Source organism: Notolepis coatsorum (assembly GCF_963971535.1).
Source record: "Notolepis coatsorum genome assembly, chromosome: 12".
Lineage (NCBI taxonomy): Eukaryota > Metazoa > Chordata > Actinopteri > Aulopiformes > Paralepididae > Notolepis > Notolepis coatsorum.
In genome coordinates this window covers 25,846,050-25,918,138 of record NC_140176.1, presented here as the reverse complement: position 1 = coordinate 25,918,138, position 72,089 = coordinate 25,846,050, and the positions used below count along the sequence as shown (strand labels likewise).

General features: G+C 45.8%; 1 protein-coding gene across 1 annotated transcript; it reads right to left on the bottom strand.

The window, feature by feature from the left end:
- Positions 1-31,372: 31,372 nt before the first annotated feature.
- vim (vimentin) lies at positions 31,373-70,597 on the bottom strand. The gene is made up of 9 exons (XM_084326263.1): positions 69,933-70,597; positions 68,763-68,823; positions 53,461-53,556; positions 47,896-48,057; positions 45,826-45,951; positions 35,648-35,868; positions 35,006-35,049; positions 31,751-31,833; positions 31,373-31,459 (listed from the first exon to the last, which is right to left on the bottom strand). The coding sequence occupies exons 1-9, from the start codon at positions 70,478-70,480 to the stop codon at positions 31,412-31,414; spliced, it is 1,389 nt and encodes a 462-aa protein (XP_084182389.1). The 5' UTR covers positions 70,481-70,597; the 3' UTR covers positions 31,373-31,411.
- Between the last annotated feature and the right edge of the window lie 1,492 nt (positions 70,598-72,089).

Sequence of the window (72,089 nt, the reverse complement as noted above, 5' to 3'; positions counted from 1 at the left end):
AAGCAGCTGAGGAACGGAAAGGCTGCAGGACCAGACAACATCCCTGCGGAGGCACTGAAGTCGGATATAGAAACCACAGTGAAAATGCTCCACCCACTCTTCATGAAGATATGGGAGGAAGAAGGTGTGCCAGGAGATTGGAAAGAGGGCTACCTCATCAAGATCCCAAAGAAAGGCGACCTTAGCAATTGCGCAAATTACAGAGGGATCACACTGCTATCAGTGCCAGGGAAAGTTTTTAACAGAGTCATCTTGAACAGGATGAAGGACCTCATCGATGCACAACTCCACGATGAGCAAGCTGGTTTCCGCAAGGACCGATCCTGCACAGACCAGATTGCAGTGCTGCGCATCATCGTGGAGCAGTCGATAGAGTGGAACTCACCCCTGTACATAAACTTTGTGGACTATGAGAAAGCATTTGACAGCCTAGACAGAGAGACCCTCTGGAAGCTTCTCCGACATTACGGGGTGCCAACCAAGATTGTTTCCATCATCAGGAACTCCTATGAGGGACTGACATGCAAGGTGGTCCACGGAGGGCAGCTCACAGAGGCATTCCAAATGAGGACCGGGGTCAGACAAGGTTGTCTGCTCTTGCCCTTCCTCTTCCTGCTGGCCATTGAATGGATAATGAAGACCTCCACAGCACAGAGAAGGTACAGGATTCAGTGGACACCTTGGATGCAACTGGACGACTTGGACTATGCTGACGATTTGGCACTACTGTCGCACACCCAACAACAGATGCAGGAGAAGACCAACAACGTGGCATCCACTTCCGCGCAAGTGGGACTCAACATCCACAAAGGCAAGACTAAGATCCTCAAGACCAATACAGCAAACAACACCAACGCAATCATGCTGGATGGCGAGGCTTTGGAAGAAGTTGAAGCCTTTACCTACATTGGCAGTGTTATTGACAAGCAGGGCGGCACAGATGCTGATGTCAGAGCATGAATAAGGAAAGCACATACAGCATTTGTGCAATTACGGAACATCTGGAGCTCAAAAGAACTGACTTCCAACACCAAAGTCCGATTCTTTAACACCAACGTCAAGGCAGTCCTACTATACGGAGCCTATGCTACATTGCTGTACTGATAATGTTGATAGAGTCTCCTCTTAGCACAATCCATGATGTTCCTCAATACTAGCTCCAGCCTATTAGCCACAAACCAATGCTAGGTCAATGGGGTCAAGCTCCTGACAATGAAAATCTACTTTCTCACGCACTGCACCTCGACTCTGGAACTCCCTCCCTCAGACCATCAGAGACTCCCCCACACTCTCCACCTTCAAATCCCGCCTCAAAACCCACCTGTTCGCCCTAGCCTTCAACCTTCCCCAACCTTAACCCCCCCCCCCCCCTCCAACCTGTTTTGATCTTTGTTACTGTGGCCTTATGTTCTCTGTGTTTCATGCTGTTTCTGTTAGGGTTTGTAACCGACCTCAAGCGCAACGGCACAGAGAGAGTTGTTTCAGAGTTAGCCAAAGCAAGGGCGTATTTATTCTCAGAGTCACAAGGTTGAATTAAGTTGAGCAACAGAACAAACGGGGAATCTGGCATGTGAAGATTGTTGCGGCTCTGCAGATTCTCCCAGTAGGTGGTGGTGAGGAATTAGCTTGTGACGTCTGAAGCCGCTCTGCAGATCCTCCCAGCTTTCACTCCAGGTGGAACCGGAGAGAGAGAGAAATCTGAGTTAGCCCGGCTCACAACAGAAACAGAGAGGTGACTGATCCAAATAAATATCCAAGTGACTTGATCTTCGGTGTAACACACACAGTTAGCAGAGTCCAGAGAAAAAACAATACGGTAATCCAAAGTGTAAATCCAACACAAAAAATAGGTGAGAACAGTATAACAAAAACGGGATCTCTTCGGTGTTTCACAAACACACAAAAAACTGGTGATCCAAAAAGAACTGTTTCCAAAAACTCACCAGAGCGCAACGCGTAAAGCGGGCAGATAAACGAGGCACAGCTTCGTACGGGGAATCAGGTTCTCCACAGGGATTACTTCACGAAAGTCCTGGGGAGCAACAGACAGGGAACAGCGACGGGAAAGACAGGCAAATGCAGGAGTATATTCAAAACGATCCAACATCGATATTAGGGGGATCAGGGTATATAAAGCCACAGGGCGCTGATGACAAGCTGTGACAGCTGCGGGATGAAATTGATCATTGCTCCAGAAGCGTGTGGTGGGGAGCGGACCAAACCTCACAGTTTCCCCTGTTTTCCCCATGGTCTTCCTTTTGTTTCTTTGTTTTCTCTGTTTTCCCCTCCTAATGTCAGCGACTTCAGGTTCCTGAGAAGCGCTTTATAAATACAATGAATTATTATTTATTATTATTATTATTATTATTATTATTATTATTATTATTATTATTATTATTATTATTATTATTATTATTATTATTATTATTATTATTATTATTATTATTATTATTACTTTGTGTGCTCTGTGGAGATTTCAGGTGTCCTGATTTGATTTATTTTGCACATAATCTCTCACATTCTCCTTTCTAGTGTGAGAGGCCGAACTCTCTGTGAAGCTGCTATCACTGTGCAACATAAGTCATTTACTATTATACACCAGGATAACGGACATCACCACCTAGTGCAGCCACAGTTATGAAATGGGAACTTCACCAAAAAGCAATGCTGATTTGTTTTGCACATAATCTCACACACATCCAAAAACACATAAATGTAGATGAACAGTTGAGTTTGAATATCAACATCACTGTCAAACTAAATGAATGTGTGCAAAACTGTTTAAGGTTTTTGGATGTGTGTGAGATTATGTGCAGATGTGCAGAGATATGTTTTTTGGTGAAGTGTCCCTTTAACTCGGTGCTCGGGCGCAATGGGAAATGAGGTATTGCACCTGTGAAATGAGGAAGTATGAGGATGTATTTGAACTCTTAACAAAAGACCAACAAGGCTTGGTCTAAATTGGCCTGGCAATCAAACAGGAGGAACATGGATATGTGAAAAGAGGGAGAGGGAGTGGTAGAGACTAGAGAGAGAGAGAGAGAGAGAGAGAGAGAGAGAGAGAGAGAGGAGGAGAGAGAGAGAGAGAGAGAGAGAGAGAGAGAGAGAGGAGAGAGAGAGAGAGAGAGAGAGAGAGAGAGAGAGAGAGAGAGAGAGAGAGAGAGAGAGAGAGAGAGAGAGAGAGAGAGAGAGAGGAGAGAGAGAGAGAGAGAGGGGGGGGGGGGAGACAGGAGAATAAAGAGAAAGGGGGGAGAGAGAGAGCGGGGGGGAGGGGGGAGAGAGAGAGAGACAGGGTAACAGAGAAAGATAGAGAGGGGGAGAGAGATAAAGAGAGAAAAAGAGAGAGGGGAAGAGAGATAGAGAGAAAAGTGAGAGAGGGGGATAGAGATACAGATATATTAACCCAGGCTATATTTAAACAATATCTTTAAACATGATGCTGACTAGTACAGGCCAATAGATCAGTGACATGTTGGCCTGTACTAGTAAACATCATGCCAGACAATGTTTAAATAGGGCCTGGGCTCAAAAGAAAAGTGAAGCTGTCCTTTAAGTGCTTGGAATCAAATTACTGCATTCATATATAATATATATTACAATTTGTTCCTGACATTCTACCCATTCACTCACACACCGACGGCGGAGGCAACCATGGAAGGTGCCAACCTGCTCATCGGGAGCAATTAGGGGTTAAGTTTCTTGCTCAAGGACACATCGACACGCTGCCTGGGAACCTCTGGATTACCAGACGACCGCTCAACCTCCCAAGCCACTGTTGAATCAGTACCAATATTGAGTTTATTCCATTTATTTGTATAGATGGCAGATAATAGTTGCCACTGCTGTATGTGACATAGCCACTAGAGAGCAGCAAAGACACACCTATTGCTTTGCTAACAACCACTATCACTAGCCAGAAAAGAGTCACACAACACACATACAACCAACACTGCCATCCCCTGCGACACCACCAACACTCAGACCTTCTCTGGCATCTTATCTCTGCCAAATCCATGGTTTTATTTGATGGCATTTGTTCATTCTTAATGTCGACTAGTAAGGTCAGAAAGCCATCGGCCCAGGAGCTGGTTGGGCTCCTTCAGCCCCTGCCCCCTGGTATTGACCTGCCATCTCCCCCGAGCTCAGCTCCTCACCCATGACCTTCACATGATGGACTGAACTACCACCAACGCTCTCCCGCTGGTCTGATTTCCCACCGTTAAGTGGCTGTGGGTTATACTGACCGCGCGCTCAGCCTATCAGCTGACCTTCTCGCTCACAGCCTCTGGTGTGTGTCAGCAGGGGCTGTGTAAGAACTTCTGGGGCCTGTGCACATACTGTGTCTCTGGGCCCCCAGCGTTGACTCATACACACCTTCTAGTAAAAAAAACAGGGCTCAGGGCCCTGGGTAGTCAGTTCCACCGCCCTCCCACTTCTTCAGCTCTGTCTGTAAGCAGCATGTGCTCTTCAGGTCTCTCTGTGTAGGAGGAGTACAGCTCCAGGATGCCTATTGCTTAATGACAAGCATACAGTGCTGCTTTTGCTTCCGCGTTTTCCCTGATTGGCTGCTTTGACCATGTGACCGCGGCAACGCGAGAGAGCGGCAGTGCGGAAATAGGCTGTCTCTAAGACAAACTCTAACCTTAACCAGCTCCTTAACAGCGCCTAAACTTAACCGTTCTAACCTTAACCAACTCCGAAACAATGCCTAACCTTAACCTTAACCTTAACCATGCCTAACCTTAACCATAGAAAGAATATTGCCATTCTCTTTGACAAACTCTAACCTTAACCAGCTCCTTAACAGCGCCTAAACTTAACCGTTCTAACCTTAACCAACTCCGAAACAATGCCTAACCTTAACCTTAACCTTAACCATGCCTAACCTTAACCGGCGAAAGAATACACGTTATAAAAAAAATCACGTTAAAAAAAAAAGATTCATGGGATTCGAACTCGTCAACAACGAACCGCAGGACCGCAGGACCGCTGCTCTGCCAGGTGAGCTGAAGCGCCGAATGAAAATCATGGCCGATTACTTGGGCGGTTACCTAATTTTGCTCGCGCTCTGCCGCTCCGCTCGCTCTGCCGCTCCGCTCGCTCTGCCGCTCCGCTCGCTCTGCCGCTCCGCTCGCTCTGCCGCTCTGCTCTTCGGCTGCCGCGCCTGCCGCGGGGCATGGCGCAGCCAATCAGGGAAAACGCGGAAGCAAAAGCAGCACTCTATGCTTGTCATTAAGCAATAGGCCTCCAGCCTCAGTTCTATGCATGCATGATGCCTCTCAGGGTTTTATGAATGAGGATCTGGACCAGTATGCAAGAATATTATAATACAATAATTAAATGTAATTATTTATGGAAAAAAAAGTTTAAGTTTAAGTTTTCACTGCCGGTTTCTATCCCACATTTTGTTCAACAGAAGGCTAAAGAAGGGACATAAACAACCATTACAAAGTCGCTACAGAGGGGCATTGTGACATCATTGTGACATCATGTGAAAACAAAGGATAGGAAATGTATCTATGTATGCATGTATATATGGATGTATGGATGTATAGATTCATTGATTATTTTGCAGAGCCATTGCAGTTGAGCAGAAGATGAAGTTAACAATACTTTAAAAAGTGTACATTTCAATACAGACATTTGTTCAGTTTAACTAAGTAATTCAAGTATTGTTAATTCTTTTAAATAGATTTTTTAGATCATCTTCTGCACAGTTTGCACAGTATGGCTCTGCAAAATAATCAATATACTGTATACATACGTACATACTGTATACAGAAGATGATCTTAACACTTTAATCGCCGGGGTTAAATTCATAATTTACCATCCCTCGCCAGCCCTATTTAACATGGAGAAGTTCCCCTTCTTTGCAGGGCTATAACTTTTTAAATTCTATTGCTAAATTGCCATTATTATGGCCCATTCAATGTCCTATATGTATTGTTCAGGGTGTAGCAACGTTAAACTTTTTCATTCACATATTCATACTAAAATATGGTCTAAAGTATAAGTATGTTTTTATCGTTTTCTGCAGCTTTCTTCAGAACGTGATTTATAGCCCTAAATGCATTATATTGATGATCAAATACAGTTTGGTAGGAATCTGTGCGAGATACAAAAAATTCAACTGGATGTGCTTCTAGAAGTTTCTACGTATCATCTGATGATGACCGGATGGGCGGGGGATCGTTTATAATTCCGTGGGCAGCGTTAGATGATTCATCCAGAGTGGGTCATATGTTCATCAGATCAGTTAGTATAGAAGACGTTAGAAAATAACGTTGAAACTCACCGTGGCTTCCTCGCGCCGCTGGCAGATGAGCGTGGAACAGAATTTTTTCTATTATGGGATGTAGAAATGCCCGATCCATTTCCAGGTTGTATAATAGTATATACGTCCAAATCATGTTGTTTTTTCGAGTTATTTGCACCGATCGATGTTCACTGTATCAAGACGGAGTCTCTCTAACGATAGCGAGTGGCCGGACCACATATGGATGAGCACTACCGGTTCAAAGGTTAATTTCCGGTTGGCGATCTGCCGATCGGCCACCAGATGGCGCTCTTGATCCGCTAGAGAGTTCAGTGGAGCTTTGCAGTGTGTCTCAGGGCTCCGGAAAGGAAATATGATTTCGATGACAGATTTTTGAAATATTGACATCAAAGACGAGTTACGGCGTCTTCGGCAGAATGAGCATGGCTAGGAAAGACGAGTTCCGGCGTTTTCGGCGATTAAAGTGTTAAAAAGAAAAACAATAACAATAACATTATTGTTGTTAACAATAAACTTGAACAACTTAGCTTTTCCCGATGTTCACTGACTCATGCCCTGTTTTCCTGTGTGTGTGCCCTCCCGTAAAACGGAGATGTGATTGTTGTCTATATGTTGTCTAAAAGTATCTATGTGTATCTACCCTCTGTACAGCACTTTGGTTGACATGTGTCATGTTAAATGTGCTATATAAATAAATCTGATTGATTGATTGATTGGTTAGTTAAAGGACCATGACAACATTATGGGAAATGCGCTAACCATCTTCTCCAGAGTCAGAAAAGAAGATAGATACAAATGTCCTCTCCCCCTGGCTGCAACCAGCCTAGCTTAGCACAAATTAATTGAAGCGGATACAGATCAGCCAGCCTAGCTCTGAGTTTTAAACTAGGCTAGCTGATCTGTATCCGCCTCCATTAATTTGTGCTAAACTAGGCTGGCTTGCAGCCAGATAGCTTTCAACTGAACTCACAGAGAGGGAATTGGGATCCATCTTCTTGTCTGACTCTCGAGAAGATGGTAAGTGCATTTCCCATAATGTTAGCGTGTTCCTTTTAACTCAACTAATATTTGGATTGAAATGTACACTTGACTTAATTGTATTTATTTTAACATTTGGAAAATAAGGCAATGCGTTTCTTAGTATCTAGTAAATTGCACTCTTTTGGTTTACAGTGGCTGTTGAAAACGGTTGACTTTAATTCATTAGTACATTTTTGATGATGTGATATAATGTCTTTCCCTGCATCATCAGTGTGATCACTGTAGCCCTCAGCCTTCACCTCTTTACACAGCACAGCCCTCGCTCCCTGATTAGCGTGCTGACGAGATGCTCGACGACAGTCTAATTAGCGCTCATCAGGATGTGATGAAGAGTAATTGTACGGAATCAGACACGAACACGTCCTTCCTGTTTCCTCTGTGGAGAGTGTATAGCTAATACCAATACGTGGTATCTGCAGCTGCAGAGACATACTGTACAAAAGGCTTCGTTCCAAAACACATCACATCCATTCTGGGGGGATTTCTTAAAATAATTTCAGTTAAGAATATCAAAAATACAGATGATTGCACGCACGATTAGTCAACACACTGACTATTGGTCAACTAAGGACATCTTTAGTAGAAGACAGCCCTGTTTCAAATGTTAGTATTTTGTCTAACAATGTTCTGTATGAATATATCTATCGATCGATCGATCGATCTATCTATCTATCTATCTATCTATCTATCTATCTATCTATCTATCTATCTATCTATCTATCTATCTATCTATCTATCTATCTATCTATCTATCTATCTATCTATCTATCTATCTATCTATCTATCTATCTATCTATCTATCTATCTATCTATCTATCTATCTATCTATCTATCTATCTATCTATCTATCTATCTATCTATCTATCTATCTATCGATCTATCGATCTATCTATATCTATCTATCTATCTATCACCAGGGTTGTTGGCCTTACATTTACCCAAACACCACAGTTAAGGACATCTGTGAGGCTTTTATAGGCTACTTAATATTTTTTTTAAATAGCTAGACTTCATACTTTGACATAAACAAATACTTTTACTCAACTACACTTACCTTTCAAACCTACAGTAACTAATTGAGTACCTCAGATGAAGAACCAACCAAGTTTTACGTTTTCAGAAGAATGTTTTCAAACTTTATTATCTAAAGATGGTAAGTTAGAGTGTTGAGTTCACTCATAGTTAGAGACAGTCGAGGTTGGGTAGTTTCTGGTGATATATCACATACACACACACCAAGTGATTAGATCAACTTCACAACAGCAAATACATGGGCTGTACAAAACAACTTCAAAACGGTCTTACGTGGCGATTTATTTGTTATTTATTGTTTATTGTTATTATTTTGTTTGTTTATATCTGTATTTAATTTGTATTTATTTTGTCTTGTTTTGTTTTTCGTGTGTCAGCGTGATGATGGCGTGTCTAATTTTTTTTATAATTTTTGTTTTGTTTTAGAAAATGTGTCTGAATAATCCAGTAAGGGATGGGTCATGTTGGAACGCCAGACACGAAAATAAATCCATCCATTCATCCATCCATCCATCCATTCATTCATTCGTTCATTCTAACTTCTTACCAGGGCATAATTCAGAAATGGTTTCCAGCGGCTGCCTGCTTCCACCATCCTGCGCGTTCAGGACCTCGGACAGAGAGCGCTGCGTCCTGGAGCTGTTTCTGGGGCAGGAGAGCGCGGTTAACCGCAGATGTCTCCACCTGCTCCGGGCGGCGGGCTTGATTCCTTCAGGGTCTGTTGCCATGTCCCCTTACAAGCTTGATAATCTTTTATTTTATTTTTATTAGCAAGGCAAAAGCAGCTGAATCAATGTCCAAACTTTAGAGAGAAACTAAGTTGTTCACGACTATGCCGTTGCAACTTTGATGAGGTCCTCTTCTCAAAACAGTTTCCGCCATCCAAGTCGCCCGATTTCCAAATACTACACTTTATAGCCCAGAGTCTGCGGTTTTAATATGAAAGTCAAGCTATGCAGTGTTCAAGTTCATCATCTGTGCTGCTCCTCGATCATCTGTTTTCCACATGGTTTGATGCACCCGTCCCGCGGGCTAAACAGGATGACGCAAGCAGAGGGAATCGAAGTGATCATTCAGTTTGTTAGCCTATAGCCCTAGATCTTGTCAACAACCCCTGTTTTTTTTATGTACCATCATTTTAACAATTTTATTTTGAATCTGATAAATAAATAAATGATACTTATGTTATGGGCATTTGGCCTATAGGGAAATATTGTGCAGGCATGGAGCAGGGGGTTCCCAAATCTTGCACGAGGTAGCCTTACTTCATTGGTTGGAAATATCATGTGGCCCCCAACCCTGAGAACTGTGCTTGAACCAAAACAATTATTTATTGAGAGAAATCTAGTCAAACTGCTTTTGTGCAGGAGGTGAAGTCGCATAATTTTCACAGGGTGCCCTCTGTGTCTTTATGATCATCGTTTTTAGTTGTGGTAATTTTATATATTATATTGATCAGTTTTTTTTTTTTTATATATATATTTTCATACTGTATTTTCATATCAGACCCCAAGGTTGTGGCAGGCTGGTATGCGAAAGGATGCTCATTTCATAAACTAATGAGAAGCCGACTGGAGTCAAAACTGGATTATCCAGCTACTTGTCAATGTGACTAATAGAAAATGATAGGTTTCTGGTTTTACACTTGACAGGTATTTTTGCGTGCATTTCACATATGCCAACAGACCTTACATTTTACTAACACTATTTGAGTTTCACAGCCTATATGATTAATGTTGGATGGGCCTGGCGATGGTTTTCTCTGTGCCCACCTACACTCTACATTCCTGCCTATACACCACCCTGAAAGCCTCAATGGCATCATAGAGGGGGCTCTCTGGAAGACGTTTTTCTTAATAATGTGTTGCTTAAGTTTTTGTTTTATTCAGTTATTCAGTCATTATTCAGTTTGGTAAACAACATCAATACAGGAATGACAGGGATGGGTGTCACACACTATGGGGTTGGTTGTCACCATGTGTTTTAAAACTTTTCATGGGAAAATCTTAAAAAGAAGACAAGATTTAGATTTCAGATAATGATTGAAGAAGTGCGTCTTTAGTCGACGGCGAAAGATTGGACGGGTTTCGGCTGTCCTAACTTGGGTAGTTAATTCCACCATTGTGGGGCAAGGACTGAGAATAGACAAGAAGGCAGAACTAAATTTGAAAGTTTAATTGCATTGACAAGTTGACAAATACATAACTTAATGCATCGTAATGAACATAAACAGGAAACACATCTTTAGGCCATCCTATACAAAATAAGAACACAATAAATCGGCCTAACAATAATAGCCTACACAACATGTGACAACCAACCCCAAAGAAAATGTGACGAGTACGACCAACCCCAACTGGAATGTCTTGATAGCATCAAGGCTAACAGCCATCTAACACCTAGTTAGCTAGCTAACAACAATCTAAACTATAGATCCCTTCACACTTTTTAAGGGTAATAATTGTTTCATTATAAACCAATTGGGTAAAAGCCTAGAAGAAAAATACTGAGGAGCGGAATATTTACAAATGGACATGAAAAACACAAAAAGTCCTCTCACCTCAAATTCAGCTGTTTCACTCCAAATATGACAATGTAGGTGAACTCTGACCCCAATTCTGGACATTTAAATACCAAAGTATGGGAGACAGGATCCCCTGGTGGTGAAATATAATGAATGTGACAACCTACCCGTGTGACAACGTCCCCCGTTCTCCCCTACTATGCTACTATGCCTATACTACTACCTACTATGCTACTATCACTATACTACTACCTACTATGCTACTATGTCTATACTACTATGCAGTCAGAGTGTAACGCTCAAGCTTGGCACTGATTGATGAACAATATCACTTACCCCTCCTGCTGACCTGTTGTACACAATTCATGGCTTTGGATAAAAGCATCAGCCAAATGACTAAATGACAATGACATTAGCCTTGGGGATCTGTGTATACTATAGGCTAGTTCATTACCTTGGATTTATTAAATATTGTATTCCATATTGAATCTATGGGACCATCATCACTACCATTACCAATCCCCCACCCCACGCCACCCCACCCCTATTGCCACCAGCTGTTTTTTTCCGCACATGCCATTACGCTCTATCTGCAGTCTATAGACCAAGGTCACAGTAGTCTACAGGGTATGTGGTCCAGTGTCCCCATGGTAAGTACAAGCCCGTGCAGTAGCCTTGTTGTGTTTCTGTTCGAATCGGCCGTCGATGGACGAATGAAAGAATACAGACCTCCAGGCTGAATTATAGATCCTTACTGGGAAATCAAAACTGTAACGATGTGTGTGTGTGTGTGTGTGTGTGTGTGTGTGTGTGTGTGTGTGTGTGTGTGTGTGTGTGTGTGTGTGTGTGTGTGTGTGTGTGTGTGTGTGTGTGTGTGTGTGTGTGTGTGTGTGTGTGTGTGTGTGTGTGTGTGTGTGTGTGTGTGTGTGTGTGTGTGTGTGTGTGTGTGTGTGTGTGCGTGTGTGTGTGTCTGTGTGTGTGTGTGTGTGTGTGTGTACGTGTGAGTGAGTGAGTGAGTGAGTGAGTGAGTGAGTGAGTGAGTGAGTGAGTGAGTGAGTGAGTGAGTGAGTGAGTGAGTGAGTGAGTGAGTGAGTGAGTGAGTGAGTGAGTGAGTGAGTGAGTGAGTGAGTGAGTGAGTGTGTGTGTGTGTGTAACAGTTCTCATTTAGTCAGAGACAGAAGAGTGACTCTGAACTGCTTTTCACCATTTATTGCTGCAGAAGACACATACTGTACAACAACACAGTTGTAGTCTTCTGGTCACTGCATATCTTGTACAGTATACCCTCAGCAGAGAGATACAGAACTGCTGGGTGGGTACAGTAACACAACAGGGACATACAGAGCGATATGCAATGACCCCAAAACTTCACTTCATAATGTATGTGTCGGTGTGTGATGTCGTGGTTCTATGGGCAGGTCCGCCACCGCACTTCTGACTGTAGACATGTATGTTCCTACAACATATTGACATTGATAAGTGAGGGGGGGGCATCACCATTAGCACAATGGTGTACACCTGTGTGAAGTCTTTGGACTGTAAGCTATATGTGAGATGTCAAGCACCATTTCCGTAAATGACCTGAAGAAGGTCTGTTGACCGAAACGTTGGTTTGAATTATTTCCACACAAAGTGAAGAAGCAAGAATACCAGTGCTTGAGTATTTCTTTCAATGCAAGAGTAATTCCCTGCTCTTGAGAACCTGGACAAAATGAAGGCGTGCACACTTTGCAAATGAGTCGAGGCTGTCCATGCCTGCAATAGAAACAGAAAAAAGTCAAAGCTAGATTCATATAGAGTCCTTATAGTAGCATTTTTTCAAAACTCCAATCTTCATATGCTAAGCGTGACAAAACTGCAATTTGTGATAAAAGTGCAACATGGGAAAAGCAAGGTCTGGCCACCGTGCTGCAGTGACCTGCGGGCATGAAGCCTAGGAGTGGAAATGGAGACACATCACTTCGCCGCTCGGTCTGGGCTCCGTGCTGGAGTGACCTGCGGTTGAGGGTGCTTGTGGGGAGACGCACATACGCTCAATTAGGGTAGAGTCCAGTAATGTGCTGGACAAGAGAAGACCCTTACTTTCCAAAGGGAAGTGAAAAAAACAAGTATTCCTGAGCCAAATTGGTATAGATTGGAGGGGGGGGGATTCTGCCCTGGCCTCCTGGGGGACGAGCGAGCAGCTCCAGGAAGGGATGGGTGTGAGTTTCGCTAGTGAGAGAAGCAGGCAGATCTATCTGATGATGGAGGTTGTGTATCAATGGTCAACTTGAGATTTGAATCATTGCTGATTCTATCACCAGGTTTGTTAAAGTCCCATGTGGCATTACTTTGAGTGTTTCCGGTTCTAAAGTTGTAGATGTCTTTTACAGCATCTGATACAGTAGCTAGCTCCATCAAATAATTTTTATTATAATTATAATTCATCATGATAATTACATTCTTCTGTAGGTACTCTTCCAAAGTGTTATCCTTCCACTCTTGATTCTGTACCCGCTGCCTCGCTGAGTTCCATATCACCTGTCTCTCCCTGCAATCCTGTTCCTCCTCAGACTAATGTCTTCCTCACTCTACTCCAATCGGTCTGAAATAACCCAATTACATTCAGAGCTAGAAAAGGCTTAGGGCTGATTCATTTAAATATTAGAAGTCTTCTCCAAAATCTGAAACTTTGACCACCTGAATATTTTAGTTTCTCAAGCAGACCCTGACATTATGGTTCTCAGCAGTGTTTGCGTTTCGGAGGTTGCTATAATAACCTCTTCAGAATGGACATAATTGGTAGAGGTGGTGGGGTGGCCATTTATGTGAGGTCTTGTTTTTCTGTTATATTCTGTTACCTTACCCAAGTGTTTTGAATGTACGGTATTGCTATTAGTGTTGATTGTGGGTCTAATCATTCCTTTGTAGTTAATGGGATTTATAGACCTCTATCAGCTGGTGTCTATTGATCTTCTAGCTGAATTACTGTACTCTCTCGCTATAGTAAATCTGAATTAATAGTTATGGGGGATTCTAACATTGATTGGTTGACAAATGCCTCAGATTATTTAAACCCCTTCAACCTTAATTGATTTAATATGTTCTAATACGAGTGATAAAATCACTGCATGTGGTGTTTTTGACTTGGGTATTAGATCATTGTCCTATTGTGTGTATTCGTGACACACATTTGAAGAGAACCTCATCTAAATGTAAAATGTTGACCTTTATAATAGTGATTTACATTCTACATCTGCTATTCCAGATGTTGAATAATTTTCTTTTTCTTTACAAATACTTTCCTGTCAGTTTTAAATAAACATGCACCTCTTAAATAGTTTTGAGTTAAAAAAAAAAAAATAGATCTAGCCCTTGGTTCACTTTTGAACTGTCATCTCTGTTCTTGTCTAGAAACAGAGCTTGGTCTCTTGCTAGACGTAGTAATGAGGCTGCACACTGGACTGCTTTCATATACGTCCCTTGTGAAATAGAATACAGTACATCCGTGTATTTGATTACTAACACCTACTCTAATCCATCTAAAAGCTGGTAAAAGCTAATAATAGCAATTTGCCTGCCTCTTTACCTTCTCAGGTCAAATATGATGATCTAGTGCATAGGTGTCAAACTCATGGCCCGCGGGCCAAATGTGGCCAGCCACGTCATTTGATGTGGCCCCCCAAGAGCTATGGTAAAAAAAATAAAAATAAATTAAAGATTAATCTTGGGTTAAAAAATAGCGGCGTTAAAAGAATTGTGGGTTAATGCGTTAATAAAGCTTTAACTTTGACAGCCTTAGTTATTACACATTCTTACACATACATGTATGTTGAACATCTGAGGTATTGATGAAGTAACAAAGGAAAAAAGCCAAAAGCACTTACTCCTCAGACATTCTTTGACAATTTTACAGCCCAAAATACAAAAAAGATCCAGGCGGAATAGGTAACAAAGGGTTGAAGAAATATTGTCTGAACTGTCGGATGCAAACTGGCTGTGTGACATAACCAAGCATCTTGCTCAATTGAATAAGAAGCTGCAGGACGCAAACAAGTCCCACCCAAAACTTGACCAATATAGTTGTGAACTGAGACAACCCTTATTTTGTTATTTTTGAGTACGGTTACAGTTGTGTGTTCATGCAGACACATAATAGCAATTTCATTACGAATTGAAAACAGGGGACCCTGATGTAAACAAGTCGAAAGTCTTTCTCTGGTCTGCATCTCCTTAACAATTGTGTGTATTGAGCTGTACTGTACTGTACCCATTCTGCAATCTGTTAATTAAAGTTAATTAAACTATCTTCCATTAGTTGGATGTATGGCCTCTGCAAGGTTGTGTGCAGCCATTTGTTTTTGTAACATCTGCTACATCTGTCCCACGTGTTCTTTGCAGCTCACAGTTGTTAGTTCTGCCCCTCTTGACTGTGACAAAAAGGTTTTGAACAAACTTAATGTCATAGCTTGTATTTGATGATATTCTTCTTTGTTATTTAGTTGAATGGTTTGATCATTGATTGATGGAGTAATATGGGGTTCTGATAAACTAAAATTATTTGTTAAAATAACATAAGCTAACATATATTTTTACATCTATGCAAAATGTATAACTTGAATAAGTAATAAATACAGAAACAACATGTTTAACAATATGTAAATGAGTAGCTACATTTATTTTACATTACATTAACATTTATATGGTCTTTGGCCCTTTGAGGGCAACCATAATGCTGATGTGGCCCTCTGTGAAAATGAGTTTGACACCCCTGATCTAGTGTATGATCAATCTAAAATGTGCTCTGCCTTTAATTGCCATTTTGCTGCAGCTGGCCAGATTTGTGAAGATGAGGATCTTGGATTCCCTCCTACAAATATTGCTAATCTGTTTACTGAGCAGGTTCATGTACCTACTCCTACTCCTAATCTTGCATGCCAGTTTTCTCTTTCTTCTGTGTCGCTTTGTGCTAAACTAGCTAGTGGTCTGTATCTGGTTCCATTCATTGTGCTAAGATAGGCTATCTTGCAGCCGGATAGCTTTCTACTGAACACTGACTTACTTGACTTAATCCTCTTTACCCCGTTGGGGGGCATAGGGCGTCCACCAGAGCTCTCCATCTCACTCTCTTCTGGGCCAGGGCCTTTGCTTCTTTCCAGCTCACTCCGATGTTCTTTAGGTCTTGGAGTGTGGAACGTCTCCAGGTGTTTCTCGGCCTACCGGCTTTCCTCTTCCCCTGCGGGTTGTAGTCCAAGGCCTGTCTAGTGATGTTGTTGGAGTCCTTCCTAAGGGTATGCCCTATCCAGTTCCACTTTCTCCTTTTGATGGTGGTAGCTATGCTGTCCTGGTTGGTTATCCTCCACAGCTCTTCATTTGTGGTTTTGATGGGCCACCACAGCTTGAGGATGTAGCGCAGGCATTTGTTGACAAACACCTGGATCTTGCTTGTGAGGCCCTCAGTAGTCTTCCACATCTCAGAGCCGTAGAGCAGGACAGTCTTCACATTGGTATTGAAGATCCGTAGCTTGGTGTTGTTGGAGAGTTGCTTGGACAACCATATTGGCCTGAGTATCCTGAATGCTACCTGTGCTTTGCTGATGCGTGCCTCTATGTCCCTGTCTGCTCCTCCATCCCTGCTGATGTTACTCCCTAGGTAGGTGAAGTGCTCCACGTCCTCTATGGCCTCTCCCCTCACTGAACACACAGAGAGGAAATTGATATCTATCTTCTTGTCTGACTCTGGAGAAGACGGTAAGCACATTTCCCATAATGTTGACGTGTTCCTTTAAGAGTGTACCGCGGCACACCTATACTGCTCTATCACATCCATCGATCCCCTAACCACACAACATTTACATTTTACATTTAGTCATTTAACTGATGCTTTTATCCAAAGCGACTTACAAGTTCTGTACGACAAGTCATCAGGAAGGGTACAACTCTATCAGCTGAGTAACAATGTTCATCAAAGTGTTGCGTGTTACAGTGTAGGTTCGTTTATTAGGACAAGTGCATGACAGTGGAGTGGCCAGTCCGGAAGCCAGACTGATTAGGGTCTAGGAGGTCATTCTGTAAGAGATAAGCAGTAAGTTGGTTGGATACAGCACGTTCAAGTGTTTTAGAAAGGAAGGAGAGAAGAAAGACAGGACGATAGTTGCCTATGACGGTGGGGTTCAGGATTGGTTTTTTTATGAGGGGTGTGACTCTGGCTTGTTTTAGGGAGGTGGGGACCACCCCCGAGTTGAGTGAGGAGTTGATGGTTGCAGTTAGGAATGGGAGGATGTCTGGTGCTATGATCTGGAGGAGTGGGGAGGGTAGCTGGTCCAGCTGGCATGTAGTCGGACGGTTCGATGTTACCAGTGTCAGGGTCTCGGCTTCTGTAATGGGAGAGAAAGATGACAGAGTGAAGGATGAGGTTCTCGATTCAGTATTTGGAATGGGTGGGGGTTGGGAGAAGGCGCACACAAGTTAACCATGAATGTATGTGTCTACCCCCATTTTGAATGATTAGGGGATCCATTGATGACCAAGGAAAACATCTCCAAACCAAAGCAAATCACACCAAAACTATCAGGATGGATAGATAGCACTCTAGGTAAGAAATAACACGTGTCTTGGAATTCCATGACTTTCTTGACAGCTCTGCACCTAGTTTGATGAGTTTACATTTGATATGTGAATATGGTTTGAATCAAACTGGGTTCTTCTCTCTTTCCTTTGCTGTTAGGAGTAAGAGAACCCATTCCAATTCTAAGAAGATCACACTCAAAGGTTTGTAGTACTTGTCTAGTAAAAAACAACTTAATTTGACTCTGAAGTCATCACTTGCCCTCTGGGTATGATTAAGATTAAGATTAGATTTTTATAGCATCATCAGGGGCGACGATAGCAAAGGAAAAACTCCCTCTTGGAGGAAGAAGCCTTGAGAGGAAGCAGACTTTTTGGAGGATCCTATCCTCCTGTAGACGACCCTTGACCCTTTATTAATACCCATGGGGAAATGCAGGTGTCATAGCAGCATAGGGGAGGGGAGATACAGGCTGGGAAAAAATATATAATAATAATAATAATAATAATAATAATAATAATAATAATAATAATAATAATAATAATAATAATAATAATAATAATAATAATAATAATAATAATAATAATAATAATAATAATAATAATAATAATAATAATAATAATAATAATAATAATAATAATAATAATAATAATAATAATAATAATAATAATAATAATAATAATAATAATAATAATAATAATAATAATAATAATAATAATAATAATAATAATAATAATAATAATAATTATTATTTAATAATAATAATAATAATATAATTGTATTTAGTTGTAATTTAAGCCCCAATCCATGATTTATTTGACCATATCGCCTATACTCAGATTATTGTAGGGTTTGATCTGTAGATGGAGAAAACCCTTTTTGGAGCCTTCATATCTGTTGAGATCAGAGGCTCTGTATAGGATTGTTAGTAACTGCTAACTGTGCAATATGACTGTTTACACTGGTAACTGTTTACCTGCATATGTGATTGTCTCCACCAGTGATGGTCTAGTTGTATATATATCTGCTCCCACCGGAGGGCGCTCTAGGCGGAGCCACCCAGGTACCCTACCTTATGGCAACTATAAAAGGAAAGGTATCCACCCCTTTTGTTCTCTCCCCCAATGTCTCTCAGAGAGAGAAGAGTTGTAATACTGCTGCTTACATGTGAATAAAAGAAGCCATGCCAGTTGAGGCACAAGATGGAAACCATGCCTCTTGACCACATTATTGTCACCCTAAGTTGAGTTCTGTTAACAATATCCCAAGCCAGAATATAGCTATGTCTGTTTTACTACAGTGTTTAAAAACATTAACAATGTAAACTAACTTTTTACAATCATAAATTACAGTAAATACAGTTCAAAACAAATGTAGCTGTTCTCTTGTGTTAGTCCTTGTAAGAGATGAGTCACTCAACAACATAATGTCTGAAATTCAAACATATTAACTCTCAATATCTTGAAAATGTATTTGTGAAATACTTTTGTTTTTTGCCTCTTTAAAAATGAACTAGACGAAGAAAATACTTGCAAGTGTGTGTGTGTGTGTGTGTGTGTGTGTGTGTGTGTGTGTGTGTGTGTGTGTGTGTGTGTGTGTGTGTGTGTGTGTGTGTGTGTGTGTGTGTGTGTGAATGAATGAATGAATGAATGAATGAATGAATGAATGAATGAAAACTTTATTTAACAGATTGCAGAATGGGTACAATACAGTACGGCTCAATACACACAATTGTTAAGGGGATGCAGACCTGAGAAAGACGTTTATCTTGTTTCCATCAGGGTCCCCCATTTTCAATTCATATAGACATTTATGACATACACAACATACATGACATTTATGGCATAGGGACATATAGGTATTTAGTACTGATACATTTGTGACATAAACGGTATTCAAATATACAGTACTGTTACCCCTAGATCCTGACAGAGTATATACATATGATGGGGAGGGGACTGTACTTTAGGAGGGGGTGGGTGGGTGGGAGAGAAATATCCATACGGCGGGGAGGGAATATATACATGCGGTGGGGAGGAGACTGTCTATTAGGTCGGAGGTGGTGGGGGTGTGTGTGTGTGTGTGTGTGTGTGTGTGTGTGTGTGTGTGTGTGTGTGTGTGTGTGTGTGTGTGTGTGTGTGTGTTTGTGCACAGATAACACTACACTGTGCAACCTAAGTAAAGGAATGGAACTATCTATCCACTTTTCATGATCGGGGCTTGAGATATTGTGCGTATTGTGCGCGCAATTGTGTACTTTCCCACCACTACTTCCCATGTGTGTGAAAGCGACCTAGTAGGTTTGCTGGGTGCTGTCATTTCTGTCCACTAGAGGGCAGTCTATTATAAAGAATACATTGAATTACTTTCTAGTACACCTTCCCGCCTCACACTATAAACTATAGACCATCTTTTCTGTAAACAATGAGGATGTTTTGGGACGATGTGCCTTTTGGTTTCAGGGAATTCTCCAGGGACAGTCTGCATGAAACCCATGTGACATACGAAGACCTGTAGGTTTTCATGGAGACTGTCCCTGGCCTGGAGTCTCTCCCCCGAAGATGCACATGTGGTTTGGAAGCAGAAGCAGAGGTTTACTTTCAAGACAGCGTTGACAAAAACAAGACCATGCAAGCTTAATTAAGCCAGACCTGGCTGTTTCAACAATGGGGAATCAGTCAGTTATGGACATTTGCTACTGTAGGCCGACCCTCTGGGTCTATTCTTCTTGCCCATATACTGTAGTTCAATGACCCTCTCTCCGACTGAGGATGACAAAATCAGGAGGTTGAAATAAAGCTTTTATTTTCACACACAGCACAACAAATATCCCAGAAGAAGTTCCCAGACTGAAACATTGCGATTAATAATATTGAGCAAGTTAAGACGGTGAGTGCAGGTGTCTCCTCATGGTCTGGTCTACTCAGGGGCGCAGCTTCCTACAGGCGGTATAGGCGGTTGCCTAGGGCGCCACCCAGAGGGGGGCGCCAAAATATATATATATATATATTTTTTAATTCTTTATTTATTTTTTTGCTCAGTGCAGTTTTGGCGCCCCCCTCTATATCTGCAACCATTATTTTTACATAAAAAAAAATCTAACATAAGGGGAAATGAGCCAAAAATCTAAAACGGTCGGTCGGTTTGAGCCTCAGCTTTAGGTGTTCACAGTCAGAACATGCTAGAGCGCTGTGCATTGATGGGTATCGGTCAAGTGTTTATAGAATTGAGCGTTGAGGAAAGAAAGACTAACGTTAGAGAACTATGAAGACGCAAAAGCCATCCGGCCATCCAGTATAAAAAGAGAAGAAAAGAAGAAGACGAGAAACGTGCCAAGGTGAAAGGTATGCAATTTTGTACAACTTCCAAGACCTGACACACCAAGAGCTGATGAAGCAAGCAGAGGCACTTGTACACACCTTAAACCACGGAGGGCAATCTGATTTGGATGGGAAGGAGCTGGCTCAGGAGTTGGAACATTTGATGTGATTGATGACTTTGCAGCGAGGAAGGCCAGAAGGATTGCACTGTAAATGTAAACCAGTAGGAGCTACAGGCTAACCTTGAAGTGTGATGATAGGGAGTGGAATGTAAATAGTTCTTTAGACAAAGTAAATTTGTAATTTTTATTTATTTGTTTGTTTATTTAGCATATTATATTTTGATTATATATGTTTAACATATTTTACAATACATAATTTTCTTTTAAAGCAAATTTGCACGTTATTTTATTGTTTGTTATTGTTATTATTATCATTGATTGTTAGCTAAGTTGTTTGTTTTAATTCTTTAGTGCACTTTACATTTCTTCTTAATTTTCTTTGAAAGCAAATTTGCACATTCTTTTATTGGTTGTTATTGTTATTATTATTATTGTGTGTTAGCTAAGTTGGTGCAGTACTTTACTGTATAACTGTTAACCCTTTCACTGCCACACAACGGAGGGTTAACCCTTTACTATCACACAACCGACGGTCGTGAAAGGGTTAACCTTCTGTGTATTGTCGCAGTGAAAAGGGTTAACCGGTTGGTAGCGCGGCGATGTTTTGATTTTGGGGGGGGGGGTGAACCTCGCCTAGGGCGTCAAATGTGCTAGGTCTGCCCCTGGGTCTACTCCACCAACACCTGTTCCAAAGACTAATAATGACCTACAACACAATAAATCGACTTCGGTGGCGACTATCCCAATTGGGATAGATATATTAGAAGGCTTTGGATAATGCTCATCTATAAGGTATGGCAAAGAGCCCATTTCAACGCCACGGTTATGCCTCATGTCGCGTTCAATTCAAAGTCGGAGGTCAGTTGGGAGGCTGGAATCACGACCTCAGTGTGTTCCAATGTCCAGCTCAGAAATACAGAGGGAGAGACTGTAGATGTGTGAGATATGTAATGTATGTAACTATGGCACATCCGTGGACGCCCGCGCGAGGCTGGTGTTTTGTGTCGCAGGTTTGTGAGCACTAACAATTATAGAGAGTGTTGAATTAGGGTGAGAACCATAGAAGAACATGTTATTTTAAGCATCAGTATGTACAGACTACTTTAAATCAGATGTGTATTTTCGTATATGGCGCAAAACTGTGGAATTCTCTACAGAATGATTTAAAGAGTTGTATACATTTCTTTCTGTATTGTATAAAGAAAGAACAACTTCTTTAAGAACTTTATGAAGTTGAAGGGTAACAGGTTTCTATATGCCTCTATTTTCTTTCTCATTTTATTGTAAGTATTGATTGCAACAGAGTTCAGAGTCGTGAGCCTTCTTGACCAGTGCTGAGGTGTTGAGGTTCCAAGAGAGGTCCTCGGAGATGTGGACTCCCAGGAATTTGAAGCTGGAGACACGCTCAACCTCCGTCCCGTTGTTGTGGACGGGGCATGCGCGCTGGCTCTGGTCTTCCTGAAGTCCACAATGAGCTCCTTGGTTTTCTTGCTGTTGAGGACCAGGTTGTTGTCGTTGTTGTGGGTGAGGGTGGAGGAGGTGGAGGAGGTGAGATCGTCTATCCCAGTGTTTCTCAAAGTGGGGGGCGCGCCCCCCAGGGGGGGCGCAGAGGCATGACAGGGGGGGCCTTGAGATTTATAAAAAAATATATATATATTTGGATTACAGAAAATTATCACTAAAGTGCTATCTGTTGCAGCTGCACTGTTCTCCATGAAAATACCATTTCTCAAAATCTGAAAATCATTATTTAATAAAACACAGAAAAGGATCACCAAGTTACTCTGGATAAAAAAAACCTTTACAGACAACATTGAGACAAAGCTTCCTGACACATCTCCATCCAAACTCTTGGAAGAACTCTTTGAAATCTCATCTGATACCACCTAGAGAGCTAGTTTCAGAGTGTGGTGCTGAGTACCAAGTATCTCATCTCATGGCCCACCAAGTATCTCATGATGCAGCAGTTAAGGTGTTGATACCATTCAGCACCACATACAGTGTCTGTGTGAAGCTGGCTTTTCATCCATGACAGCTCTGAAAACTAAATATAGGGCCAATTTGAAAGGTCACGATATTGGTGTTATTTCAATAAATTTAAACATGGCCCATTTCATGACTATTTTGTTGGGGCGAGGGGGGGGGGGGGGGGGGGGGGGCAAAATATTTTGGTCCGCCAAAGGGGGGCCTGACAGAAAAAGTTTGAGAAGCACTACTCTATCCTAACGAACTGGGGTCTGTTTGTTAGGAAGTCTAGTATCCAGTTGCAGACAGAGGGGTTGATGTCGTGGTCCTTGGTTTCCACAAGGTCACCAAGTGTGGAGATGAGTTTGGTGTTGGATGCTGAGCTGAAGTCAATGAACAGCATTCTCACATGGGTGTTGCTCAATTGACTAAATATGTATTTTGTGACTCAAAATATGACTCAAAATACAATCTTATTGTTAACCCCTCATTCTGTAAAGACTGCAACACACAGGAAAAAAAGTTTTTCACAATAGGTCCCCTTAAATTAATTTGTATACAACACACAAACAACTGTAAATGTTTAAAGATGTTCAATGGTAGTCCATATATTGTATAAGATAATAGTTGTTTAGCTGTAAGGCCTACTGTACTGTAGCTTCACTACAGTACTGAGAACAGAGGTTGGGAGTCTGCCATGAGTCTTATGAGTCAGCAGTGTTGGGAAATTCTCACTCGCTTTCTCCTCTCACTCCGAAAATACTAGTAAACTATACAACTACTCTATGGTTTGCAGATTAAGAGATGCTGCTTGAAGGAAAGTCGGAAGCTTCTGCCTTACTTCTAAAACTTGTTTTGGTGAAGTTCATCAAATCATTATTAGTATTTGAAATCCTACTTACTAAACACGTTTTGCAATTATGCCACAATAATGTGGAACGCCCTACCCACAGCCGTAAAATAATGTGAATCCCTACCCTCCTTCAAAACCGCTCTCAAAGAGCACCTACGTACGGGTGGCTGAAACTGGCGCCGGTAAATGTCCAAATCCTCCCCACCCACCCAACCCCCTCCAATGTACAGTTTCTTCCCCTTCGGATGTATACATTTTTCTTATGACCTTTTGTTTTTTCTCACACAGTACTGTATATTTGTATGTCCCGTATGTTATAAATGTCCGGATGAATTGAAAATGAAGGACCCTGATGTAAACAAGACGAAAGTGTTTTTCTGATCTGCATCCTTGTAGCAGTTGTTTGTATTGAGCCGTACTGTATTGTACCCATTCTGCAATCTGTTAATAAAGTTTTCAATCAATCAACTTATACTGAGCCTCATAGTGTAGTGATCACATCTCCGTTGAGACCGATGAATAGTTTAATAGTAGCTTCTGAAAGTTTTTACTGTACCCTGTGTAATATTCATGCTTTGAATATATCATTTACGACAGGCGCGCCAGGCGCACCTTCATATTATGTATACCTGACAAGGGGTCCTGACAGCCGTGGATGGAGTTACACTCATGCTTAACGAGTACTTACCTTTGAATAAATATCTAAATGCAATCTCCTCGTCCTGAAGATTATTCTATATAAATCGAATACGACATGGTGTCAGAAGCGGGATGAACATGGATATCAACGGAGTCCCGTCGCCACGGATGAATTGGGATTCTCTGGACTTACCGGGAGAATGGAAGAAGTTCAGGCAGCATGCAGAGCTAATGTTTTCGGGCCCACTCAAGAAGAAAGGAGAGGACGAGAAATGTAGCTACCTGCTACTGTGGAGCGGAGAAAGAGGGAGAGACATTCACAACACATGGACTCTCAGTGCAGATGAAGCAAAGGTATTGAAGAGCTACTATGACAATTTCGAAGCATATGTACTTCCAAGGAGGAACACGATTTTCGCTAGGTACAAATTCCATGAGAAAACCCAGCAACCTAGCGAGTCATTTGAACAATTTGTCACTGCATTGAAACTACTCGTGAAGGACTGTGCATATGTGAACAATGATGAGATGGTTAGAGACCGCATTGTGTTTGGCATACACTCAGCAAAAGTAAGAGAGAAACTATTAAACGTTGGATCAGACTTGTCGTTAGACAAAGCGGTAGATATAGCTAGAGCCCACGAGCTAGCACAATCACAGATAAAGAGCTTTACTGGCGCCACGAGCAGCACGCAGGAGCAGCTCGTGCACGAGGTACACAGACATGAACAGAAGTATAGCGCACAGAGATATCGCCCCAGAGCAGAGTGGACAGAGAGAGCGAACAGAGCGAGCGACACAGACACACGTAAGAACTGTGGATACTGTGGGGGTAGAGCTCACAAGGAAGGGGATAACTGTGTAGCTACTGTAGGGGGAAACAGTGCACAAAGTGTGGAAAATGGAACCACTTTGCCAAAGTCTGCAGGGCCGGTAGTTTCCAGAAAAAGTCAGTACACGAGATTAGCATGCGCTCTGAGTCAGGAGAAGAGTCAGACGAACTGTATGTAGACACCGTGACAGACAGACGATTTGATGCAACAGAACAAGCGTTCGCAGACATACAAGTAGGAAAACAGGGCACAGAGCTTAAATTTAAGCTAGACACAGGTGCACAAGTAAATGTAATTCCTTTGAGAGAGTATCACAGTTTACAAGATAAACGCAAAATACAGCCTACTTCACGCAGACTGACAGGATATGGTGGAGAGAAGCTAGTGGTAAAGGGCACATGCACATTAAAGTGTAAATACAAAGAGCGTGGCATGTTGTTAGACTTTTACATAGTAGACACTCAGGCACCCCCAGTTCTAGGTTTACAGGCATGCCTGAATATGGACCTCATTAAACTAGTGTTGTCAGTAAATGCACACACAGATAAACAGACCATCATGGAAGAATACCACAACGTGTTTAAAGGGATAGGACTATTCCCAGGAGAGTGTCACATCCATATAGACCCAGACGCCACGCCAGTAGTCTGCCCACTGAGAAGGACACCGATCGCCCTGCGTGGCCGACTAAAGAAGGAGCTACAGAGTATGGAAGACACACAGATCATCGCTAGAGTCATCGAACCAACGGAGTGGGTCAGTGCACTGGTCATTGTTGAGAAACCATGCACAGGCAAGCTCAGACTATGTTTGGATCCTAAGGAGCTAAACAAGGCTATCAAGCGCCCGCACTACCCTCTGCCGACACTAGAGGACATCACACCCAGACTAACAGGCGCACGCTATTTCAGCGTACTGGATGCAAGGTCGGGATACTGGTCCATCAAGCTCTCCACAGAATCATCGAAGCTGACGACGTTCAACACACCGTTTGGACGATACAGATTCCTACGATTACCATTTGGGCTCGCTTCTGCCCAGGACGAGTTCCAACGAAAAATCGACGAGACATACAAGGGACTGAACGGAGTAGCAGCTATAGTAGACGACATCCTTGTATATGGCGCGACCAGAGAAGAACACGATAAGAACCTACATGCAATGTTGGTGAGATCACAGGAGAGAGGCGTTCGGCTCAACGCAGACAAGTGCACCATCGGAGCCACCGAAGTGAGCTACTTCGGGCACATCCTTTCAGCTGACGGCATGAAGCCTGACCCAGGCAAGATAGCTGCCATCAAGGAGATGGAGGCGCCAAAGAGCCGTGCAGAACTGGAGACCGTGCTAGGTATGGTCAACTATCTGGCGAAGTTCGCCCCGAGCCTCTCCGAGATCAACGCACCCATGAGACAGCTGCTTAAACAATCGAATGAGTTCCTGTGGGACGCGCAGCACGACGCTGCATTCCAAAAGATGAAAGACATACTTACCAGCGAACCTGGGCCAGTCCTCATCTACTTTGACCCAGATAAGGAGCTCAGCTTACAAGTGGACGCATCAAAGTATGGTCTGGGTGCTGTGCTGATGCAGGAAGGAAGGCCCATTAGCTACGCATCCAGATCACTCACGGACAGCGAGGTCAACTACGCACAAATCGAAAAAGAGATGTACGCAGTCCTTTATGGATTCAAACGCTTCCACCAATATGCCTACGGTCGCCATGTTATGGTGCAATCTGACCACAAGCCCCTGGAGTCGATCATGAAGAAGCCGATCGCCGCAGCCCCACCGCGGTTACAGAGGATGATACTGCAACTACACAAGTACAACTTTACGATCGTGCACCGCCCTGGGAAAGACATCCCAGTAGCCGACACGCTGTCCAGGAAATCACTCACCTCTCACGACGACGGTCTCAGTGAAGGGATGGACCTTCAGATACACATGGTATACAACAGCTTACCTGTACACGACGACAAGCTACAGGAGATCAGAGAAACAACAGACAGTGACACACAGCTAAAGCTGCTCAGCCAGGCTATCCTGGAGGGATGGCCTGAGGAAAGAAAACAATGCCCCCAGAACATCACCGAATACTGGAATCACCGAGATGAACTATCCAAAACGAATGGAATAATTTTCAAAGGGGAGAAAATAGTCATCCCTACCAGCCTCAGAGGAGAGATGCTGATCAAGATCCATGCAGGCCACATGGGAATGGAAAAATGCAAACTGAGAGCACGAGACATCATGTTCTGGCCTGGAATGGGTAGACATATAGAGCAAGTCGTGGAGAAGTGCTCAATATGCCAAGAGCGCCGCCCATCAAACACCAAGGAGCCCATGATGCCTCATCGTATCCCAGACCGCCCCTGGCAGGTTGTAGGGACAGATCTCTTTAACTGGAACAACCAGGACTATGTTGTGACCGTCGACTACTACAGCAGATTCTTCGAACTAGACAGACTTCACAGCACCACATCGGCAGCTGTTGTCCACAAGCTAAAGGCAGCATGTGCCAGGCATGGCGTCCCAGAGACCATAGTCTCAGACAACGGACCACAATACAAGTCTAAAGAGTTCGAGGCATTCGCCAAGTCGTGGGAGTTTACACACGTCACGTCAAGCCCACACTATCCGTAAAGCAACGGACTAGCGGAGAGAACTGTGAAGACGGCAAAATCACTCATGGACAAGGCTAAGGCAGACGGAAGAGACCCGTACCTAAGCCTCCTGGAATATCGTAACACCCCAGTCGACAACTTCAAATCGCCGGCACAGCTGTTGATGAGCCGCAGGCTACGCTCAACCCTCCCGAGCACCAACCAACAGCTGCGGCCAGGGGTAGTAAGCCCCAAAGATGGACATGACAAGCGAGTGCAGAGACAACAGCACCAGAAGAAATACTATGACAGGTCAGCTAGACCGCTGCCCCCACTACATTGTGGTGAATCTGTCAGGCTACAAGAACATGGACGCTGGAGGCCAGCAGTAGTCATACAACCAGCCGACACTGCGCGGTCATACCACGTTCGCACCCAAGATGGACGCGAATACCGCCGCAACCGCAGGCACCTGAGGGACACAAAAGAGGAACACTTCCAGGACAGCGACGGTATGCCAAGTCCAGAGAGCGTCGATCAACCGCCGGAGACCAACGACCCTGAACTGTCAGAGGACTCAGAAGAGAACTCAGCTTCATACTACACCAGATCCGGCCGAGCAGTGAAGCCTCGGGACATTTTAGACCTATAAATGTACAGGGTGCAGGCGGATCGCTGCCCTATTATAACACCATTTACCCCAATGAAAAAAAAAAAAAAAAAAAGGGGGTGGTGAAATGTAACAAAATATTAATGTATGCTGAAATGATGACTTACTATATGTGTTGAATCTATGACCTACTTACCTTGCTTAATTGTCGATATTTTCCCATTTTGAGTGTTGAGACACACGACCAAATAAGCCATGAATACATACCTTTTCACAGCTGAAGTATTCAAATATTAAAGCAGACTTTCCAGAATAAGAGGGCACACAATACGAACTGTAATACCTTGATACATGAATCTTTTATGTTTAACATATTAATCCTACCTGTTTACATTGCCTGGTCCTGACACAGGTAACGCACTTGTTATTGTTTACAAAGAAACTCTTACAGAGTATTGCACAACCTTTCTTTATTTCAATTTTGTTCATAGCTTATAAAGCTTTCTTTAAAAGAAGGAGGATGTAATATTCATGCTTTGAATATATCATTTACGACAGGCGTGCCAGGCGCACCTTCATATTATGTATACCTGACAAGGGGTCCTGACAGTCAGTTGGCTGCCAGCCGTGGATGGAGTTACACTCATGCTTAACGAGTACTTACCTTTGAATAAATATCTAAATGCAATCTCCTCGTCCTGAAGATTATTCTATATAAATCGAATACGACACCCTGGGGGGTTAGAGCTGCATCTAGAGCCAGAGAGTTGTCGTAGCCTGGAAATGCTGGCTTGGATGCAGGTCAAGAAGGAGACATAATAATTTCCACATTTCACTCCATTTGCCAGATGGGGTCAGAGGTCAGAGGAAAACACTACCTCACTGCTCCCTCAGCTGACTCGTCTGAACATCAAGGCTTTCATTCCAAAACAATAGGCGGTTTCTCCAGAATTATGTTGTTAGGGAACAGTTTGGACACATTTTCCATCAGTTATTAGCCAACATTGCAACAGGAAGTAAACTTGAGTCTATGTACAGTAGAATGTTGATATTATGACCAAACTTGACAACATGAATATTCAAAATGGGCCCGAGTTTGTTTCCTCTTGCAGTGTTCGCCGATATCAATAGCTGACAGGAAATAGCTGTTCCCCTAGCAACACAATTCTACTGAAAAGGTCTATGTCCCTTTTGGATAATGTACTCTTATCTCCTGTTCATTGTTCTATATTTACAACATACAGATGATTCCATCCTCTGCAACATGAACATGTTATAAGCAAAGATACTAAGATGGCCAACTTCAATAACATTCAGTAGTGTGCTTTTGGTAAGAATACTGTTAAAGGTGCTCAGTCATGTAATTGCGTGGGAATAGTCTATACGGTCCTCCTGTCAGACTACGGTCTTTGTAGACTCATCCATTCAATTATGTTCTCATTTCCACGCCATTGGTTGAGTCATGGATTGACATGTCTTGGATGGGTCAAATGTCATTATGACATGGCTCTACAGTTGATACAAATCCAGTAACACCGGATTCCTTTACATGTTACACAAGTAACGGTGCGACGATATGAATTCAATCTTAAGATAAGATAAGATGTTCCTTTATTAATCCCCTTTGGGAAACGCAGGGGTCATGCCTGTAGCAGCACAGAGTAGGGTGAGGGGAGGTACAGGCAGGGTAATAGAAATTACAATAAAAATAGGGCGGCTACGTGGCGTAGTGGGCAAGGCGCTCGCCACGAATGCTGGAGACGCTGGGCTCGCCTGTTCGAGCCCAGCGCTCCACATTGCTTTCAGTTTAGCTGGTCGTTCATACTAATACACATTGGCCGTATTAGGGGGTGGGAAACTGATGGGTGGGGATCGGGCGTTGTGGACAGCGACTCCTACAGGTCGGTTGGTGCGCCTGCGCAGTAGAATCAGGAAGTGTCGGGGGCAGCGTGAGCCTCCCACGCGTTACTCCTCGCCACTGAGAGATCGAGCTGCGCAGGTGAAAAGATGCGACTGCTGTTACCTCAAGTACCGGAGGGGACTTGTGCTATGTATGACTTAGTCCACATTGCAGCCGGCTTGTGGGAGGCAAGAAACAGCGTTCGTGACAGGGGGGGTTGAATTGGATGATACGAAATTGGGATGGGAGAAAAATATAGAAAATGGGAGAAAAAGTGGATAAAAAAAAAGAAATTACAATAAAAATATATGACAATAAACAATATAAGATTAAAAGGTAAAGAAAAAGATAAAATATGAATAAAAAAAACACAACTATTTTTTTTTACTTTTTCTGAATGGTTTATTGACATACAGAAGCAGTGACAGACAGTGTGGTCGAGTTGAGCGTGTGACAACAGCGTTTCGGTCTTGGGATCAAAATGGGACCTTCAGTAAAATAACCATACAAGTCCCTTTTGAAACATCAGCCAACAAGAGCCTACATACCTGCAGTTCTCTAGTCAATCCACATCGTTCGGAGAGCGTGTGTGCATGTTAAACGTGAATGTATACAACCTCCCTACTGACCATTAACCAGTTATCGTAGAGAAACACTTGGAACATGCAGCCTTTAAGATAATGAGATGTGAACACCTCTTAAAAAGGACTTCTATGGTGTCTGAAGAAACAGAAAAATGGCGAGACAGCGGCGCCGGTCGTGTACGAGTGCAAAGAAAACTGCTGTGGTGAAACAACAACAAAAACATTCGATGAAGCTGCATCCCCCCTCCTCTAAGTGTCTATTCTGCTCTAGCTACAGTATCGCCTACTCAAGAACAACCTTATCAGCAAGCAAGCCCCCACTAAAACGTGTCCAAAAGGCACTTTTAAAGCTGTTCTTTTTGCGTGTGTGTGTGTATTTTTGTTGGTTTCGTCATACTTTCACAGAAACAGAAATACACCCCACCCCCCTCCCCCCGTTATTGGCATTCTCTTACCCTTTCCTTTTCATCATGGATCCATTTTTACTTTCTTTCATGCTACTTCCCCCCCCCCAGCCCCCCCCCCCATCTCTCTCTTTTTCGTGGATTAGTCCATCCGGTTCACTCATCATCGCGGTCATCGTGGTGCTGGGTCGACTCATTGATTACCTGGGGATGGGGGTGTAAGGGCATTTTATTTAGACAACGGGGGTCTTCGTTCGCTGTGGATCAAAGACAACGTCTAAAGGTCAAATTCCACAATGATAACAATTGGACAAGATGAGAGGATGATGAATATACTAGGTTGAAACTTCACATCAAATGTACCCTTTTACACGTTGATAGTGACAGTAAATCACTATTCACCTTCGATTTCATAGGAAAGGTGACATTTGAAAAGCATTGTAAGCAGTGGGTAAGTCTCACGGATTGCTCGAAGGCGAACAGTAAAATACTCACGTGCCCATCTCTAGTCTCGATGGTCTTAATCAGGACCTTCTTTGACAGGCTGTCGATCATTGGCCTAGTCTCCAACATGGATTCTGTATATGAAGAAGGCATAAACCACAACAATGTTCAGTTGCAGGGGGTCATCCATTTTGCAACGATGCAGTGAGAACCACTGTGACTCTGTTACAATGTCTGTTCCCTCGGAGAGCAGCTCTTCCACTCAGCGATCTATAATGCATGAGGAGCCCAGGTCTCTGACTCAGCAGCACGGATTGAAACGAGGTCACATCAGGTTTCCCCGTGGGGGCACTGGGGTCGTTTCAGCCGGCTCGCAAGGCTGTAGTGGCAATCCATCGTAAAACAGAACTCATATTGACTGCGACAGCATTGGGGAGTAGTTACCGGTAATCATATGTAGTTCAATTACTAGCTTGACTACTTTTTTTTGCAATAGCCGGGTTGTGGCTTAATGAAATTCAAAGTATTTTCAGCTGACCCCCGAGACTGAATTCCCATATCAACGAATTAGCCTTCAGTTGTAGCCTACTTTGTGTTTTTATTTACCTTGGCTTTTAAAAGCTCAGTCAATCATCATCCATCATCCGTTTTCACTCAGGCTGTGATATGATTTGGTTGTATCCAATTTCATTTATCAAGGGAATTATTGCTAATTCAGCCCTACTCTGAAATCTGTGTGTTGCGTGTGTGCATACCAGTGCATTTGTGTTCCACTTGTGTTCTCCAAGTCCAGGACCAGTTTAACCTAGAATTGCTAATCTTGCAAACTCTTGTGAGTGAATAATTAATTGAAACCCATGATTAGCTTGTTAATTCATCATTATTTTACTGAATTGACCTACTCTGAAATCAAAGCCATGGATATAATTGGATCTGCGCGAGACCAGTTAAAGCTGCGGTGAGAGATGTTTTGTGTGCGTGTGTATTCTACTTCGTTCTCCAATATGTCATTTAGATCTGTAAAGAATACATCTATAATAAGCCAATATCCATAAATGATGCCTCCTTACCCGCCTTTTAAACAGACACTGCCTTCCTTTTATTCATTGAGGCACCAGAGAATGAACAGAAGTAAATGTACAACAACATATGGACAAGACACTTAACCCCTAATTGCTCCTGATGAGCAGGTTGGCACCTTGCATGGTTGCCTCTGCCGTCAGTGTGTGAATGGGTGAATGTGAGGAACAAATTGTAAAGCGCTTTGGATAAAAGCACTATATAAATGCACCATTAATATTGAGCTGGTATGCACAAATTGAATAGATAAAAAAAATTACGAAATAAGATAGTGACCTCAGGAAAATGCACAATTTTCTAGGTATTATTATGTGTCCACTGTCCAGCCCATGACATCATCTTTATTTTTTATTTCGGCCCCCTTGGTAATTGAGTTTGACACCCCTGCATTTACCAAGGTGCTGCCAGTTTTTGTATAGGAAGGTCTTAAGAAATTATTGTCAAAACAAGATAATAAACCGGCGAGCACATTTCCTTGACAATGACACAAAAGTTTAGTAACCATGGAAGTGGCACTGTAAACAGAATTATATTTGGACCAATCAGGCATGCTGTGGCTGTAAAATGCTGGTTCCAGGTCAGCCCTGGGCCCCGTTCCCCGTACCTGGATAACTGAGTTAGCCGGATAACTTTCGGTCAAGTCTGACTTAAGCCGGACTTTCCCGTTCCCCGAAGCTGGATTGTCTAAATCACCATGACAACAGATCAAAAAGTTTGAGCCTGGTCGAGAGCAGGGTTTAAGTTCAAGTTAGCCGGATGAACCATCGCCACGCCCCCGCAAAGAAGTGACAGCGCGTTTCCTGAAATTATTCCCACAGTCTAGGATCTGCATTATACCATTCTGAATTACGTTTTTGTGCTCCATTCTTCCAGAGGGGGCTTTTGAAATGTAAAATAGACCCAAAATGCTGATACTAAATTCACTTTGTCCTAAATAATGCACGTTATATACCGTGGCGCTCGCTCGGTGCGATGTACACATTATGTGGTTATTTTAACAACGCGCAGCATTGCAAATGTGAATCCCGCGGGGATATCCTTAATGATTGAAACCTATCGCTCGTTTGGCTCTGATTCCTTTCATATTCTCCGCTGTGGATGAGGAGCGAGGAAGGAGAGGAGCGCCTGGATTTTGTTTCATTCAAGCATAAAATTGAAGTGTCTATGCGTGGATTGTGGATCTTGTGTGATATTGTAACTGGGATTAAAATGTCTGATGAGATGCGCTGTTTGACGGATTTGAGAAATTGAATGAGCCGTTGACGTCACATTAATGAATGAGAATAAAGAGATAAAACTTCATTCAAAATAAAGAATATTCTAAACACGGATCTCTCGTTCATTAATGTATAAACAATGAATTTATCCCATCTGGCACAGTGGCGCAGCGGTAGTGCTCAATCCTGGCAACCCGGCGACCGGTGTTGCCCTGTGTTTCCAATATAATTTTTTGGAATATAATATTAATGATTATACGCAAAGGTAGCCTAGTTTTAAGTTAAAATATTATAAATCTACATGCATTGAGGATGTCATTCTTTATATAGCTCTCAACGTGCACCAAATTGAATTATTCCTACATTGCAAAAAGAAGGAAAAGACTAGGTTTCGAACCCCGGTCGTCTGCGTGAAAGTCAAAAGAAGAACCCGTTACACCACAGTGGAGATAAGTAAAAGATCGACCATACATCAATCAATGGGTAAGAGAGCCGTATCGTTATTCTGTATAACAGTTTAACTAATTATTTTCGCTAGCAAGATCTCATTTGATTATTCAATCCAGCAGGCAAGTTTAAAGAAATATAATCTGATTGATTGAGGTAATGAGGGACTTAAAATTAGCCTATAGATAACGCATTTAACTTGTCGGCGAGGCGATTGAGCCGTACTGCAATATGTTAATAAAGTTTTAAATCAATTAATCAATCAATGCCGCTAGAGAATCAGGATCTCTGCTATCGATACGTGCTGGCTTTTCAACTGAAGCGGCCGCGCGCACTTATCCTGGGTCTCAAGTCTGGTTTGAGTTAACGAGACTGAATCCACCTTCGAGGAACAGGAAAATCCCGGCTTCAAACATCGGGTTAACTGAATCTGGATAATGTGACTCTTGATCGACTTAGTTGAACCAGGTACGGGGAATAGGGCCCTGGACTCTTTTACTTCAGAAGATTGTGATGAACCTTGTGATGAATCAGGAAGGAGAGGTCTTGTGTCTTTACTCACCTCTCAGATTAAATGAGGAGAAGTTTGGCATTGGGGTGGTAATCCTGTCAGAGAGAGAGAGAGAGAGAGAGAGAGAGAGAGAGAGAGAGAGAGAGAGAGAGAGAGAGAGAGAGAGAGAGAGAGAGAGAGAGAGAGATATTAACCAGTTCTGGTCCCATTTAACATACACACACAAGGTGAACACTCCTCCCCATTGTCATTGTGCATTGTGTTTGTCGTACTGTGGACCTGGGAAAGTTGTTCTTTGCACAAATTGTCACCAAAACCCAATATTCTACATGCAATGCATTTGATGAATAAAGTGTTTTTGATTCTAAGTGGGTCTGTGACCGGAGGGTTGCCGGTGCGATCCCCACAAGGACCGGCAGGGAAAATCTGGGCGGATGAAGTGAATGAATAACGCTCGCCCATTGCTCAATAATTCCACCTCTTGAGCAAGGCACTTAACCTCCAACGGCCAATAGTATCAGACTGTGGTTGTACTACTGGGTAGCTCCCAAGGTGTGGATGTGTGCAGCAATATGAGCAGGATCCACCGCTAAAAAAGAACATATGTGCTCAGTACGCCTACCCAGGGTAAATAAAGGTAAAACAAATATATAATAAATAAACACCTAACCCCCCCTCCCCCATCCCACCTACCTGCTCTCTTCACCCTCCAGCAGCTTCCTGTAGGTGGCGATCTCGATGTCCAGGGCCATCTTGACGTTGAGCAGGTCCTGGTACTCCCGGAGGTGGCGGGCCATCTCGTCCTTCATGTTGTGGATGTCATCCTCCAGGTGACTGATGGTGTCTTGGTAGCCGTTGGCCTCCATGCCGAAACTGTCCTCCAGCTCATGCAACTGCCGGTCCATGGACTCGTTCTGAGGTGGAAATGTAAATTCCGTCCATGTTAAGGACCTTTCGTGTTAATAGGGCTAATACATTCACCTCCAAGATTCACTTTAGAGTTGCATTCAATGGTTGGGTCTACACGAGATCTCAAAACAACAGTTTATAGAACTGTAAACTCCTGTCAGGCCTGTATCTGTGTTTAGAATGTAATATCAATGGCTGTCTCACTTCACTTCTCACTGGCTGGCAAGCTCGCTATAATTCACAAAGAAAGACGGGCATTCAATGTTAGTGTCGGTGGAGGAGATCTGGAGGAGATCTGGAGGAGATCTGGCAAATCTAATTTAAAGCATCATCATACGGTTTGAGTAGCCTTTCAATCACGAGTTCATGTTGTTCCCCATCTTCACTGTCATTGCCATACAGACATAATGGTTCTGCCGTTTCAGTTATTTCGAATTTAGGAGAGGGTCTAACTTAGCCATCCTAACTTAGCAAATTCTTCAGCTAGGACGGTTCTGTAATAGCTAAGTTCCTATCCTAAAATGAGATTAGATTTTTTTCCCCTAAATGCAGTTAATACCAGAAATCCTAAATGTCATCCTAAACTGAGATAAGATTTTGAGACTTAGGATGTTTTCCATTGATGTTAATGAGGCCCCTATGCAGGAACCCTTTTCTCTGTCCCCCAGCTTGTAAAAGTCAAACTACAGGACGACACATTGCTATTTTAGGAACTGGAACATGGTCTCGTTAAAAATGCATTAGTTCTTCTGACTCAGCACATAAAATCACTATAGCAGTCAATGCACCAGTACTCTAGTGGTGCCCTGGGGGGGGGGGGGGGGGGGGGGGGGGGGTCAGCATGGGCGGGGTGCTTTTCCAAAACCCTCTTAGTGCTAATCTGATCTCTGCTCCATTTACGGTTCCCTGCCTTTTTATAGAAAACCATTTTGCCGGACATTTCCAGGACATTATTGACATTTTAATCAAATCAAACTGCACAACAATGGATATGTTCAATCTGAAACGTTTCAATTTGCATCGAGTAGTGTCATTTCTATTACGACATTCCACCCAATTTCTTTCCCCAGTGTGTTTTTGACTATTGGAAATCTACATCTTTTCTTTACCGGGATGTGTGGGAGTCCTGTCAGTTGTACATTGAACATAAGACAATGATAACCCCAGTGGTAACGGTGGTGCAGTGGTGCAGTGTTCAGCACTGTTGCCTCACAGCAAGAAGGTCCTGGGTTCAAACCCAGCAGGGGGCCTTTCCGTGTGCATTGCTCCCTGTGTTTGCGTGGGTTCACTCCGCGTACTTGTGCCAGTGCCCTTGACCATGGTACTGGCATTACAACTGGAGTTGGTCCCCTGGTGCCACACTATATGTTGCTCCTAAAAACTACTGCTCTTAAATAGTTAGGATGGGTCAAATGCATGAGTTTCCCCAAGGGGATTAATAAAGGTTCAACTTAATATTATGATATACTGTACAAGAACAGATGGCCCTCATATTCACAGAAGCAATCATCAGATTTGCTTGCCATAAGAAGCCACCACCAAAGATCAGCATTTACAGAAATGCACCATAATCATATTCATAGCAACATTTTAGAACCAGTACATTTAGGAATGTATTTCTTTGCGTATGTCCCTCTGAGACACATGCATACACCAGAGAGCACTGGATCAGCCATCCCTTTCAAAAAAGCATGGTAGTTTGATGGTAAGAGTTTACCATTGTATATGTGAGGTTTCTGTCCTTGCTCACCTACTCGCTCTGTTCCTTTAAACCACCTCGCTCTGTTTTCCATTTGTTTCTGTTAATCATTTCATTCCCCCATTCACACGCTTCTTCCCAGAGACGTCGTTGATTGGTTCTCTCCCGTCCACACGCTTTTCAATCACATCCCCCAGCTGTCACTGCTTGTCAATCAATCAATCCCGTATTATTTATACCCCGTTTCCCCACTCAAGTTTTGTTGGATCGTTTTGATATTTTCTGTTTGCATTCGCCGTTCCTGCTGCTGCTGTTGTTCCCTGTGCTTTACCTCCAGGATATCCAAGAAGCCTTCCTCTTGACACCTTTTTCCCGTGGCGACGCGCTCGCTCCGCTGCTGTTCCAGCTCTCTTTACGCACAACGCCTGGGTGAGTTTTTAATGACTGTCTTGATCAAATTCCGTTTTCGTGTGTTTTTATAACACTGAAGATTACCACCTTTTTATCAGACAGTCACTCACCCAGCGTTTGCCTTTTTGATTGTTTCACTGGGATAATATTTTGACCTAACATCTCCCACTGTGTGTTTATCACACCGAAGATATTATCACATTGGATTGTATTTTGGACTTCGCTCTCAGTGTCTATTTTTTGCACCGAAGATATTTTTCACTTGGGATTGTGTTTTGGAACATTGCTCACTGTGTGTGTTTACACGAAGATTGTTCACTTGGATAACTTTTGTTTTTGGGTACAAGTCACCTCTCTCTCTCTCTCGGTCCCGCATCACCTCGGAGATTCTGCCGAGAGAAGTCTGCAGAGCGGCTCTGACGTCAGCATCTGCTACCCCCTACTACCACCTCGGGAGAAGCTGCAGAGCAGCAGAACAATTCATCCTTGCTTGAATTCCAGTCTTGTTTAGACTCTTCCTATTCTGTGCTGTTAATTAGTCTCAATAAACAAGCCCCTGTTTTTGGCAACTCTGAATCCTACTCTCTTGTGTCGTTGCGTTTGGGGTCGGTGTCAAACCATAACAGTATAAATTATTTATCATGGTACAGCCATAGTAAAAGTCATGTATCACAATGGTTCCAACTTCCAAATGTGTACTTATGAATGATACTGTGAGGTTTCTGTCCTTGCCTTCTCACTCGTTCTGTTCCTTTAACCACCCTCGCTTTGTTTTCATTCATTTTTTCTGTCAAGTATTTCAATTCCCTCGTTCACACGTTTCTCCCCGCTGACGTCATCTGAGACGTCGCTGATTGGTTCCCTCACTTCCCCACGCTTTTCAATCACATTCCCCAGCTGTCACTGCCTTTCAATCAATCGATCCCTCATTATTTATACCCCGTTTTCCCCACCCTAAGTTGTTGGTTCGTCTTGATTTGTCGCTGGATGTTTTTCCCCGTTGCTTCTGTTTCACTGTGCTATTCTCCAGGAATTCCTAGAAGCCTTCGCTTGGATACCTGCTCCGTGGCGCGCGCTCGCCTCCACTGTTGTTCCTGTTCCTTTACGCAGCTCGTCTGGGTGAGTTTTTCTAGATTGACTGTCTTGACCTATTTCCGATTTTCGTGTGTAAACCTTTACACTGAAGTCTACCACCTTTTTGTCAGACAGTCACTCACCCAGCCATTATCGTTTTTGCTCTTTCCTTTTTGGAATAATATTTTGGGGATCTTCCACCTCCCACTGTGTATTGACACGAAGATATTATTTCACATTTGGACTGTGTTTGGATTTTTGCTCACTGTGTATTTACACGAAGATATTGTTTCACATTTGGACTGTGTTTGGATTTTTGCTCACTGTGTGTTTACACGAAGATAGTATTTCACATTTGGACGGTGTTTGGATTTTTGCTCACTGTGTGTTTACATGAGGATTTCACTTGGGCTGTTTTTGGAATATTGCACATCACTGTGTTGTTTAACACGAAGAATATAACACCCTGTCCTCCAGCTCGTTTCAAGTCTGCTCTGTCACTGACCCGTTCCCTCTCTCCCTCTCTCGGTCTTGCACAACATCTGAGAGGTCCGCCGTGAGAGTCTGCAGAGCGGTACAGAGATCTGCTCCTGCTTCCCAAGACTACCCTACCGGGAGAAGCTGCAGAGCAGCAGAACTTTGCCCCTTGTTCATTGTACCTGTTCTTGTTGACCTGCTTTCCCTGTTTCACTTATTCCTATTATCAAATAAACAAGCCCTCGTATTTGGCAACTCTGAATCCAACTCTCTTGTGTCGTTAGCGTTTGGGGTCGGTGTCAAACCATAACATTACGAACCAACCATGACGACCCCAGCCGACACAGAGGGGGTCAGAACCGCACTTGCAATTCAAGTCGAGTTGACCAGGGATCACGGTCTCCAACTTGAGCGGGCTGCGGTGCAGAACCTCAGGGACCAGGTCCTGCCTATGCAGGGTTCAATGGCCGCTATGGCGGGACAACAGTCCGAGATTCTCGCCCAGCTTAACTCGCTGGGCGACGCCGTTAATACTTTTCATCTCTCACACCCTTCAGGAACATTCCCCGCAGCCCCAGCAGATCTCGCACCTCGGGAACCCCTTCTCTCCGTCCCACGGCTGTTCGACGGTAATCCCGAGGAATGTGCCACATTCATCATGCAATGTGAGTTGGTTTTCCGTCATCAACCAAGCCGTTTTTCTGCTCAGGGGTCCCGAGTGGCTTATATAACCAACCTACTTTCAGGCCATGCTGCCCAGTGGGTCACTTCCTCCTGGGCAATGGAAGCAGATTTTTTGTTCTCCTACCCAGACTTCGTGGCGGAGCTCCGCAGAGTGTTCCACCATCCAGCCCGAGGTCTGGACCCTGGAGCCCGGTTGGGGACCTTCCGACAAGGGAGCAGCAGGGTGACGGACTATGTCATGGAGTTTCGACTGGCGGCGGTGGAGAGTGGATGGAACGAACCTGCTCTTCGCCTAACCTTCATAAGGGGGCTCAGTGACGCAGTCCGGGACCAGCTCGCTACCAGGGAGGTGCCCGACTCCCTCGAGGAGCTTTTTAGCCTTGTCATCCGTATTGACGGACGCCTCCTGGAGAGAAGGCGCGAGAGGACCCGACTGTCACCTCCTGAAACACCCCGGACTCCTGGACGCCCCGTCCCCAACACTACTGATGGTAACAGGCTTCCCCGTCCGGTGCGCGAGGAGGAACCCATGCAGCTGGGACGCTCTCATCTGAGCCAGGCGGAGCGTCAGGCAAGGCTCAGGTCCGGTCTCTGCCTCTACTGCGGAGGTGCGGGACACCGTATCGCCGACTGCCCTATCCGGCCAAAAGATCGGGCTCACCAAGACCCCGGGAGATCCTGGTGAGCCGTTTTTCCCATTCCCAGCGCCGCGCACCACCTGACCATCTGTTGAGCGTCACCCTGGCCTGGGGGGACCAACGTGCCACGGTGGAGGCCCTCATCGACTCTGGGGCAGACGAGAACTTCCTCGACTTCGAGTTTGCCACCCAAGCCAACATACCTCTTGAGGCCCTTGTGAGGCCCTTGGAGATCTTTTCGTTGGACCAACACCGCCTGGCCGACATCTCTCAACGGACCGGCCCAGTCTTGCTGACCATTGCTGGGAACCACGTAGAGAGGATCCAGTTCCTCATTACCCAATCCCCCCTTGTCCCGGTGGTCCTGGGTAGGCCCTGGCTCGCGCTGCACGAGCCCCACATCGCCTGGGCCTCCGGTACCATCAGGGGCTGGAGCTCCTCCTGTCACGCCCGCTGTCTACAGGCGGCGTCTTGTCCCCCGCCCCGGAGACCGGCTGGTGAGTTGCCCCCGGATCCCTCGTCCATTCCTCCCGAGTACCACGACCTCATGGAGGTATTCAGTAAGACCAGGGCTCAGTCCCTTCCACCTCACCGCCCCTATGACTGCGCCATCGACCTCCGCCAAGGGGCTCCCCTTCCCGGCAGCCGCCTCTACAGTCTGACTGTCCCGGAGAAGAAGGCGATGGATCTCTACATCTCTGAGTCATTGGAAGCAGGACTCATTCGGCCTTCCTCCTCCCCGGTGGCGGCCGGGTTCTTCTTTGTTGGTAAGAAGGATGGGGACCTGCGACCCTGCATCGACTATCGTCAGCTCAACGAGATCACCATCAAGAATAAATACCCCCTACCTCTCATGAGCTCCACCTTCGAGCCACTGACCCAGGCCTCGTTCTTCACCAAGCTGGATCTCCGAAGTGCCTATCATCTTGTCCGTATCCGTGAGGGCGATGAATGGAAGACCGCCTTCAAGACCCCCAGGGGCCACTATGAGTACCTTGTGATGCCGTTCGGCCTCACCAACGCCCCGGCGGTATTCCAGGCACTCATGAACGATGTCCTCCGTGACATGCTGGAGGTGTTCGTGGTGGTGTACCTGGACGACATTCTTATCTTTTCCAGGACCCTCGAGGAACACATCCTGCATGTCCGCCGGGTGCTGGAGCGCCTCCTCCACAATCGGCTCTTCGTCAAGGCGGAGAAGTGCCGTTTCCACTCCAACTCCGTCGACTACCTGGGCTTCATCGTGGAGAAGGGCTTGACCCGAGCGGATCCTCGCAAGATCCAGGCTGTGGAGGATTGGCCGGAACCCACCACCCGGAAGGAGCTACAGAGTTTCCTCGGGTTCGCAAACTTCTACCGAAGGTTCATCCGGAACTACAGCCAAGTGGCGGAGCCTCTTACCAAGCTGACCTCCCCCGCTCTGCCGTTCGACTGGTCCCCAGTGGCACGCGCTGCGTTCCGCTCCCTCAAGAGAAGGTTCACTTCCGCTCCTATCCTGCTCCACCCTGACCCCAAGAGACAGTTCATCGTGGAGGTGGACGCTTCGGATTCTGGCCTGGGCGCTGTCCTATCTCAGCGTTCTCCTTCCGACCAGAAGGTACATCCTTGCGCCTTCTACTCGCGTCGCTTCCTCCCCGCCGAGAGGAACTACGACACCGGCAATCGGGAGCTACTGGCGGTCGTGGCTGCTCTGGAGGAGTGGCGTCATTGGCTAGAGGGTGCCGAGGAGCCTTTTACCATCTGGACGGACCACAAGAACCTAACGTTCATCCGCGCTTCCAGGCGCCTCAACGGTCGGCAGGCGAGATGGGCCAGTTTCCTCAGTCGGTTCGACTTCTCGCTGACCTTCCGCCCCGGTTCCCGCAACACGAAGGCCGACTCCCTGTCCCGGATGCACTCCAAGGGGGCTCCACCCTCTGAGGACCCATCTCCCATCATCCCGGAGGCCCGAGTGGTTGGAGCCATCACCTTGGGCATCGAGGGTGTGGTGAGGCGTGCCCTACGCTTCCAACGTGCCCCAAGCAACGTCCCTAGGAGCCGTCTCTTCGTCCCTGACTCTGTCCGGTCCCAGGTACTGCTGTGGGGCCATACCAGCCGGTTCGCCTGCCACCCAGGCGTCCATCGCACGTTCTCCTTCCTGGCTCGTCGTTTCTGGTGGCCCACCATGCGGAACGACGTCAAGGAGTTCGTTTTGGCCTGCGCGGTCTGTGCCCGCAGCAAGGCCTCTCACCAGGCACCCTCCGGGCTCTTGCAGCCACTTCCCGTTCCAAGCCGTCCGTGGTCCCATGTGGCGCTCGACTTCGTCACTGGTCTACCCTCCTCCCAGGGGAACACCTGCCTTCTGACCGTGGTGGATCGATTCAGCAAGGGGGTCCACCTCGTGGCCCTCTCCAAGCTTCCCTCAGCAGCCGAGACGGCGGACCTCCTGACGCACCACGTGTTCCGCCTTCACGGCTTTCCCCAGGACATCGTCTCTGACCGGGGGCCCCAGTTCACCTCCCAGGTATGGCGGGCTTTCTGCAAGGGATTGGGGGCAACGGTCAGTCTCTCCTCTGGCTACCATCCCCAGACAAACGGGCAGACGGAGAGGATGAACCAGAGCGTGGAGTCTGCTCTTCGGTGTGTGGCAGCCGAGAGGCCGGCATCCTGGAGTCGTTTCCTTCCCTGGGTTGAATACTCGATCAACTCAATGGTCAGTTCCGCCACCGGCCTCTCCCCTTTTGAGGCCTCCCTGGGCTACCAGCCCCCTCTTTTTCCCGCACTGGAGACGGAAGTGGCAGTTCCCTCCGTGCAGGTCCACCTCGACCGCTGCCGTCGCGTTTGGGAGATCACCAGGACCGCGCTGCTCCGGACATCTGAGCGCGCCTGTCGTGGTGCCGACCGGCGCCGGGTTCCCGCGCCGACTTACCGCCCTGGGCAGAGGGTGTGGCTCTCCGCGAAGGACCTCCCGCTACGGTCCTCGGCCAAGAAGCTCAACCCTCGCTTCGTCGGTCCTTTCGAGGTCCTGAAGGTACTCAGTCCGGCGGCCCTGCGCCTGAAGCTTCCTGCATCCATGCACATCCACCCCGTGTTCCATGTCTCCCGGGTTAAGCCCGTCTCCCTCAGTCCCCTTATGCCTCCGGCTCCTGATCCACCGCCTCCTGTGCTAGTGGATGGTCACCCCCAGTGGCAGGTCCGCCGGTTGATGGGCGTTCGTCGGCGGGGCCGGGGATTCCAATACCTGGTGGACTGGGAGGGTTACGGCCCTGAGGAGCGTAGCTGGGTCTCCCGGCAGCTCATCGTGGATCCCGGCTTGATCACCGACTTCCATCGGGCCCATCCTGACGAGCCGGGTCGGCCTGGTCGCCGGGCGGCTCCCGTGGAGGGGGGGGTACTGTGAGGTTTCTGTCCTTGCCTTCTCACTCGTTCTGTTCCTTTAACCACCCTCGCTTTGTTTTCATTCATTTTTTCTGTCAAGTATTTCAATTCCCTCGTTCACACGTTTCTCCCCGCTGACGTCATCTGAGACGTCGCTGATTGGTTCCCTCACTTCCCCACGCTTTTCAATCACATTCCCCAGCTGTCACTGCCTTTCAATCAATCGATCCCTCATTATTTATACCCCGTTTTCCCCACCCTAAGTTGTTGGTTCGTCTTGATTTGTCGCTGGATGTTTTTCCCCGTTGCTTCTGTTTCACTGTGCTATTCTCCAGGAATTCCTAGAAGCCTTCGCTTGGATACCTGCTCCGTGGCGCGCGCTCGCCTCCACTGTTGTTCCTGTTCCTTTACGCAGCTCGTCTGGGTGAGTTTTTCTAGATTGACTGTCTTGACCTATTTCCGATTTTCGTGTGTAAACCTTTACACTGAAGTCTACCACCTTTTTGTCAGACAGTCACTCACCCAGCCATTATCGTTTTTGCTCTTTCCTTTTTGGAATAATATTTTGGGGATCTTCCACCTCCCACTGTGTATTGACACGAAGATATTATTTCACATTTGGACTGTGTTTGGATTTTTGCTCACTGTGTATTTACACGAAGATATTGTTTCACATTTGGACTGTGTTTGGATTTTTGCTCACTGTGTGTTTACACGAAGATAGTATTTCACATTTGGACGGTGTTTGGATTTTTGCTCACTGTGTGTTTACATGAGGATTTCACTTGGGCTGTTTTTGGAATATTGCACATCACTGTGTTGTTTAACACGAAGAATATAACACCCTGTCCTCCAGCTCGTTTCAAGTCTGCTCTGTCACTGACCCGTTCCCTCTCTCCCTCTCTCGGTCTTGCACAACATCTGAGAGGTCCGCCGTGAGAGTCTGCAGAGCGGTACAGAGATCTGCTCCTGCTTCCCAAGACTACCCTACCGGGAGAAGCTGCAGAGCAGCAGAACTTTGCCCCTTGTTCATTGTACCTGTTCTTGTTGACCTGCTTTCCCTGTTTCACTTATTCCTATTATCAAATAAACAAGCCCTCGTATTTGGCAACTCTGAATCCAACTCTCTTGTGTCGTTAGCGTTTGGGGTCGGTGTCAAACCATAACAGATACTAATGATTAGTAATGGTAATATCAAGTTGGTTGGTCACTACCATCACAAATGATGGAAATACCATACCAGATAAGTTTGTTTTATACCATGATATATATATTCTTTTTTGCATGATACTTTAAAAAAGAAATTTGCATGATACTTTTTTTGGAAATACCATGATACTTTTTTGTTAGGGATTTGCGGCACCCCCAGGAGCACCGTTCCCTAACGTTTTATTTCCGCTCCAAACACACCGTTACAAACGTTTTATTTCCGCTCCAAACACACCGTTACAAACGTTTTATTTCCGCCACAAACTCACCGTTCCCTAACATTTTATTTCTGCTCCAAACACATCGTTCTCTAACATAATACTGACCCTGAATCTATCTATTGACATAATTCCACCTCCGACAGCATTAAGTAGCTGTCAGAAGAAGTGAAGAGGAGGGAGGGGCGTGCTTACGGTTCCTTTGAGCGTGTCCACATCACAGGTCAGTGACTGGACCTGGCGCCGGTACTCGTTGGCCTCCTGCTTGGCCTGGCGTATGGCCTCGTTGTTGCGCTGCTGCTGGTCTGCCAGGTCGGCGAACTGGGAGAGAAGGAAGAGGAAGCGTTGGAGGAGAAAGAAAGATGGGGGTCGGGGGGGAAGGAAGAGAATGATACACATTATTGTCGATTCGACACCAAAGCTCAAAACCAGTGATCAAAACCAGCTACTGTGTCTGTTCTGCGTGTTTGTGACAGGTAAACATGCAGGAACATGGTGTGGTAGATTGTATTTATATTGTATGTTCTTGTAATGTTTTTATTAATTGCCCTGTTCTTTTTTGTTTTTAAACTTGTGTAGCACTCTGTGCATTCGTGCTGGGAAGGGTGCTATAGAAATAAAGGTGTACTTACTTACAACTTAAGTAACACACGCTCACTGTATCCACTGTATCATGTCCTCACTGTATCACTGTATCACACCTTCACTGTGTCATGTCCTCACTGTATCACTGTATCACACCCTCACTGTATCATGTCCTCACTGTATCACTGTATCACACCCTCACTGTATCATGTCCTCACTGTATCACTGTATCACACCTTCACTGTGTCATGTCCTCACTGTATCACTGTATCACACCCTCACTGTATCATGTCCTCACTGTATCACTGTATCACACCCTCACTGTATCATGTCCTCACTGTATCATGTCCTCACTGTATCATGTCCTCACTGTATCATGTCCTCACTGTATCATGTCCTCATTGTACCATGTCCTCATTGTATCATGTCCTCACTGTATCATGTCCTCACTGTATCATGTCCTCACTGTATCATGTCCTCACTGTATCATGTCCTCACTGTATCACTGTATCATGTCCTCACTGTATCACACCCTCACTGTATCACTGTATCATGTCCTCACTGTATCATGTCCTCACTGTATCACACCCTCACTGTATCATGTCCTCACTGTATCACTGTATAATTTCCCTCTTTTTCTTCCATCCTGTCACCGGCTCTGACCACATACTTTCCAACGATCAATAGGCTTTTAAATTGGCCATAACGTGATCTGCTCACTGACCCTGACTATTAATGTATTGTATATGCATGTGGATTAATGTGTGTGTGTGTGTGTGTGTGTGTGTGTGTGTGTGTGTGTGTGTGTGTGTGTGTGTGTGTGTGTGTGTGTGTGTGTGTGTGTGTGCGTGCATGTTTGCTCTCCAGTGAATCTAATCAGCTCTCCTGGTCCCATCTGTCCCTAACATAATGTAATCCTAAGGGACAGGCAGGAGAGACAGCCTGCTGGATACTTCTATCTATACCCTGGTCCCTAGACGCGTATCCCTCTCACAGTCGCACACACACACACAGTCGCACACACACACATAGTCGCACACACACCCACACACACACACACACACACACACATACACACACACACACACACACACACACACACACACACACACACACACACACACACACACACACACACACACACACACACACACACACACACACACACACACACACACACACACACACACACACACACACACACACACACACCTCTTATTTAACTATGTGAAAAGAGTTGTGTGGCCCACAAGACATAGCATGAATACGTAAAAAAAGAATTATATATATATATTATATATAGACCCCTTTCACTGTAAATATTTTATTGTGGCATAGCAGGGAAAACACAGGTTGTAACTAATAACATTAATTAGGGGTCTGTTCACTTTAGGTGTGTCTGAGCCATTCCAGTGAGCCAGCTTGCACAATACCAGGGCCCTGGCTCTGCCACACTTCATCTTATTAGTTACAGCTGTGTTTACCCTGCTATGACACATCAAAATGGCTGCTGTGAAAAAGGGTCCGTCATGCTAGTGTCGTGGACAACATTGACAGTGGCATTCCATTTCCCAGCTAGTTTATATAAGCATAAATTCCCAACGTTAAAACCGTTTACATTCCAAAATGTCACACGTATGATGCGACCTGACATGACCTCATACTGCTTGTATTCCTCACCTTGGACTTGTACCAGTCCTCAGAATCGTGGAGGTTCTTGTTGGCCATGGTCTCGTACTGCATCCGGACGTCCCGCAGGGCGGAGGTCAGGTCGGGCTTGGCCACGTCCATCTCTATCTGAACATGTTGCTCCTGGATATGAGCCTGGAGCTCAACCATCTCCTACACACACATGGATGGAGAGAGAGAGAGAGAGAGAGAGAGAGAGAGAGAGAGAGAGAGAGAGAGAGAGAGAGAGAGAGAGAGAGAGAGAGAGAGAGAGAGAGAGAGAGAGAGAGAGAGAGAGAGAGAGAGAGAGAGAGAGAGAGAGAGAGAGAGAGAGAGAGAGAGAGAGAGAGAGAGAGAGAGAGAGAGAGAGAGAGAGAGAGAGAGAGAGAGAGAAACATCTTCAAAGAAGCTGTCGGAGTGCAGTACCCTGAATGCCCATAATACCGCTTTGCCCTTTGAGGTCAAGGTCACAGATGTGTATGTATGCCTGTATGGTATATGGTTCCTCTATCTAGACCAGTGGTCACCAACCTTTTTAAGCCCAAGATCACTTTTTTTTTGGTGAAGGCAAGATCTACATATTGAAGTGTTGAGAGAAAAAAACAGCCAAGATTGTACTTTAAACTAAATTACTTTTATTTGCCTGTATTCTAATTACATGCAATGCTTTGGTCCAACATTAAAACGTCAAAGTAGAACTATTATGTACTTTCTCAGTCAGTGCTAAGTGCAGTCATCTTATGCAGCATCACTTATCACATCAAAACAAAAGTAGAACTGTAATGTGGACTTTCTCATATTATTAACATTGACAAACATATTTACAATTAGCATTTTATAAAGTAGAACTGTAATGTCTACTTTCTCAGTCAGTGCTAAGTGCAGTCAGTGCTAAGTGCAGCATCACGTTTCACATCAGAACAAAAGTAGAACTGTAATGTGGATTTTCTCATATTATTAACATTGACAAACATATTTACAATTAGCATTTTATAAAGTAGAACTGTAATGTGTACTTTCTCAGTCAGTGCTAAGTGCAGCATCACTTTTCACATCAAAACAAAAGTAGAACTAATGTTTACTTTCTCAGTCAGTGCTAAGTGCAGTCAGTGCTAAGTGCAGCATCACGTTTCACATCAGAACAAAAGTAGAACTGTAATGTGGATTTTCTCATATTATTAACATTGACAAACATATTTACAATTAGCATTTTATAAAGTAGAACTGTAATGTGTACTTTCTCAGTCAGTGCTAAGTGCAGCATCACTTTTCACATCAAAACAAAAGTAGAACTAATGTTTACTTTCTCAGTCAGTGCTAAGTGCAGTCAGTGCTAAGTGCAGTCAGTGCTAAGTGCAGTCAGTGCTAAGTGCAGTCAGTGCTAAGTGCAGCATCACGTTTCACATCAGAACAAAAGTAGAACTGTAATGTGGATTTTCTCATATTATTAACATTGACAAACATATTTACAATTAGCATTTTATAAAGTAGAACTGTAATGTGTACTTTCTCAGTCAGTGCTAAGTGCAGCATCACTTTTCACATCAAAACAAAAGTAGAACTAATGTTTACTTTCTCAGTCAGTGCTAAGTGCAGTCAGTGCTAAGTGCAGCATCATTTTCACATCAAAACAAAAGTAGAACTAATGTTTACTTTCTCAGTCAGTGCTAAGTGCAGTCAGTGCTAAGTGCAGCATCATTTTCACATCAAAACAAAAGTAGAACTGTATGTGTACTTTCTCAGTCAGTGCTAAGTGCAGCATCACTTTTCACATCAAAACAAAAGTAGAACTGTAATGTGGACTCTCAGGGTAAGATCTAAAAAAGATATATATATTTTTTTTATAATTTTCATGGAAAGATCTACAGGGACAGTCTCAAAGATCGACCAGTCGATCAAGATCGACGGGTTGGTGACCACTGATCGACAATATACATGTTTCTCTGCAACATAACAGAGATGCGGTGTGGAGCAATGGGCAGAAAGCTACGGTAAACAGTAGACAAACAGGTGAAAGGATTTGCTGTGCAGTAACTTATACAAATCTGTGAGTGCTCTGGAACCAAGGAGGAGGGGTCTAGTAATTACCTGCTCATCGTCGCTGTAGAACTAATTATCACGGCAATCAGCGCAGTCTGAGCCAATCAAGACACCAATACCAAAAGTGTACCTCTCCCATAATGCTTTCCTTTTAAAGACTTATTAACCTGATTGTCCAACATTATGCATGTACAGGATTTAGAAACAGAACGTTGAACTGATTTTGACAATCCTGCATTAGCTATGACTTATCAATGCTATTCATTGGCGCCATGGCTGCATGCGCACCTAGTGATGTTGATAGACTCATGTCTACAGAAACATCCTTGCTTTTTTACTCCACTACATTTATCTGAACTCAGCGGTTACTCATTTGAAAGATATTTTGCATACGAAACATGTGATGAGTTGATGAAAAGGACGTTTGGAAGTTCAAGCCTGTTAACGTTAAAGGACCACACCAGTCTTTTTGTGGGTTCCAAGTCATTCTTGCCTTGATACAAAAATCACTGTGCCATTATTTTTTCACAATCTTTAACTGTTACTGAAGAATATTGTGGTAATTGGCATCCAGTGTATCTGAAGATGTGTTTTAAACACCACATAAACCCACGAAAGTCACAACATCTGAATAAAATGGAAGATAAATGCACATCAGATGATAGAATAGCAGATGTGGTGGTGGCTTTCATGGGTTCATGTATAGTGTTTATTTTATTCAAGTGGTGAATCGGCAGAAAATAACTTCTACTTAAACTTCTGGTAAAAAATTATGAAAAAGAAACGGCACGGTGATTTTTGCATCACGGCTGACTTGGAACCCACGTGTCAAAAACACTGGCGTGGTCCTCGAAGAGGAAATCACCAGGCAGCATAACACTCCAAACACTCTCTTACTATAGAGAGAGTGTACTTTTACTGTATGGAACACTTTCATTACGATCAGGGTATTTCTACTCTTACTGAAGTGAAGGTAGTGCGTATCGCTCAGTGGACAGACAGTCCCTATATGAAAGTATTTTATATATCAGCTTTACACGTTCAAGTTCAGCCTTCTTTAGCAGACCACAGAGTTGCTCTCGCCTTCAAGCCCGTTCCACGTGTCGCTGCTTATCCACTCCACCGATAATCCCCTGCTTCCTCTGAGCATGTCTAGTAATCTCCATGGCGACGACCCCGAGGCCATGGTCTACTCAGGTTCTGCTGACTGGGGCTCGTAGAGAGCATCCCTCCTCACTGTGATTCGTTTGGTATGGTCGCCCACGAGTCGACCAAACTCCAATGGATTTAGTCGTCTAAACTGTTTATTCCAGCTAAATTGTGAAATATATTTCTTTATTTCTTTAAATCTTTATCTCTCACTATTATAGTATTTTTGTCGCCAAATAAAAGCAGTTGTTATTATTTGTTTTAAGTTTTTTTAAAGTTTGTTTTACGTTTTTTTAAAGTTGGAAATACGGTACATAAACCTGTAAATTGTAAAGGAACACGCCAACATTTTGGGAAATTAGCTTACCGTCTATCTGGCTGCATGTTAGCCTAGCTTAGCACAATGAATGGAAGCGGACATGACCGGTTAGCCTAGGCATTGTCCAACTAACACCTCTCCCGAAGGCTAACCGGTCATGGCCGCTTCCATTGATTGTGCTAAGCTAGGCTAACATGCAGCCAGATAGCTTTCTACTGAACGCACAGAGAGGAAACTGGTATCTATCCTCTTGTCTCTCTCTGGAGAAGACGGTAAGCTAATTTCCCCAAATGTTGGTGTGTTCTTTTAAGCAAAGGTACCTGAGTAATTTAGTGACGTTCAACCCCTCTACAGAAAACATACAGTACAGGGCAACTTTATGGAGGCAACTTTACATGCTTTTGTGTGTGTGACGGCTAGCACAAACACAATAATAATATACCTACAAAGTATAGAATGAGGACCAAGGGGAAATATGGGGGAGAGCCGGAGTCCGCTGCTGCTGCAATTACGTACCCAGAGGGAGAGTCGGTATTATGGCACTGTATTAGGTAGCCATGACCAGAGGATTATACTTTTAGTGTATCCTGATGGAAGCTAGAAATAACCAAGGTTCACAATCACAATTTTAAACACTGTATTTTAAGAGTTACTATAGTCGCAGAATTTGTCCTCTTCGCGAAGTCCTGTGTTACAAAGCAATTCAATCTTTGAAATTAATACTGTGGGAGATAAGACTGCCTTCCCCCTCTCTTTGATGATCTCCCTCCCCCCATCCTTCCTTCCTACCCCCATCCCTCCCCCCTTTCCTTCCTACCCCCCTTCGCCACCTTTCCATATGTCCCCAAAGATGTCACACCCCTATGTTCGTGTATTCCTGTGACCCCCACCCTTTCCAGTTTGTATGTATAAAGATGTTCCAAGATCCAGTGAGGTGGTCTCTCTTCCCGTGGTGTCTTAGCTAAACACTTCGTTGAGAGTCATCCAGCCTAACTCTTACTATTTTGTATTGATACTTTGATTGAGTTAATAAAACCGTATTAACCAGGTCTCTTTTGACTGAGTAAGTTATTCAGCTTCCTCTAATTCAACGACCCAAACCCTTAGGGACAGCTAATGTTTTGAAAGCGCTTCAAATGGACCCTTCTGCTATTTGTAAAAACGCTGACGACATTATGAGATGCGTCACACGTGCACAATTTGGTTTGGGAAGTCTGCAGGGACGGTCTCCGGGTGAAACAGACGTCTCTGTGCACACTGATCCAGAGTGTCACTCATCCAGAGTGTCACTCAACCAGAGTGTCACTCATCCAGAGTGTCACTCATCCAGAGTGTCACTCAACCAGAGTGTCACTCATCCAGAGTGTCACTCATCCAGAGTGTCACTCAACCAGAGTGTCACTCATCCAGAGTGTCACTCAACCAGAGTGTCACTCAACCAGAGTGTCACTCATCCAGAGTGTCACTCATCCAGAGTGTCACTCATCCAGAGTGTCACTCAACCAGAGTGTCACTCATCCAGAGTGTCACTCAACCAGAGTGTCACTCAACCAGAGTGTCACTCATCCAGAGTGTCACTCATCCAGAGTGTCACTGCAGTCCCTCCCCCAAAAGAAATTGCGCGCGGAGGTTTTGCCTACGATGACATTGACTAGACTAGAGCCAAAGGGGCCTCATACTGTGTTGCTGTTGGAATTCAAAACAAAAGCAAAAGCATGCTAATCAAATATCTCAGGAAGTAAAACCTCCTAAGCTGTGGAACGGAAGGTTATCAAAATCACAGCTGTGATGTCAGTGACCACGACGTACAGTACTCCACATCTTTTGATGTGTTGTGGCGTGTGTGGTATAGCTGGAGGTGTGAGAGACGAGGCTTGTTGAAGGCGTGTGTGTGGTGTGTGTGGTATAGCTGGAGGTGTGAGAGACGAGGCTTGTTGAAGGCGTGTGTGTGGTGTGTGTGGTATAGCTGGAGGTGTGAGAGACGAGGCTTGTTGAAGGCGTGTGTGTGGTGTGTGTGGTATAGCTGGAGGTGTGAGAGACGAGGCTTGTTGTTGAAGGTCACTACTTACTTCGTCGTGGAGCTTCCTGAGGAAGATGATCTCCTCCTGAAGAGACTCCACCTTCCTCTCCAGGTCCAGACGGGCCAGAGAGGCGTTATCCACGTCCTGCAACACACACACACACACACACACACACACACACACACACACACACACACACACGCACATGCACACACACACACGCACACGCACACACGCACACGCACACGCACACGCACACGCACACACGCACACGCACACACACACACGCACGCACACACACGCACACACACACACACACACACACACACACACACACACACACACACATTTAGGCAACATGTACCTTTTTCAGTCACAAGTCACAATGGCTTATTTTCATATACGTTGTTTTTGTTGTTGTTGTTGTAAAAATGTGGTTCGGTGACACTTGGTATTCTACAGAGGAAAACTGGCTTAATGTTAGCAGAAGAGAAATAGTGAAGGTACAATGCCACCCTTCTCCTCTTCCAAACAGTGAGACAAGATGTGTCTAAAGATCAATGTACTGTAAGTGAAAATGATAAGAGAAAGCTCATTATTGGCGGCTGGGTGGCGCAGCGGACATTGCGCACGTCACCAACGCAAGAGACACCGGGTTCGAATCCGGCTGTCGGCGTGGCCTCCGGCTTGGGCCGGCCGTCATACTAACTCAATTGGCAGAGTTAGCGGGTGGGAAGTCGAAGGGTGGTAGTCTGGTCGTTGTGAACAGCGACTCCTACAGGTCGGTTGGGGACGCCTGCACAGAAAAGTCAGGAAAATGGCGGGGGCAGTGTGAGCCTCCTACACGTTACTCCTCGCCCAAATGAGAGTCCGCGCTGGCAGGTGAAAAGATGTGACAGGCTGCCTCCACATGTATCGGAGGGGACATGTGATGCAAGGCTTCTATCCTCCCTACAATCGGCCAGTGGGGGGCATATGCGAGCAACGATCAGGACAGGGGAGGGAGAATTGGTACGAGAGGTAAATTGGGATGGGGAGAAAAATCACAGAAAAAGGAGGAGAACAATTATTGTGTGATACATATGGACAGAGCAGCGGGTGAGTTTTTTCAATTCCTCAGAACTCTATCTTGGAACTCTACCAGTGGCTATTGCGACACAAAATCATTACAATGTTCAGTGCTAAAAACGTCCTATCACGCAGGTGCGATCACATGCCTCAAAGGCTTCAAATAAGCACTTGCTATAGCCACGTTGAAAGCCTCAGATATAAACACTGCCCATTAGAGCAAATTTCTAAATCCTTAGTCCCTAGTGTATATGCTGACATCAAGGCCCCCTCCAAAGCTTATTCAGACAGACCAGTGTGCTTCCTGTGTGATTACTGCCCCCAGGCAACGGCAGACACAGGAAGGAAGGGAACCAGAGTAGATAGAAGTGGCTTAATCTGTCACACTCAAGCTGTAGAAGCGTCCTGTATCAAAGAGGACAGAAAACGTAGAGGTAGACGTAGAGAGGTAGATGTAGAGATGACTAGACACTACTATCAGATGTACTGTACACTACTGTACACTACTATCAGATGTAAAAAATGCCAGATGGTATCATCAATCACGTCAAATGACAGTGGATGACGTCAAACTATGTTTCTAATTTGTAGTGCTAAAGGTTGCAGTGACATGACTTGAAAGGTAGAATCTGTAATGCCGTCAAACGGTGACCTCTTGGCAAAAGAGACGTGGTTGGTGCTGCACTTTGTTTACATTTTGTTTAGTTTTGGTCTGACGTGTAGAGTGGAGTGGGGATAGGGGATGAGGGGTAGGTATTGCTGGCCACACCTCAGGCTCATATATTCTAAATGGCATTCTGAACCAAAAGCAATGGACATCACCACTGACAAAACTATTGTAGTCGAGGACTGGTCTTAAAGATCCCCTCTACATGTAATTTAAACCCTTAAAAAATGTCCATAATGAATAAAATAATTTATAAGTGTGTTTTTTTTCCACCAACTTGTTCAATAAACTACTGAAAATTTCTTAGCAGCATCTCTACAGCTTTACCCTCATTGAGAATGTAAGGATCTATCAATATGCAAATTGGCAATAAGCACCCATTAATATCAACAACACAAAAGTCAACATCTACATTGACACGTGTACAGCTTTCTGTGTACGCTGAAGCTAAAGGTGTCAAGTTACCACATAATTGGCTTATGGGGGGTTTGACCCAATAGTAATGACATCACATAGTAACTCAGATGTCAGGGAAATTCAGAGATGCTCTCCCTTTCCAGGGGAAGAATGTGGAAAAAAAGTGCACTAGTGACAGCTTTTGCACCAATAACAATCTGTATCGTCAAAGTCACGCCTCCAAGAGGAGTTAACCATACAAAAAAAAATTGGTTTTCGAGTGGAATATCCTGTGCGATATCCTAAGTGGCTTTGAAATACTGTCACTCCTAACTAGCCAAACATGACTGTTTCAATCGAGAATGCTGATGAGCACTGGTTGAGAAAGCAATGTCATGGTAAATTAAGCAGTAGCTCGGGGTGGCCTGCTGTGGCCCCAGACTGCTGGCCTCTGCTCTCTGTCCCGTCTGCTCGGAGTCTGGTCCTCCTGCAGAACCCTCTGTGCCAGTCTGTCTGATGCCAACCAGGGGGCAGAGGTCAACACACACACACACACTTTATTTATAATAAAATGATGACCTAATGATAAGGTTGAGCGCTCAATGAAGAAAAACCCAATTCCATTGCCAAAAGCCTTTAAGCCCATATAACACATTTATCAAATTCATGTTAACTGTCTCCCCTTCCTTCCTTGCATTCGCTCTCTAGGCCATTCGCTCTGGATGTGAGTATAAAATTAAGCAATAATATCAACCAATTTAAAAGCAGCTATAAACAACTACTTATGGACAAATATAAGAGAGAGGATGTGAGGTTTTGTCCGCTGCTCACCACCTTTCTCTGTCTTCTTTAAGCCTACTGTTAGGAATTCCCTACTCACTCTCTCTAGCCCCCACCCTCTCGTTCTTTACTCTCAGTGGCCACACCTGTTCGATTATCAATTACCTCTCGCACCTGTGGTGGCAGGCTAATTAGTTCCCCTGTGGGCTTTAAATACCAGGGCGCTTCCCCTCGTTTCGGCGTGGGGTCGTGTTGTATACTTGCCGAGTCATATTCTCTAAACATCTAGACTCTTTCGGGAGATCCTCTGTCTGCCTATGCTGTTTTATCTCCGGCGTGAGACGAGGTGCAAGCTTTGGCCACCTGTCGCCGTTTGCCTGGAGGGAGACATTGTACTGCGCTCTCTAATCCTCTACGGGAGGTATTCCAGTGTTCCACTCCAGACCAGCGCGCCAGATGCGCTCAAGCCTTCGTCTGCTGTCGCCGTAGCCTGTGGAGGAGACTGTTCTGCGCTCCCTGTAACTTCCACGGGAGGCACCCCAGCGTTCCACTGCAGACCCCAGCGCAGCTGTTCGTCCTGACGCACATCCAGACCAGCGCGCCAGATGCGCTCAAGCCTTCGTCTGCTGTCGCCGTAGCCTGTGGAGGAGACTGTTCTGCGCTCCCTGTAACTTCCACGGGAGGCACCCCAGCGTTCCACTGCAGACCCCAGCGCAGCTGTTCGTCCTGACGCACATCTAGACCAACGCGCATCTTCCGGACCCTCGGGCTTGGCACGCTCTCCAGTCACCAGCGCGCAACGCGCATCTGCAAGGGCTTGGCACGCTCTCCAGTCACCAGCGCGCAACGCGCATCTTCAAGGGCTTGGCACGCTCTCCAGTCTCCAGCGCGCAACGCGCATCTTCAAGGGCTTGGCACGCTCTCCAGTCTCCAGCGCGCAACGCGCATCTTCAAGGGCTTGGCACGCTCTCCAGTCTCCAGCGCGCAACGCGCATCTTCCAAAGATCCTCGTGCTTGGCACACTCCTCCTCGCAGACGCACCCCGATGCGTCTCTTTGTTCCGACGCGCACACCAAGGTGTGGCGCGCACTCTGTTCCTCGGCTCCGACAGCGGCTACCCGGTGGACGACACCCTCGCCACCGCCACTGTTCCGACGCGCACACCAAGGTGTGGCGCGCACTCTGTTCCTCGGCTCCGACAGCGGCTACCCGGTGGACGACACCCTCGCCACCGCCACTGTTCCAGCACTCTGTTCCTCGGCTCCGACAGCGGCTACCCGGTGGACGACACCCTCGCCACCGCCACTGTTCCGACGCGCACACCAAGGTGTGGCGCGCACTCTGTTCCTCGGCTCCGACAGCGGCTACCCGGTGGACGACACCCTCGCCACCGCCACTGTTCCAGCACTCTGTTCCTCGGCTCGGACAGCCAGCCACCCGGTGGCGATGCCCTCGCCCCGCTGCTGTCCCTGTACCTTTACGCATACGCCTGGGTGAGTTTTGATTGTGATGTCACTCACCCAGCGTAGTGCCCTTGCCCCCGTTCCCGCTGCTGTCCCTGTACCTTTACGCATACGCCTGGGTGAGTTTTGATTGTGATGTCACTCACTCAGCGTAGTGCCCTTGCCCCCGTTCCCGCTGCTGTCCCTGTACCTTTACGCATACGCCTGGGTGAGTTTTGATTGTGATGTCACTCACTCAGCGTAATGCCTCTTGCCCCCGTTCCCGCTGCTGTCCCTGTACCTTTACGCATACGCCTGGGTGAGTTTTGATTGTGATGTCACTCACTCAGCGTAATGCCTCTTGCCCCCGTTCCCGCTGCTGTCCCTGTACCTTTACGCATACGCCTGGGTGAGTTTTGATTGTGATGTCACTCACTCAGCGTAATGCCTCTTGCCCCCGTTCCCGCTGCTGTCCCTGTACCTTTACGCATACGCCTGGGTGAGTTTTGATTGTGATGTCACTCACTCAGCGTAATGCCTCTTGCCCCCGTTCCCGCTGCTGTCCCTGTACCTTTACGCATACGCCTGGGTGAGTTTTGATTGTGATGTCACTCACTCAGCGTAATGCCTCTTGCCCCCGTCTCGCTGCTGTTCCTGTACCATTACGCATACGCCTGGGTGAGTTTTGATTGTGATGTCACTCACCCAGCGTATTGCCTCCTTTAGTTCTCACTTAGTTATTAGTTTGGACATTTCATCTCCCACTCTGTTTTGTTCTCTCGTGGATATTATTTTGGACATTTCATCTCCCACTGTGTGTTTGTTCACACGAAGATAGTATTTACTTTGTTACTTAGTTATTTGGACTGTTCTGCATCTGCTCTGTTTGTTCCCTTTGAATATTAACCCTCTCCTCTGTTCTGCAGAGCGGCCCAGATGTTTTCCCACCAGTCCCCAGTTCCTCCCTGTCCCCAGCCCGCCTCCGCGGTCCTCTGTCCCCAGTTCCTCCCTGTTCCCCAGCCCGCCTCCGCGGGCCTCAGTCCCCTCTGTCCCTAGTCCTCTATCCCTAGCTCTCCTAGTCCCTAGTCCTCTCTCCCTAGTTCTCCTTGTCCCTAGTTTACCTAGTCTCTAGTTCCTCTGTCCCTAGGCGTTCCCTTAACCTTCCCTTAGGCATTCCCTTACTTTCCCATAGTGTTCCCTTTTCCTGCCCGCCTCTTAAAGGCACTTTACCTTCCCCTCTTGTGTTATTCCAGTGTTTTGTGTTTTCTCCCTTAAAGGGACAGTGCCCTTTTTCCCTGTTCTCAATAAATATCTGTTTCTTGGCAAACCACCATACCTGTCTTGTGTTGTGCGATTGGGGTCGGTTACAAACCATAACAGTACGACCCCAACCAAATCGACGACCCCAGCCAGCACAGACGGTGTATGTTGAGTTTGCCTTTTTTTTTTCTTGTTCCCTCTAGCTTCCTTGTTAGCCTGTTAGCTCCCCTGTTAGCTTGTTGGTCTCCCCGGTTAGCTCCCCTGTTTAGCTTGTTAGTCTCCCCGGTTAGCTCCCCTGTTAGCTTGTTAGTCTCCCCGTTTAGCTCCCCTCTTAGCCCTGTTTGACCCCCCTGCAGCTTGTTAGGCCTCTACTACCAGCATGGCCCTGTCTGCTAGCTTTGCCTCGGCGGCTAGCACAGCCTCTATGTTAATGCAGCCCTTACTGCTGGCATAGGCCCTGTAGCTAGCCATGCCCTGGCAGCTAACCCAGTCCCTCAGCAGAGCCCCAGTCTGCTAGCTTAGCCCCGGCTGCTAGCACAGCCTCTATGTTTATGCAGCCCTTGCTGCTGGCATGGGCCCTGTAGCTAGCCAGGCCCAAGCAGCTAACCCGGTCCCTCTGCATGGCCTCCACTTTTTTGTGTAGTTTATCCCACTGCTAGGACTGCCCTCTCAGCTAGCAAGGTCAGTTTATCTCCCACTGCTAGGACTGCCTTTTCAGCTAGCAAGGTCAGTTTTTCTCCCACTGCTAGGACTGCCTTTTCAGCTAGCAAGGTCAGTTTTCTCACACTGCTAGGACTGCCCTTCAGCTAGCAAGGTCAGTTTATCTCACACAGCTAGGACTGTCCTTCCAGCTAGCTTGTTCTCTCATGCTGGTCCAGCCCTGTCTGCCAGCCTAGCTCCGGCAGCTAGCGCAGCCTCTATGTTAATGTAGCAGTACAGCTAGCATAGGCCCTGTAGCTATCAGTGCCCTGGCAGCTACCCTTTCCCTCTGCTAGCCTGGCTCCGGCAGCTTGCGCAGCCTCTATGTTGATGTAGCAGTACAGCTAGCATAGGCCCTGTAGCTATCAGTGCCCTGGCAGCTAACCTTCCCTCTGCTAGCCCTTTCCCGGTGCTACCATGGTTACCCCTTTGCTACCCTGCTTGCCCCTCAGTTTCTCTAGACCCAGTCCCTCTAGACCCAGTCCCTCTAGACCAGTTCCTCTAGACCAGTTCCCCCGGTTGCCCCTCTGCTACCCTAGTTACCCCTCGGCGACCCTGTTTCTTTTGCTAGCCCCACTCTTGTGGTGGCTTCCCCTGCTGGCTTGGCCAGTACCTTTTGTTTTTGTCTTGTTTTGCCCCCTGCCACTCTGTCTGTATTTGTTTTGGGTCGCCAGGTGGCTCCCGTTGAGGGGGGGGGGTACTGTGAGGTTTTGTCCGCTGCTCACCACCTTTCTCTGTCTTCTTTAAGCCTACTGTTAGGAATTCCCTACTCACTCTCTCTAGCCCCCACCCTCTCGTTCTTTACTCTCAGTGGCCACACCTGTTCGATTATCAATTACCTCTCGCACCTGTGGTGGCAGGCTAATTAGTTCCCCTGTGGGCTTTAAATACCAGGGCGCTTCCCCTCGTTTCGGCGTGGGGTCGTGTTGTATACTTGCCGAGTCATATTCTCTAAACATCTAGACTCTTTCGGGAGATCCTCTGTCTGCCTATGCTGTTTTATCTCCGGCGTGAGACGAGGTGCAAGCTTTGGCCACCTGTCGCCGTTTGCCTGGAGGGAGACATTGTACTGCGCTCTCTAATCCTCTACGGGAGGTATTCCAGTGTTCCACTCCAGACCAGCGCGCCAGATGCGCTCAAGCCTTCGTCTGCTGTCGCCGTAGCCTGTGGAGGAGACTGTTCTGCGCTCCCTGTAACTTCCACGGGAGGCACCCCAGCGTTCCACTGCAGACCCCAGCGCAGCTGTTCGTCCTGACGCACATCCAGACCAGCGCGCCAGATGCGCTCAAGCCTTCGTCTGCTGTCGCCGTAGCCTGTGGAGGAGACTGTTCTGCGCTCCCTGTAACTTCCACGGGAGGCACCCCAGCGTTCCACTGCAGACCCCAGCGCAGCTGTTCGTCCTGACGCACATCTAGACCAACGCGCATCTTCCGGACCCTCGGGCTTGGCACGCTCTCCAGTCACCAGCGCGCAACGCGCATCTGCAAGGGCTTGGCACGCTCTCCAGTCACCAGCGCGCAACGCGCATCTTCAAGGGCTTGGCACGCTCTCCAGTCTCCAGCGCGCAACGCGCATCTTCAAGGGCTTGGCACGCTCTCCAGTCTCCAGCGCGCAACGCGCATCTTCAAGGGCTTGGCACGCTCTCCAGTCTCCAGCGCGCAACGCGCATCTTCCAAAGATCCTCGTGCTTGGCACACTCCTCCTCGCAGACGCACCCCGATGCGTCTCTTTGTTCCGACGCGCACACCAAGGTGTGGCGCGCACTCTGTTCCTCGGCTCCGACAGCGGCTACCCGGTGGACGACACCCTCGCCACCGCCACTGTTCCGACGCGCACACCAAGGTGTGGCGCGCACTCTGTTCCTCGGCTCCGACAGCGGCTACCCGGTGGACGACACCCTCGCCACCGCCACTGTTCCAGCACTCTGTTCCTCGGCTCCGACAGCGGCTACCCGGTGGACGACACCCTCGCCACCGCCACTGTTCCGACGCGCACACCAAGGTGTGGCGCGCACTCTGTTCCTCGGCTCCGACAGCGGCTACCCGGTGGACGACACCCTCGCCACCGCCACTGTTCCAGCACTCTGTTCCTCGGCTCGGACAGCCAGCCACCCGGTGGCGATGCCCTCGCCCCGCTGCTGTCCCTGTACCTTTACGCATACGCCTGGGTGAGTTTTGATTGTGATGTCACTCACCCAGCGTAGTGCCCTTGCCCCCGTTCCCGCTGCTGTCCCTGTACCTTTACGCATACGCCTGGGTGAGTTTTGATTGTGATGTCACTCACTCAGCGTAGTGCCCTTGCCCCCGTTCCCGCTGCTGTCCCTGTACCTTTACGCATACGCCTGGGTGAGTTTTGATTGTGATGTCACTCACTCAGCGTAATGCCTCTTGCCCCCGTTCCCGCTGCTGTCCCTGTACCTTTACGCATACGCCTGGGTGAGTTTTGATTGTGATGTCACTCACTCAGCGTAATGCCTCTTGCCCCCGTTCCCGCTGCTGTCCCTGTACCTTTACGCATACGCCTGGGTGAGTTTTGATTGTGATGTCACTCACTCAGCGTAATGCCTCTTGCCCCCGTTCCCGCTGCTGTCCCTGTACCTTTACGCATACGCCTGGGTGAGTTTTGATTGTGATGTCACTCACTCAGCGTAATGCCTCTTGCCCCCGTTCCCGCTGCTGTCCCTGTACCTTTACGCATACGCCTGGGTGAGTTTTGATTGTGATGTCACTCACTCAGCGTAATGCCTCTTGCCCCCGTCTCGCTGCTGTTCCTGTACCATTACGCATACGCCTGGGTGAGTTTTGATTGTGATGTCACTCACCCAGCGTATTGCCTCCTTTAGTTCTCACTTAGTTATTAGTTTGGACATTTCATCTCCCACTCTGTTTTGTTCTCTCGTGGATATTATTTTGGACATTTCATCTCCCACTGTGTGTTTGTTCACACGAAGATAGTATTTACTTTGTTACTTAGTTATTTGGACTGTTCTGCATCTGCTCTGTTTGTTCCCTTTGAATATTAACCCTCTCCTCTGTTCTGCAGAGCGGCCCAGATGTTTTCCCACCAGTCCCCAGTTCCTCCCTGTCCCCAGCCCGCCTCCGCGGTCCTCTGTCCCCAGTTCCTCCCTGTTCCCCAGCCCGCCTCCGCGGGCCTCAGTCCCCTCTGTCCCTAGTCCTCTATCCCTAGCTCTCCTAGTCCCTAGTCCTCTCTCCCTAGTTCTCCTTGTCCCTAGTTTACCTAGTCTCTAGTTCCTCTGTCCCTAGGCGTTCCCTTAACCTTCCCTTAGGCATTCCCTTACTTTCCCATAGTGTTCCCTTTTCCTGCCCGCCTCTTAAAGGCACTTTACCTTCCCCTCTTGTGTTATTCCAGTGTTTTGTGTTTTCTCCCTTAAAGGGACAGTGCCCTTTTTCCCTGTTCTCAATAAATATCTGTTTCTTGGCAAACCACCATACCTGTCTTGTGTTGTGCGATTGGGGTCGGTTACAAACCATAACAGAGGAGCTTGAGCAGTAATGTGACTGCCTAATATATATTTTTTCTCATTTGGATTTGTATAAAAACGGTATCATTATTTGTTATATTATTTTTATTTGTACTATAATGTAAAATATTGTAAGGAAGGGGCAGGGCTTGGTAATTTTTTTTTACTTCCCCCTGTTCCTTCTCGAACACTTATTGAACTTATTGACTATTTACCTTTTTTTCCTTTTTTTCTATGTTCGAGACAAATAAAAAATCAAATCAAATCAAATTTAACTCTATCTTTCTGCCAACAGCTCTCTTATCTGACCAGCAGGCTCTTTCCCCCTCCTCCTCTGTGACAGGGTTAATGATATCCTGCAAACTGTGGTTTTCTACACGCAGCTGGACTTCAACCAACTGACTTGACTGACTGACTCAACAAGTACTGATCAATGTGGGCCAACCCACTCCCTCTACCAAGTACTGATCAATGTGGGCCAACCCACACTCCTTCTACCAAGTACTGATCAATGTGGGCCAACCCACACTCCTTCTACCAAGTACTGATCAATGTGGCCAACCCACACTCCTTCTACCAAGTACTGATCAATGTGGGCCAACCCACTCCCTCTACCAAGTACTGATCAATGTGGGCCAACCCACACTCCCTCTACCAAGTACTGATCAATGTGGCCAACCCACACTCCCTCTACCAAGTACTGATCAATGTGGGCCAACCCACACTCCCTCTACCAAGTACTGATCAATGTGGCCAACCCACACTCCCTCTACCAAGTACTGATCAATGTGGGCCAACCCACACTCCCTCTACAAAGTACTGATCAATGTGGGCCAACCCACACTCCCTCTACCAAGTACTGATCAATGTGGGCCAACCCACACTCCCTCTACCAAGTACTGATCAATGTGGGCCAACCCCCACTCCCTCTACCAAGTACTGATCAATGTGGGCCAACCCACACTCCCTCTACCAAGTACTGATCAATGTGGCCAACCCACACTCCCTCTACAAAGTACTGATCAATGTGGGCCAACCCACACTCCCTCTACCAAGTACTGATCAATGTGGGCCAACCCCCACTCCCTCTACCAAGTACTGATCAATGTGGGCCAACCCCCACTCCCTCTACCAAGTACTGATCAATGTGGGCCAACCCACACTCCCTCTACCAAGTACTGATCAATGTGGGCCAACCCCCACTCCCTCTACCAAGTACTGATCAATGTGGGCCAACCCACACTCCCTCTACAAAGTACTGATCAATGTGGGCCAACCCACACTCCCTCTACCAAGTACTGATCAATGTGGGCCAACCCCCACTCCCTCTACCAAGTACTGATCAATGTGGGCCAACCCACACTCCCTCTACCAAGTACTGATCAATGTGGGCCAACCCCCACTCCCTCTACCAAGTACTGATCAATGTGGGCCAACCCACACTCCCTCTACCAAGTACTGATCAATGTGGGCCAACCCACACTCCCTCTACCAAGTACTGATCAATGTGGGCCAACCCACACTCCCTCTACCAAGTACTGATCAATGTGGGCCAACCCACACTCCCTCTACCAAGTACTGATCAATGTGGCCAACCCACACTGCCTCTACCAAGTACTGATCAATGTGGGCCAACCCACACTCCCTCTACCAAGTACTGATCAATGTGGGCCAACCCACACTCCCTCTACCAAGTACTGATCAATGTGGGCCAACCCACACTCCCTCTACCAAGTACTGATCAATGTGGGCCAACCCCCACTCCCTCTACCAAGTACTGATCAATGTGGGCCAACCCCCACTCCCTCTACCAAGTACTGATCAATGTGGGCCAACCCCCACTCCCTCTACCAAGTACTGATCAATGTGGCCAACCCACACTCCCTCTACCAATGACTTCTTCCATCCCTCATGTATTTTAAGTGCTTGTTACTTTCTGCCACAAGGACAGATCTTTCCCTCTGCTGCTCCAGCCTGCCCTCCAATGATGCATTCATCCTACTCACAGTGCTGTTCTCTATAGTTCTAGTTCTGGAGGACAGGTCCGTCTGGAACCATTTAATCTGCCTGTGAGTCATCTTCCGCCCCTGCTCTTGCAGACTCTAGGGGTATTTTTCCTGTATTTTTCATAAATCTTTTTGGGTGCAGTGAAACTCTACAGTCTGCGCCCACCGATATACAGGGGTGCTAACCCACCGATATACAGGGGTGCTAACCCACCGATATACAGGGGTGCTAACCCCCCGATATACAGGGGTGCTAACCCACCGATATACAGGGGTGCTAACCCACCGATATACAGGGGTGCTAACCCCCCGATATACAGGGGTGCTAACCCACCGATATACAGGGGTGCTAACCCACCGATATACAGGGGTGCTAACCCACCGATATACAGGGGTGCTAACCCACCGATATACAGGGGTGCTAACCCACCGATATACAGTGGTGCTAACCCACCGATATACAGGGGTGCTAACCCACCGATATACAGGGGTGCTAACCCCCCGATATACAGGGGTGCTAACCCACCGATATACAGGGGTGCTAACCCACCGATATACAGGGGTGCTAACCCACCGATATACAGTGGTGCTAACCCACCGATATACAGGGGTGCTAACCCACCGATATACAGGGGTGCTAACCCACCGATATACAGTGGTGCTAACCCACCGATATACAGGGGTGCTAACCCACCGATATACAGGGGTGCTGCTAACCCATGCCACCCGGGTGGAGCATATTTCCAAGCCGTCACATGGACTTTCACATGGAGGCATGAATGGACATGCTTTCTCTCGCACACATACACACACAAACAGAGTCATGCAGACATGCTCTCTCTATATCTATATCTCTCGCTCGCTCTCTTGCTCTCTCTCACACACACACACACACACACTCACACACACTACTCCCCAGCCGTCACGCCCACCAGGACAACAGCTTGCTTTGTCATTTACCGGTGAAACTCTGTCTTTCCTCATCTGACCAACAAACAATGGCATGTGGAAGAGAAGCAGCTTTCCTGCCTCCCTGTTCTGTTGGACAAAGCGCCCATTGAGGCTGATTTCACCGCTCTGCCATGCTGTTGGCATATAGCCAGACTGTGCCAGTATGATAAGCCGATGGCTGAGATTGGTCAGTAATTAAGGCCTATTCACAGATGCACAGGAGAAAATAATCCTTTTAAGCAATCAGAGATTACATTTTGTTTTTTCACAGCTGTCCTGGAACTGTCCCAAGCTACATATACAGTATATTTGTCCAACACTAAAGGAGAGCCGTCTCAAATGTTGTCACCCAGAGACTCTAAGTCTGTTTTGTACCGTCCCAGACACAATTTATATCGTCTCTGGGACGTTGGGATATCCTTTATTTTGTTGCCCTGGGTACAACCACAAGAGATTTGAAAGTCAGAGGTGCAAGATGGATGGGAGCCACACTCTAGTCCGGTGATGCAGGCCTCCAAGGTCGAAACGTCATGTTTTAAACATTGATTCTTGTTGAGAGAGTTCTTGCTCTTACACTGATCATATAATAAAATGAGCCCTGGGACCGCCAGGCCCTCTGTGCATCGAGTACAACAGCTTATCAGTGAGATGGACAGGTGAGAGATTTAATCACTTAATCTTAAAATATCTCAATGAAATGACGTAGATAAAAAAAATAGCAATCCCTATCGCAATCCTTATCTCTATTATTTCATCTACATCATTTCATTGAGCTGTAATTAACACAACACTAGGATTCAGGGACCTCTGATGATATCACTGGTGGCCATATTCAACTTCATTAACTCTCAATAACACACTAAATTAATTTAGAGCCTTGGGATATGTGTGAGATTATGTGCAAAATAAATCAGCGTTGTTTTTTTGTAAAGTGCTCCTTTAAGTCTTATTTCAAGCTTGTTACAGAGACACAGGTACGTTTATGGTACGTATGTTAATATTTACATTATATTTCAAGCATTTATAAGATGCTCTTAACCAGAGCAGCTTATAGGTGCAACAGTAGAAAGAGCTCAAAGTCCAGTATCACCAACATAGTGAGGAGCCAAAATGAGGAGTAATGAGGGAGAATCAACAGTTCCTAGTTGACAGTTTGAAAACAAGAAGGTTCAAACAAAAGCAGCCTAAAATTCCTATTTATTTTAAGCTAGTAATTAATTAAAACTATATGTTTGCCCTTTGTAAAGGTTCGGCCACCTGTCCGTAATACTGCCTATATATTATATATATTATATATTGAGCAGCTCTGATTTCAAGCCTTCTCCCAGCTGTCCTCGTCTTGTCAGGTCGTAAACTCAGCCTCAGGGACGTTCAATGCGCTGAGCACAAGATCATTACAGTATGCGTCTTCATATCGACTGTGTGTGTCCTTGCTTCCTCTTCTCCTCAGTGCTATACAGGCTAGCCCCGTAGACGGTGTGTGTGTGTGTGTGTGTGTGTGTGCGTGCGTGCGTGCGTGCGTGCGTGCGTGCGTGCGTGCGTGCGTGTGTGTGTGTGTTGCCTCGGACAAATTACATATGAGCGTATAATTTGTCATAGCCAACACGTATTGTGTAAGAGAGGAGGCTGCCATGTTGTAATGGTCCAATCAAGGCGGGGTAGGGAGGGAGGGGGAGCGGGAGGGGGATCAATGGTGGTCCCTTTACAGAAACCCCCTCCACATCCATCAAGGTCGAAGAAGCCCCGCCCTTTATAATGACTCCCCTTTCCTCGGTGGTCTTATTCGCTGACATGTACTGAACTGTAATAATCTCAGGAAGTATTTTCTCGGTCCAAATGTCTGTTTGGGCTTTTTTTTTTTTTTTTTTTTAAACAATAGAACACTGAGGCATATGGCTTTCCCCTCTCCTTCTACTTCTCTGACCTTTGAGGAAACACAAGAGGACACACGGGTCATCCTCAGTGGACAGAGGACCCCCCGCGGGACGGGGCAGTAAAATCAATGGAGCAATATTGACTTAAATGTCAAATGAAAGGCCTTCCATCAGCATCCTGAGGAGATACGCCTCAAGAGAATGTGCCGGAGAAACGCACTCAACAAGAATATTGAAGATCTTTTTGACATAATTTTTTTTTTTTAATGTCTCTTGGTCTTTCATTTCGATGCCTTTTTATCCATCAGTGTAAAATCTTTATGTCACCAATGATTTTTGTGTCCTTTTTTTCCTCAGGATCGAGCCTTGAAGTCAACGTGGTTGAGGACAGGCAGGCAGGTCACGCCCTGGAATGGCTGCTATTTGTCGGATGTGCGGTCGTGGCTGAGGTGAAGCTTTTTGCCTGATGGGATCTGGGTCTCAGTCGAACCAACTGCACTATATACTGTAGTACGCTTGTTGTAACAGAGCAACAGAACGGTGTTTAGCAGTGATGTACTGTACAGATGTCTCATTGTCTGTAAGCAGGGTGTAAATTGTGTACATCTAAAAATGGATAATAATAATAATAAATGGAGAGGATGAACTGTTATTGTTGTTGTTGTTTCCAGTTGGAGAAATATAAATTAACAGAATATAAAGTGTATAGTTATTCGGGGACCCTACCTGTCTGAATGTTTGCAGGTTGTGGTCTGCCTCTTCCTTCTGCAACATCTCCTCCTGCAGCCTGATGGGAATATGGTAGGAAAGAATTACATAATGGCGGTATAGTAGAAGTGAACCACCACACCCACATCTGCTGTGGGGAAAGGAATACTCTATACCCACATAGCCTACACAGTATATACAGTGTGCAGTCTATCAGACTTGTATATATTTAACAATGAAAAAATAATATGAAACAACAGTAAATATCTTTAGGAATATGTTTGTTTTGTATATCCAAATTGGGAAAATATGGGACTGATTCTGCCGACAAAGAAACCCATGAGGCAGCGTGGACCAAGTGGGAAAGTTGCCATGTTGTGTGAGCTCACCTAAAAGTTATTTTGTGATTACATAGAGAGGACTGAGTGCAAAACACAGTCGGTAGCCTATACTCATGCCCCTCACTCTTGTGCTGAACAATGCATGGCACTAAATCTGCGACCAGGGTAAAGCTTTGATTAACAAAAGCCCCTTAATCGCAACCCTGAGTCTGAGGGCTTTGGGGACGAAAAAGAATTTAATGGACTGTGGCCAAGACAGGAAGAGCAAGAATAGTGCTAAAGTAACGGAATTAAATGAATTGAAGTGAGTGGATGGATGGGTGGGTGGGTGCATGGATGGTTGGGTGGATATGGGTGGGTGGATGGATGAATGAATGAATTAATGAATGAATGAATGAATGAATGAATGAATGAATGAATGAATGAATGAATGGATGGATGGATGGATGGATGGATGGATGGATGGATGGATGAATGAATGGATGGATGGATGGATGGGTGGATGAATGAATGAATGAATGGATGAATGAATGAATGGATGGATGGATGGATGGATGGGTGGGTGGATGAATGAATGGATGGATGAATGGATGGATGGATGAATGAATGAATGAATGAATGAATGCATGAATGAATTAATGGATGGATGAACGGATGATGATTATAGGAGTGCCAAAGCTTTTAGTGGAAACACAACCAGCTATATAATAATATAACTTTGTAAGCATGAATGTTGGGTGAACACATTAAAGTTAACACTATCCAAACCTAAAAGAAATCAAATAGTAAAACGTAAAAAAAAAAAAAACACACAAGAAGACGAAGAGAGCTGGTGAGTATAGCCTACTTTTGCCTGACACGCTCGATGTCGTCCCCCATGTTGTCCCGGTCCACCTCCACCTGGGCTTTGTCGTTGGTCAGCTGGTCCACCTGCCTGCGGAGCTCCCGCATCTCGTCCTCGTACAGGTCTCCGATGCGGGACTTCCCCTGGCCCCGCAGCTGGTCGAGCTCCGCCACCAAGATCTTGTTCTGCTGCTCCAAGAAGCGCACCTTGTCGATGTAGCTGACGAAGCGGTCGTTGAGATGCTGCATCTCCGCCTTCTCGTTGGTCCTGTTGGCTTTGAACTCCGTGTTGATGGCGTCCGACAGGGCGAAGTCCACGGTCTCGGAGGAGAGACGGGGCATCCCGCTGCGGAGACGGACCGTCTTGTTGGCGTAGATGCTCGGGGAAGCGGAGACGCCGTAGGTCGTCCGAGAAGAGGAGCGCACCGGGCTGGAGTACTGGCGGCTCGAGTAAGTGGACCGAGCCATCCCCCCGGCCCGTTCCCCTCCAAACATCCTGGAGTAGGAGGAGGAGGACGCTGGCCTGCTGGTGCTTGTCCGGCTGGTCATCATCTTGCCTTTAAATCCGTATAGGTCCCTCAAATACGGTTTTATTGGGGTACAAACTGCGTTTGTTCTCTCTTATTTTAGACTCTGCTTGGCGCAATCACTCCCCTTGTAGATGCACCGTCACTGATCCAGCGAGAGCTCAGCAGAGGTCCCACCAGGGGCTTTATAGTCCACTCCCTAATACTCCCTATGCAAATGACATAACGGTGCGTGGAGGAGAGGGTGGAGTGACGCGCCTGGGAGCCTGTGAGAGCGGTCCTCCTCTTATGCTATGAGGGTTTGTGGAAAAACCAAAAGCATCCCCCGCATTGCACCCCTTTCCTTTTGTTCTTCTCCGGGTGTCACTCACAAAGCGAGGAATGCGACTAAAGTGAACTGCGTGTGCCTAAACCCCCAGTGTGATAGAGAGGCTTAACCCTGCGATGCACTTGCTCAGTGAAGCAACACATACGCCAACATTTTGGGATATTATAGCTTATCGTCTTCTCCAGAGAGAGACAAGAATATACCAGTTTCCTCTCTGTGCGTTCAGTAGAAAGCGATCTGACTGCACATTAGCCTAGCTTAGCACAATGAATGGAAGCGGACAGTGCCGGTTAGCCTTCGGGAGAGGTGTTAGTTGGACAATGCCTAGGCTAGCCGACACTGTCCGCTTCCATTCATTGTGCTAAGCTAGGCTAATGTGCAGCCAAATAGCTTTCTACTGAACGCACAGAGAGAAAACTGGTATCTATCTTCTTGTCTCTCAAAATGTTGGCGTGTTGTGCCTAGCACAATTATGTAGCTCAAATAATTTAATAACTCTGTTCATCGTCTATGGGCGCCACAATAAAGACAACCTATGGGAATTTGTACAATTAAGTATCATCATTTAGTCTAGAGTTATACATGAATGGGTCTATTGATAAAGACTGCTGTAGGCACTCTGTCTGTCATGGGGAAATGCATGAACTCTAAGTGATGGGCAAACAACTTTACGTTCCATAGCAACTCTTCCTCACCGCGCTAAGCAGTCTTCGCTCAAGTATGATGTCTAAAGCCTTAAGTCCAGCTAGGACTGCATACAGTACAGATGGTCTACTACGACATAAGTCGTATTTTATTTTACGTAGAAACACTATTATAGCATTTACCGCCCAATATAATATGGCGATGTGGTATGAGCATTGATCTATAATACAAATAAATTAATAAATAAAGTGTTCCGTGGTAATATAACCTATATAGAGCTGGCGGTGCCCGTTCCACCCTGATTTTAACTCAATTCTCTCTCTACGGCAGTAACCCTTGGTGACAATTAATTAGGCTATGATTAGCCACAATCATTTCAGTCACACATATCACAATAGCCTGCCCACGGCCACGGGTCTCCGAGAAACCAGGAATACAGTACTGTCTTATCTGTATGTCATGTATGTCATATATGTTAGGATGAATTGAAAATGGGGGACCCTGATGTAAACAAGACGAACGTCTTTCTCTGGTCTGCATCCCCTTAACAATTGTATATATTGAGCTGTACTGTACTGTACCCATTCTGCAATCTGTTAATAAAGTTTTCAATCAATCAATCAATCTATGGACAATTCTTAACTATAGGGGGCGTGGATTG

Bases quoted from the DNA above. Each gene is read 5' to 3' on its own strand.
- vim (XM_084326263.1), bottom strand. From the start codon at position 70,480: ATGATGACCAGCCGGACAAGCACCAGCAGGCCAGCGTCCTCCTCCTCC. The intron at 53,557-68,762 runs GTAGGGTCCCCG...TGTGTGTTGCAG, and splicing joins ACCTGCAAACATTCAGACAG to GACGTGGATAACGCCTCTCT. The intron at 31,460-31,750 runs GTGAGTATTTTA...CCCCATCCCCAG, and splicing joins TCGAGACTAGAGATGGGCAC to GTAATCAATGAGTCGACCCA.